General features: G+C 43.1%; 2 protein-coding genes across 6 annotated transcripts in view; both read right to left on the bottom strand.

The window, feature by feature from the left end:
• The window catches only part of LOC106563762 (A disintegrin and metalloproteinase with thrombospondin motifs 2), a 100,071-nt gene extending 77,657 nt beyond the window's left edge, over window positions 1-22,414 (bottom strand). Inside the window, exons 1-3 of the mRNA XM_045690151.1 lie at window positions 22,148-22,414; window positions 20,594-21,018; window positions 9,553-9,721 (exon numbers count right to left, since the gene is read on the bottom strand). Of these exons, the coding sequence (XP_045546107.1) occupies window positions 9,553-9,721; window positions 20,594-21,018; window positions 22,148-22,232 (679 nt within the window). The 5' untranslated portion in view covers window positions 22,233-22,414. The remainder of the gene's footprint in view (window positions 1-9,552; window positions 9,722-20,593; window positions 21,019-22,147) is intronic.
• Window positions 22,415-48,212: 25,798 nt separating this feature from the next.
• On the bottom strand, window positions 48,213-62,013 carry cnot6 (CCR4-NOT transcription complex, subunit 6). 5 transcript variants are annotated; one of them, XM_014129537.2, is made up of 13 exons: window positions 61,755-62,013; window positions 59,785-59,906; window positions 58,915-58,998; window positions 57,254-57,440; window positions 56,426-56,511; window positions 56,053-56,154; window positions 55,769-55,837; window positions 55,463-55,620; window positions 55,054-55,208; window positions 52,431-52,585; window positions 51,290-51,523; window positions 50,989-51,191; window positions 48,213-50,792 (listed from the first exon to the last, which is right to left on the bottom strand). In XM_014129537.2, exons 2-13 carry the CDS (start codon window positions 59,894-59,896, stop codon window positions 50,580-50,582), a joined length of 1,758 nt encoding a protein of 585 aa, XP_013985012.2. In that variant the 5' UTR covers window positions 59,897-59,906; window positions 61,755-62,013; the 3' UTR covers window positions 48,213-50,579.
• Between the last annotated feature and the right edge of the window lie 10,076 nt (window positions 62,014-72,089).

The following is a 72,089-nucleotide window of genomic DNA, read 5'->3' as shown; positions in this document are numbered from 1 at the left end:
CTATCCGAAGGAGAAGTGTCACGCTGCATGACGCAAATGGTGGTCGCACCAGATACTGACTGGTTTTCTGATCTACGCCCCTACCTGTTTTTTAAGGTATCTTTAACCAACAGATGCATAAAAAAATCCATATATTAGCATTTATATTTTTGTTCAGGGTATATACATAAATAAACAAAGGAAATGTGTTATGGTATGCAGTATACAAACCCCAACCACTAAACAAGATGTAGTCAGAACATCTAAGACAGCACAGGACTTTGTACAGAGGGAAGCAGGGACGCCTGTCAAAAAAAAAAGAATAACCATCCAACAGCCATTAGTCAAAGAACAAACGGAATGTTGTTATTTCAGGGAATGACTTTCAAGGAAAAACATGTGTGGCGGTAAAACAGACACACACACACACACACACACACACACACACACACTTAGCTAAACTTAAGTAGAAATAATGCAAGTCGTTCCATGTCAAATCAAATCTAATTTTATTTGTCACATGGGTGGAATACAACAGGTGTAGACCGTACCGTGAAATGCTTACTTACAAGCCCTTAACCAACAACGCAGTTCAAGAAATAGAGTTAAGAAAATATTTACTAAATAAACGAATTTAAAAAAATAATAATTAAGTAACACAAGAAAATTACATACAGTGGGGCAAAAAAGTATTTAGTCAGCCACCAATTGTGCAAGTTCTCCCACTTAAAAAGATGAGAGAGGCCTGTAATTTTCATCATAGGTACACATCAACTATGACAGACAAAATTTGAAAAGAAATCCAGAAAATCACACTTTAGGATTTTTTATGAATTTATTTGCAAATTATGGTGGAAAATAAGTATTTGGTCAATAACAAAAGTTTATCTCAATACTTTGTTATATACCCTTTGTTGGCAATGACACAGGTCAAACGTTTTCTGTAAGTCTTCACAAGGTTTTCACACACTGTTGCTGGTAGTTTTGCCCATTCCTCCATGCAGATCTCCTCTAGAGCAGTGATGTTTTGGGGCTGTCGCTGGGCAACATGGACTTTCAGCTCCCTCCAAAGATTTTCTATGGTGTTGAGATCTGGAGACTGGCTTGGCCACTCCAGGACCTTGAAATGCTTCTTACGAAGCCACTCCTTCGTTGCCCGGGCGGTGTGTTTGGGATCATTGTCATGCTATACATGGCCCCATTCATTCTTTCCTTTACACGGATCAGTCGTCCTGGTCCCTTTGCAGAAAAACAGCCCCAAAGCATGATGTTTCCACCCCCGTGCTTCACAGTAGGTATGGTGTTCTTTGGATGCAACTCAGCATTCTTTGTCCTCCAAATACGACGAGTTGAGTTTTTACCAAAAAGTTATATTTTGGTTTCATCTGACGATATGACATTCTCCCAATCCTCTTCTGGATCATCCAAATGCTCTCTAGCAAACTTCAGATGGGCCTGGACATGTACTGGCTTAAGCAGGGGGACACGTCTGGCACTGCAGGATTTGAGTCCCTGGCGGCGTAGTGTGTTACTGATGGTAGGCTTTGTTACTTTGGTCCCAGCTCTCTGCAGGTCATTCACTAGGTCCCCCGTGTGGTTCTGGGATTTTTGCTAACCGTTCTTGTGATCATTTTGACCCCACGGGGTGAGATCTTGCGTGGAGCCCCAGATCGAGGGAGATTATCAGTGGTCTTGTATGTCTTCCATTTCCTAATAATTGCTCCCACAGTGGATTTCTTCAAACCAAGCTGCTTACCTATTGCAGATTCAGTCTTCCCAGCCTGGTGCAGGTCTACAATTTTGTTTCTGGTGTCCTTTGACAGCTCTTTGGTCTTGGCCATAGTGGAGTTTGGAGTGTGACTGTTTGAGGTTGTGGACAGGTGTCTTTTATACTGATAACAAGTTCAAACAGGTGCCATTAATAAAGGTAATGAGTGGAGGACAGAGGAGCCTCTTAAAGAAGAAGTTACAGGTCTGTGAGAGCCAGAAATCTTGCTTGTTTGTAGGTGACCAAATACTTATTTTCCACCATAATTTGCAAATAAATTCATAAAAAATCCTACAATGTGATTTTCTGGATTTTTTTTCTCATATTGTCTGTCATAGTTGACGTGTACCTATGATGAAAATTACAGGCCTCTCTCATCTTTTTAAGTGGGAGAACTTGCACAATTGGTGGCTGACTAAATACTTTTTTGCCCCACTGTAAAAATAACGAGGCTGTATACAGGGGGTACCGGTACCGAGTCAATGTGCGGGGGGTAAGGGTTAGTCGAGGTCATTTGTCCATGTAGGTAGGGGTAAAGTGACCACGCATAGATAATAAACAGCAAGAAGCAGCAGTGTAAAAACAAAGGGGGGGTCAATGTAAATAGTCCACGTGGCCATTTGATTAATTGTATAGCTTTGGGGAAGAAGCTGTTTTGGTAGGAGCCTTTTGGACCTACAGTCGTGACCAAAGGTTTTGAGAATGACACAAATATTAATTTCCACAAAGTTTGCTGCTTCAGTGTCTTTAGATATTTTTGTCAGATGTTACTATGGAATACTGAAGTATAATTACAAGCATTTCATAAGTGTCAAAGGCTTTTATTGACAATTACATGAAGTTGACGCAAAGAGTCAATATTTGCAGTGTTGATCCTTCTTTTTCAAGACTTCTGCAATCCACCCTGGCATACTGTCAATTAACTTCTGGGCCACATCCTGACTGATGGCAGCCCATTCTTGCATAATCAATGCTTGGAGTTTGTCAGAATTTGTGGGTTTTTGTTTGTCCACCCGCCTCTTGAGGATTGACCACAAGTTCTCAATGGGATTAAGGTCTGGGGAATTTCCTGGCCATGGACCCAAAATATCAATGTTTTGTTCCCCGAGCCACTTAGATATCACTTTTGCCTTATGGCAAGGGGCTCCATCATGCTGGAAAAGGCATTGTTCGTCACCAAACTGTTCCTGGATGGTTGGGAGAAGTTGCTTTCGGAGGATGTGTTGGTACCATTCTTTATTCATGGCTGTGTTCTTAGGCAAAATTGTGAGTGAGCCCACTCCCTTGGCTGAGAAGCAACCCCACACATGAATGGTCTCAGGATGCTTTACTGTTGGCATGACACAGGACTGATGGTAGCGCTCACCTTGCCTTCTCCAGACAAGCTTTTTTCCGGATGCCCAAAACAATCGGAAAGGGGATAAATCAGAGAAAATGACTTTACCCCAGTCCTCAGCAGTCCAATCCCTGTACCTTTTGCAGAATATCAGTCTGTCCCTGATGTTTTTCCTGGAGAGAAGTGGCTTCTTTGCTGCCCTTCTTGACACCAGGCCATCCTCCAAAAGTCTTCACCTCACTGTGCGTGCAGATACATTCACACCTGCCTGCTGCCATTCCTGAGCAAGCTCTGTACTGGTGGTGCCCCGATCCCACAGCTGAATCAACTTTAGGAGACGGTCCTGGCGCTTGCTGGACTTTCTTGGGCGCCCTGAAGCCTTCTTCACAACAATTGAACCGCTCTCCTTGAAGTTCTTGATGATCCGATAAATGGGTGATTTAGGTGCAATCTTACTGGCAGCAATATCCTTGCCTGTGAAGCCCTTTTTGTGCAAAGCAATGATGACGGCACATGTTTCCTTGCAGGTAACCATGCTTAACAGAGGAAGAACAATGATTCCAAGCACCACCCTCCTTTTGAAGCTTCCAGTCTGTTATTCGAACTCAATCAGCATGACAGAGTGATCTCCAGCCTTGTCCTCATCAACATTCATGCCTGTGTTATCGAGAGAATCACTGACATGATGTCAGCTGGTCCTTTTGTGGCAGGGCTGAAATGCAGTGGAAATGTTTTTTTGCGGATTCAGTTCATTTGCATGGCAAAGAGGGACTTTGCAATTAATTGCAATTCATCTGATCACTCTTCATAACATTCTGAACTATATGCAAATTGCCATCATACAAACTGAGGCAGCAGACCTTGTGTCATTCTCAAAACTTTTGGCCACGACTGTAGACTTGGCGCTCCGGTACGGCTTGCCATGCGGTAGCAGAGAGAACAGTCTATGACTAGGATAGCTGGAGTCTTTGACAATTTTTGCCAGAGGAAGGCCCTAAAAATGGTGGTAATGGTATAGAGGTCCTGGATTGCAGGAAGCTTGGACCCAGTGATGTATTGGGCCCTACCTTCTGTAGTGCCTTACGGTCGGATGCCGAGCAGTTGCCATACCAAGCGGGGATGAAACTTGTCGGGATGCTCTTGATGGTGTAGCTGTGGAACTTTTTGAGGTTCTGGAGACCCGCTCCACTTCAGCCCCATCGATGTTAATGGGGGCGAGTTCGGCCCTCATTTTCCTGTAGTCCACGATCATCTCCTTTGTCTTGCTCACATTGAGGGAGAGGTTGTTGTCATGGCACCACAAAGCCAGGTCTCCGACCTCCTCGCTATAGGCTGTCTCATCATTGTCGGTGATCAGGCCTACAACTGTTGTGTTGTTAGCAAAATTAATGATGGTGTTGGAGTCGTGCCTGGCCATGCAGTCATGAGTGAACAGGGAGTACAGGAGGGGACTAAGTACGTACACCTGAGTGGCCCTGCTGTTGAGGATCAGTGTGGCAGATGTGTTGTTGCCTACCCTTATCACCTATGGGCGGCCCGTCAGGAAGTCCAGGATCCAGTTGTAGAGGGAGGTGTTTAGTCCAAGGGTCCTTAGCTTAGTGATGAGCTTTAGGGGCACTATGGTGTTGAACGCTGAGCTGTAGTCAATGAACAGCATTCTCACATACAGTGGGGAGAACAAGTATTTGATACATCTCATTTAGCAGACGCTCTTATCCAGAGCGACTTACAGTAGTGAATGCATAAATTTCATTTCATGCATTTTTGTACTGGCCCCCCGTGGGAATCGAACCCACAACCCTGGCGTTGGACACACCATGCTCTACCAACTAAGCCGATTTTGCAGGTTTTCCTACTTACAAATCATGTAGAGGTCTGTAATTTTTATCATAGGTACACTTCAACTGTGAGAGACGGAATCTTAAACAAAAAGCCAGAAAATCACATTGTATGATTTTGAAGTAAATAATTTGCATTTTATTGCATGACATAAGTATTTGATACATCAGAAAAGCAGCACTTAACATTTGGTTCAGAAACCTTTGTTTGCAATTACAGAGATCATACGCTTCCTGTAGTTCTTGACCAGGTTTGCACACACTGCAGCAGGGATTTTGGCCCACTCCTCCATACAGACCTTCTCCAGATCCTTCAGGTTTCGGGGCTGTCGCTGGGCAATACGGACTTTCAGCTCCCTCCAAAGATTTTCTATTGGGTTCAGGTCTGCAGACTGGCTAGGCCACTCCAGGACCTTGAGATGCTTCTTACGGAGCCACTCCTTAGTTGCCCTGGCTGTGTGTTTCGGGTTGTTGTCATGCTGGAAGACCCAGCCACGACCCATCTTCAATGCTCTTACTGAGGGAAGGAGGTTATTGGCCAAGATCTTGCAATACATGGTCCCATCCATCCTCCCCTCAATATGGTGCAGTTGTCCTGTCCCCTTTGCAGAACAGCATCCCCAAAGAATGATGTTTCCACCTCCATGCTTCACGGTTGGGATGGTGTTCTTGGGGTTGTACTCATCCTTCTTCTTCCTCCAAACACGGCGAGTGGAGTTTAGACCAAAAAGCTATATTTTTGTCTCATCAGACCACATGACCTTCTCCCATTCCTCAATTGGATCATCCAGATGGTCATTGGCAAACTTCAGATGGGCCTGGACATGCACTGGCTTGAGCAGGGGGACCTTGCGTGCGCTGCAGGATTTTAATCCATGACGGCGTAGTGTGTTACTCATGGTTTTCTTTGAGACTGTGGTCCCAGCTCTCTTCAGGTCATTGACCAGGTCCTGCCGTGTAGTTCTGGGCTGATCCCTCACCTTCCTCATGGTCATTGATGCCCCACGAGGTGAGATCTTGCATGGAGCCCCAGACCGAGGGTGATTGACTGTCATCTTGAACTTCTTCCATTTTCTAATAATTGCGCCAACAGTTGTTGCCTTCTCACCAAGCTGCTTGCCTATTTTCCTGTAGCCCATCCCAGCCTTGTGCAGGTCTACAATTTTATCCCTGATGTCCTTACACAGCTCTCTGGTCTTGGCCATTGTGGAGAGGTTGGAGTCTGTTTGATTGAGTGTGTGGACAGGTGTCTTTTATACAGGTAACGAGTTCAAACAGGTGCAGCTAATACAGGTAATGAGTGGAGAACAGGAGGGCTTCTTAAAGAAAAACTAACAGGTCTGTGAGAGCCGAAATTCTTACTGGTTGGTAGGTGATCAAATACTTATGTCATGCAATAAAATGCAAATTAATTACTTCAAAATCATACAATGTGATTTTCTGGATTTTTGTTTTAGATTCCGTCTCTCACAGTTGAAGTGTACCTATGATAAAAAATGACAGACCTCTACATGCTTTGTAAGTAGGAAAACCTGCAAAATCGGCAGTGTATCAAATACTTGTTCTCCCCACTGTAGGTGTTCCTTTTGTCCAGGTGGGAAAGGGCAGTGTGGAGTGTGATTGAGGTTGCATTCATGTTCTTGGGCACAGGGACTATAGTGGTCTCCTTGAAACATGTTGGTATTACAGACTCAGACAGGGAGCATTTTCTTCTTTGCTTATGGCCTTATATAGCTCGTTGAGTGCGGTCTTAGTGCCAGCATCGGTTTGTGGCGGTAAATAGACGACTACGAATAACATAGATGAAAACTCTCTTGGTAGATATTGTGGTCTACAACTTATCATAAGGTATTCTACCTCAGGCGAGCCATACCTCAAGACTTATTTAATGTTAGACATCGCTCACCAGCTGTTATTGACAGAAGTAGCTGCTCTGTCCTGCCGATGCACAGAAAACCCAGCCAGCTATATATTATCTGCGTCGTCGTTCAGCCACGACTCGGTGAAACATAAGATATTACAGTTTTTAATGTCCCGTTGGTAGGATATTCTCGACCGTAGATCATCGCACTTGTTTTCCAGTGATTACACGTTGGCCAATAGAACCGATGGTAATGGTGATTTACTCACTCGCCTACGAATCCTCACAAGGCACCCGATCTTCTCCCTCTGTATCTCCACTTTTTTTTGACGCGAATGACGGGGATTTGGGCCTGGTCTCCGGAAAGCAGTATATCCTTCGTGTTGGACTCATTAAATAAAAAATCTTTGTTCAGTTCTAGGTGAGTAATTGCTGTTCTGATGTCCAGAAGCTATTTTCGGTCATAAGAAACGGTAGCAGCAACTTCATGTACAAAATAAGTTACAAACAATGTGAAAAATACACCCTATGCCAATCCCACCCCAAAAACCAGTGTACAGTATCAGTTCTCTATGTTTGACAAGTAGTATGAAGCTGTGGCTTGGAGTATTGCTTCACCATACTATGTAATGTATTCCCTGTGAATGTGTTGATAGTTTCCCCCCCATTCAGAGAAATGTGTAATTGAAATCACTTGCATTATTTACCATTTAGTAGTGTGAAGGTACCAGGTTTGACCACTAGATGCCACTGTTCCTGCTATACCGCCACACTCTTCTATTCATTTTGCTGGTCCTTTGTGTTTATTAAATAGATCACAACATAGATCACCCTGTTAATTAAATCCTTGTTTATTTAGTTAGTTTAAATGCTTGTTTAGTTAGTTAGTTGAATCCTTGTTTAGTTATTTAGTTAATTCCTTTTATAGTTAGTTAGTTAAATCCATGTTTACTTATTTAGTTAAATCCTTGTTTAGTTATTTAGTTCAATCCTTGTTTAGTTAGTTAAATACACATTTAGTTAGTTATATCCTTGTTTAATTAGTTAGTTAAATCCTTGTTTAGTTCGTTAGATTCTTCTAGTTATTTAGTTAAATCCTTGTTTAGTTAGTTAGTTAAATCGATGTTTAGTAAGTTAAATCCATGTTTAGTTAGTTAGATAAATCCTTGTTTAGTTATTTAGTTAAATCCATGTTTAGTTAGTTAAATCCTTGTTTAGTTAGTTAAATCCTTGTTTAGTTAGTCAAATCCATGTGCATGATGTGAAAGGGAAGGCATTCCACAAAGAGGCATGAAATCTAATAGTGAACATACTTGGACAATGGGTCCTCAAGATAGTTATGTTGCAAAATGTAACACTTCAAATAAAATGTGCCTTTTTCCTTTTAAATTTATTAGAAACAATCTTCATGTTTATTGTTTACTCAATGTCCTTTCGTTCTCTTTACAAGGTCCATCCAGATTCTGCTCTAGATCAGCCATGCTCTCCTCCACTGGAGGAGTTTAGTTTACTGTAGGCTAATATCACATCAGCACTCAGCCCTGCCACGTAGGAGTTGGCTGGCTGTAGCTCGTCTTGGCTGCGAACGACGCACCTCTGATGGATTTGTGCAACTACATCTGAGCCTCCGATCCAATCCGCACAGCTGATGCCAAAGTCCATCATGCGGGTGTTTCTCCCGTCTCCAATTTCCTCATTAGAAGTTCATACAATTTTGTGTGGAAGTGTGTGTCTACGTGTTCTTTAAGTATATATAAATTGTGTGAGAGCATGTGTGCATTTGTCTTATGAGAATTTGTGTATAACAATCCAACTTGGCAGAATGCCCGGAATACATATGTCTTTTGTATATTCTTTTAGAGTAGACTAGAACGACTCAGAAAAAAACCTACACATCTGAAGTGACTGAGAAGCAAGTCTCCCAATATCCTTGGGCTGAGCTCTGTGGTTGGAACTGAAGTGACATGTGAATCCCTTTTATGACTTTATTATGTCTTTATCCACCCACTCAGATTACTGTATCTTCTATCTGCTCGGTCAGGGGAGTTTTGGTGAACTCTGACCACCCCTGAGGAGGGGATGGACAGGGTCAAATGGGAGTCGGGGGTGGGGGGGGGGGGTAAATAGTTTGATGATTAGACTATGAACTAGAGAGAAGCGAACATTGCACCATAGTGTACTTTCCCACTAGTGAGAATCCTTTATTATAAGTCCAATGACTGCCTTACTGTAGATATCCAATTGAGAAAGAAAAAGTTGAACATTTGGTTAATTCGAGTTTAGCAACCTTTGCTTTATCCTACAAGGGTTTCAAGCTATCCTCCAGTCTGATTTGCTCTGTAGAGACATGCCAGAGAGTGTATTTACGAGCGTATCACATGTCATGACAAGTTATGTATAGAATGAACTAAAGATGACATTATAGAATCAGGCAATACTTAAAATCAGAAAAAAAACTACTGTTAAATTAGATGCTTTCTCTGGATAGCGTTCAATTTGTTCATTAGGCTTGACAAGGAGAACTAGAAGGGCATGGAGAGGGATACGTTTGTTTTCTCTCTGTACAATAAAGCAGAGTTCACTGCCAGTTCAACAGATATTTCAACAGGGACACAAATGGAATGTCTAGAAGAGACCCACATAAGGCTTAGCAGCATTCAGCACTCTAAAGTTACAGATGATGACGACCTATGAAGGAATGTCATCATGTCTCCTGACAGTCAGAAAAAGCATGCGGGTTCTGTAGAGGTGTATCTGAAGTTCCTTTTACCTTGGGGGTAAGAGTCCGCTGTTTGATTAACATGGGGTCTCTTAATGGCAGAGGAGCGATAAACGATGTGATGTCGTCCGTCTCGGCCCTCCTCCTCCCCCGCCCCATCCCCTCGGTGCTCCAGGGGTTCGATGAAGAACTCCTCCCGCCCCATGCGGATCATTCCTGCCTGAGAAAGATGAGATGAGAAGGGGGTTGAACTCTACAATCACAAGCATCTATCTACCTGGAAGAAAAACAACTTTAAATAACACTTTGAGAATAACTTAACTGAGAAGGGAAATGCACAATAATCAATATATCCACCACTTTAAAGCTCGGCCCGAAGAGAGGACAACATTGACAAAAATACAAATTACATGAGACTGCGAAGAAACATGAGTTGATTGATATGGGGCCAATTTATATCAACCATCTGATCAACAATTTAGATAAGCCAAAACAGCGGTACTAATACTTCAATAAATGCAGACAGACAAAATGTGGCGTGACAGCCCAAACCAGGTGGCCCCCTATCCTGTGTCTGTCGTGGAAAATGGGGAACGGGGAAGAGGAGGGATGTGAATGTAAACTTTAAAACACACTGTGACTGGAACAGACACGCCTGTTCAGGGTCAGCTCAACACTGCTTCTCTCTCTGACCCCGACCACAGAGCTAGAGATGGGCTGCTGAGACTGCCATTTAGCACAGCCTCCTGAGAAGTATTACACAACAAGCTGTCACATCCTCCCGAGGTTTAATTACCAAGGAAAGGTCTGGACTCTGCATAAATCGACACCAGCAGTTACACCTCGGTTAGCCAACTCTCTGAGCCACTGTGAAGTCAAACTTAACCTGCCTTACCCCACAGCATGGCTAAGTACACATCTTCCACTCAGAAAATCAGTTGCTCAGTCACCTCATCTCAGGAACTCTAGAACTCTAACAGCTTATTAAAGTCATGCCAGGGAATAAAGGAAAGATTCTACTCTGGGCTGCAGGAATGAAGCACATACCTCAGTCTTGAAAGAAAGAATTGTTACTGCAGCAACTTTGAAAAACAAATAAACTAAGTCAAGTCATTTTATATTAAACAATGGTGCAAGACTGGGGTTTTTGCAGACTAATTCTTTCCATTTGGCTACACTGTCATAGACATCCAAACCCGTAATCTGAAATAAAACTCTGTCTTCAACAACAAATAACTTTCCCAGATGTCAAATTCTCTCTTGCCAACTGAAAATCGTAAACTAACATTTGAGGGATCAACTTCACTTAACAATCACAAATAAATCACTAGCTCTCACTACCAGCTTTACTGTCAGAACAAGTCTACAGTGTCCACACAGTTGGATCAGTGGTCCACTAATCAGGTATTATACCCACACCACTCTGTACATCTTTAGCTGGAAAACGGCATAAACATTGTAAACGTTGACAGGAGAAGTGAAGGAAAAGTTAGCATAAACCATGCTGAATTGCAGAATCTTTTTGAAGATGTGATCCAGCTCCACTGTAACAATGAGACTTTTCCATAAGCCTGAGAGGCTCCAGAGCCTGCCTGGACTGCCAAGAGTGAAATAGGAGAGCAGAGCCTGAGAGAGAGGGCCTGAGCAGCTCCGTCCCGGTTTCCAGCTCAGAGTCAGGCCTGCCTGAGGCGGAGGGAGGGTTCTGATGGAGAGAGCAGCGCTGTGCTGCCTTTGGATTGTTGGATCTGGCCAAGAGGGTCAGCCTGCTGCCTCGCTAAGAGACTGGTCGCCCGGGAGACCTGCTGTTCATTCCCTAACTTTTCAGTGTTCAGTGTGTGTGTGGCGTATGTGTGGCGTATGTGTGTGTGGCGTATGTGTGTGAGGGGGCAGGAAAATACATTAATCCAGAGGTAGTTATGTCTGTAGGGAGGAGGAGGAGCACAAAGCCTGCATGACATGTTCCAACTTTGCCTTGGTGCCAGCTTTCTGTCTGTCTGTCTGTCGGTCGGTCGGTCTGAACAGGGGTGGAAGCACGTGAGCACTACCTTAGCTCTCACAATGGACAGCTCTGTGTGAAATGACAGATAGTGTATACTGCAGCTAAGTACACCTCTTTGAGGTAATGACAGCTTTGAAAGGGTTGACAATAGTAATCTTTTCAAGTTCATATGAATGAAAGAGCCATTGTAAAACCTAACCCTGGGTAACTAAAAGTTATAATAAACTCTCCATTTTTACTGCTGGATTTATATTTCAGTGGAAGGGCCATGGAAAAGAGAAAATACAGTGTTTAAACTGGAAATAAAGTGGATAAGTTGTTTCCCAATGACAGCGTCCTCACACTCTATGTTGGAAAGGAAAGTTTAAGAAGACTATATGGGGCCATATCCATAATACTTGATTAAGAGAGATATTTCCATTGCACAAAAGCATGACCTTATGTTCCTTGGCAATAGTTTCCATTGTAAAAAGGCCAAAAGTGTTTCAAAACTTGTTGACTCACAGTATTCAGTGTTAGTTTCTCATTGAACAGGTCATTGGTTTACATGACCCTCACTCACACTGCTCCAAAGAAGGGATTTCTAAACATCCTCAAGCTTCCTCTCAACCTTTAATTGAATCAGCACTCCACTCATGATACTGTGTTAATTGTCAGCCTTTTCAACATAATCTAACACATCAATCGATTACATTCAATCAAATCTGAGATTAGATGTTTTGTTGAACATTGGAAGTGAATTGTGCCAGTTGTTATTGTGGCAAGTGAAATAGACACTCAGATTGTGCCACCAAATCTCTGGGATTCAAGGATTAATGAGTCCTGGAGCAAACTTCATTTTGATCCTGAGTTGGATACAGTATAAAGTCCTGAATTAACATAAACTATTCAAAATCGTCAGTTTCAAATAAATAAAATATCATCAACCATGTTCATTTTCAAGCCTGGCAAGAATCAAAGGTGCTATGATAATACAGGCCAAAGCTACTTATGATTTGAGTTGGATTGTTGATGTTCATTCCAGTTATCTCCTTCATTTCTCTGTTAACCACTGGCAACAGGAATGTAGGACATCAGAGAGAGTAGAAACTGAAACCCCTTTTGGGCTGCCTCCCTTCACTGTTCATTACAAGCTGTCATTCAAACTCACGGCAGCAGAACTCTACTTACAGGTGTCAGGAATCAACACAACCACATCAATATTAATATCAACACACGACGATAAAAGCCCAATAAAACAAGAACTATATAAAGTGAAATATGCTCTAGTCTGGTCTAACGCACACAATCTGTCTCCCTCTCTCACTCTCTCTCAAACTCACACACACACACACACACACACACACACACACACACACACACACACACACACACACACACACACACACACACACACACACACGGAAGCACACACACACACACGGAAGCACACACACACGGAAGCGCACACACACACACACACACACACACACACACACACACACGGAAGCACACACACACGTTTAAATGTCCTGGATCATCAGGTCAGATCTCACATGTATTGACTGCCTTATGAATTCTCTTGGTTAACATCCTCGGCACACTGCTCTTTTCATTTTGGAGAATGCAACTCCTGCAGGGATTGGACGAGCCAGGTGGCTGACATCCCATCTCCTACTGTAACTACAGACAGGTCCAGACGGGAACCATCAAGACCAATTCTCCTACTGTAACTACAGACAGGTCCAGACGGGAACCATCACGACCAATTCTCCTACTGTAACTACAGACAGGTCCAGACGGGAACCATCACGACCAATTCTCCTACTGTAACTACAGACAGGTCCAGACGGGAACCATCACGACCAATTCTCCTACTGTAACTACAGACAGGTCCAGACGGGAACCATCACGACCAATTCTCCTACTGTAACTACAGACGGGTCCAGACGGGAACCATCACGACCAATTATCCTACTGTAACTACAGACAGGTCCAGACGGGAACCATCACGACCAATTCTCCTACTGTAACTACAGACGGGTCCAGACGGGAACCATCACGACCAATTATCCTACTGTAACTACAGACAGGTCCAGACGGGAACCATCACGACCAATTCTCCTACTGTAACTACAGACGGGTCCAGACGGGAACCATCACGACCAATTCTCCTACTGTAACTACAGACAGGTCCAGACGGGAACCATCACGACCAATTCTCCTACTGTAACTACAGACAGGTCCAGACGGGAACCATCACGACCAATTCTCCTACTGTAACTACAGACGGGTCCAGACGGGAACCATCACGACCAATTATCCTACTGTAACTACAGACAGGTCCAGACGGGAACCATCACGACCAATTATCCTACTGTAACTACAGACGGGTCCAGACGGAAACCATCAAGACCAAATCTCCTCCTCTTCATTCCCACTCATCACTTTCACATTGCATTTTGGATAGAGTCACAAACAACCCTTTGTCCATGTGAGCTCTGAGACTCTTTTCCTTTGCAACATCTTTCTATACAGGTCACACTCCTCCTACACACCATGAAATACATCAACAACTCTAAATGCTACGGTGTCAGTCATGGAATTCTTCCAAACGATATATATATATATATATATATATATTAAATCTGTGTAATTGGACTGTGTCTCGTGGCAACGAAAGAAAGCTGACACAGAACCAAACAAAAAACAAACATGACAAGATATTTATTGGCTTCCATGTTTGTGATGAGTGTTCTCTAAGGAGGTCAGCTGTATTCAGGTGTATAGACCTGTTCTCTACCGCAGAGGCCTTGTGTCTTCCAGGTCAAAGATCCTCTTTTCACTCCAGCTGGGCCTGTCCTCTCAACTATAAATCCTGACAAGAGCGTCAATATGTCCCTTTGAAACAGTAATGTAACACACAGCCTGCTGGACTGGGTCTACAGCCTGCTGGATTGGGCCTACAGCCTGCTGGACTGGGCCTACAGCCTGCTGGACTGGGCCTACAGCCAGATGTACTGGGCCTACAGCCTGCTGGACTGGGCCTACAGCCAGATGTACTGGGCCTACAGCCAGATGGACTGAGCCTACAGCCAGATGTACTGGGCCTACAGCCTGCTGGACTGGGCCTACAGCCAGATGTACTGGGCCTACAGCCTGCTGAACTGGGCCTACAGCCAGATGGATGAGCGATGGAGAGAGGGAAGAAAATAACACCAGAAGAATGCTATCTTGTATCCTACAATTAGGACTGAGGTTTCCATCCACACTCAAACAGAAACGGATCTAAACTCCTGGTGAGAGGAAAGGAAGTGTGCCAGTGCAGTCACAGTGGGCTCCCCACTCTGTCCTTCCAATGGAATAATCAAAGGCCACAGCTTCTCCATAGAGAGCCAGGGGATTCTGGAATGGCCCGACCTGATAAGTGTACCTCTTTCACCCCTCTCCATGGCCCGCTCAACACCACAAAGAGAGTGACTCCTATTGGCCCAAACCAGGGAGAGGTGCGACAGATGGCTGAAACAGTTAGCCCTGGTCCAATTTGGTGCATTTGGCTCAACATTGATTTGAGAAGGCTCGGAGGTCATGTAAGTACAGACACAGCTCCAAACACCCCAGCCACATCCGTGCCAGAGGAGCAACATGAACAAAATTCATACAACTTAATTATAGCACAAAAGTTAACCCAACTAAATAAGTGACATCTACCGCTTGTGTTGAGAAAAGACCCCTGGGACGACAGAAACTTTAGAAAGGTTGCATCTTTGTCACTAGGTTAAACACAGATGACATAGGCTATATCGTGCAAAGGCTGAAGGATTTCCAACCAACACAGAAACCATCACAACGCAAAATTGCTTAATTTCCTGAACTTTTGGGAAGCGTGTGGTCTGTATGGGATTATGGTGTCTTTGGTGGCTTGATTGAAAGTTGGATAAGACTACCAGCTGTTCTTACTGTTTGTAGTACAGAAGGCTTTCTTAAACTATGGATCCGGACCCAAAGTGGGCCCTGGGCATGCGAGAGGTGGGTCGTGAGTTATACATCTGTAATCACACACTATTTATTCTTAATTTGTGTCATTGGGGGACGATTTGGGTCATGGTGGAACGGTCAATTTCTCATTCGGGTCTCGAGCTGTAAAAGTTTAAGACCCCTTGTAGTAGAGGATTGACTGCTCTGATATTATAACACAGAGAAAGTAATATGTAAGTTATATTTAATTATAATTCAGCAACGCAATGCATCTCTGGAACAAGGTCATACGGGACAGATCACACAGAGAAGGGATGAGGGAAAAAAATAGATAGATATCACACACACACACACACACACAGAGACTTTAAACTGACAGGATGACCCCTCAGGACAAATTGCATAAGAGGATGGTTTCCATGACAACTGTCTGTAGCATAGGCCACAGCAGATTTGCTCAGGCCACCCAATCTAATTTAGCCTGGGTACCAGTCTCTTTAGCTAATCCACTCCCTGTACTCCATGTCATGTGCCAAGGAGACTGGCCTTTCTGCCATCTTCAAATATTAACGTTCTATCATTAATGAGCTCGAGGAAAACAGAGGATTTGATCCTGATTCGATCACCCTCACAGCTATCTTCCAATCACAACAAAAAATGTATGCACATTTTGGAACTTTTTTTCTCCACAGAACACATTGGTATTCGGTTACTAAGCAACAGTTTTTTGTTTGTTCAGATGCTCACATCTAAATTCTCAAACTAAATACATACAGCAATTTCAACCACAAAATGTCTTCGTTTTGAAATACAACTTACTTTGTTATAAATTCTAATTTCGAAGCTCCACATGATGTCATGGAAAATAATGTTTTTTCCAACAACCAATGAGCAACTCCGCTGTAAATTCAGCGCATATTGAACATGGACATTGCCGAAAGACCAGTATTTTTTGGCAATGACAAGGAGTGGCGAGTGAAATGTTAGCTAAAGAGACTGGTACTCACACTAAATCTAACCTAAGAGGCCATACCAACACATCACTTTTTTTCTGAGAATCATTTGGTGGATGTCACTTCCTCCTACAGATACTGTGGCAATGGCAACAGCTTGTGCCTCTGCTTGTAGGGCATCCCTTACTCACTTGTCCCTTAGCAGGGGTCCAGGACCAGCATCATGCCCCTGCCCTTCTCAGTGCAGCAGCCTACTCTGGACCCGTATTCATAAAGAATCTTGGAGTAGGAGTGCTGATCTAGGATCAGTTTTATCTTTTAGATCATAATGAATACACGGAGGGACCTGATCTAGGATCAGTTTTATCTTTTAGATCATAATGAATACACGGAGGGACCTGATCTAGGATCAGTTTTATCTTTTAGATCATAATGAATACACAGAGGGACCTGATCTAGGATCAGCACTCTTTCCTTCTCTGAGATACTTTATGTACACAAGCTCCACTCTGCTGCTGGTCTGCTGCAGTCTGCTAATAGTGATACTCATGCCTGGCCTGCACTACCAATGACCTGGGGCCGACCAGCAATGACCCGCATACTGAATACTGCCACACTGCCTAGTGGAGGCCGACCAGCAATGACCCGCATACTGAATACTGCCACACTGCCCAGTGGATGCCGACCAGCAATGACCCGCATACTGAATACTGCCACACTGCCTAGTGGAGGCCGACCAGCAATGACCCGCATACTGAATACTGCCACACTGCCCAGTGGAGGCCGACCAGCAATGACCCGCATACTGAATACTGCCACACTGCCTAGTGGAGGCCGACCAGCAATGACCCGCATACTGAATACTGCCACACTGCCTAGTGGAGGCCGACCAGCAATGACCGGCATACTGAATACTGCCACACTGCCTAGTGGAGGCCGACCAGCAATGACCGGCATACTGAATACTGCCACACTGCCTGGTGGAGGCCGACCAGCAATGACCCGCATACTGAATACTGCCACACTGCCTGGTGGAGGCCGACCAGCAATGACCCGCATACTGAATACTGCCACACTGCCTAGTGGAGGCCGACCAGCAATGACCGGCATACTGAATACTGCCACACTGCCTGGTGGAGGCCGACCAGCAATGACCCGCATACTGAATACTGCCACACTGCCTAGTGGAGGCCAACCAGCAATGACCGGCATACTGAATACTGCCACACTGCCTAGTGGAGGCCAACCAGCAATGACCGGCATACTGAATACTGCCACACTGCCTGGTGGAGGCCGACCAGCAATGACCCGCATACTGAATACTGCCACACTGCCTGGTGGAGGCCGACCAGCAATGACCGGCAGGGAGAAGTTTGTTTCATTATGAGATTACAGCTTTAGTTTTTACAACCCTCTGTTTTGATGCAGACCATATGAAAAACATCTGCCTACATGAAAAAAGTCCTCAGTCCTTCTGTGCAGTGATACACAACCACAACAATCTACCAGGGCAGTGGTTCCACTTTTCAATCTCTCCTGTCTCTTGGATGACCTCAGTCTAGCCATCTTTATTACTATGGCATTTCCCCCTCTGTCTATCAACTGAAGCTAGTAATTTAAGTCACTCACGGACAGACACTCGCCAATGAGACCGTCCATGTTTGAAGACCAGTCTTTCCCTTGATGGTTGTTTTCTGACACTGTAATCTGGACCTGTTTATTGGACAGTTCTGATCATAGCACTGCAGTGTAATTTGTCCAGGGGACATGGGAAACAACACGGTGTAAAGAGAGAAAATCACAGTGGTGTCTTTTTTTAACAAATTGTTTATCGCTAATTCTAAACGCAGACTTGTCTGAAACCTACCTTGAGAGATTATTAGTGTGTGTGTCTCTAAGGAGTATATTTAATTAAACAGAGGGGATTTCAGCTAAACTATTTCATGTGATCATTAAGGAGATGTGGTTTATTTCCTGCAGGGTGGGAGGGAGAGGGGATGAAGCATCTGTTTGAGATATGAAGTGTTAGCCTCCAGGCACTAAAACCTCCAACAGCACAGAGACCTGCATACTGAATGCCGCCACCCTACCTGGTGGAGGCCAATCAGTAATGACCTGCATACTGAATACTGCCATCCTGCCCTGTGGAGGCCAATCAGTAATGACCTGCATACTGAATGCCGCCACCCTACCTGGTGGAGGCCAATCAGTAATGACCTGCATACTGAATACTGCCATCCTGCCCGGTGGAGGCCAATCAGTAATGACCTGCATACTGAATACTGCCATCCTGCCCTGTGGAGGCCAATCAGTAATGACCTGCATACTGAATACTGCCATCCTGCCCTGTGGAGGCCAATCAGTAATGACCTGCATACTGAATGCCGCCACCCTGCCTGGTGGAGGCCAATCAGTAATGACCTGCATACTGAATACTGCCATCCTGCCCTGTGGAGGCCAATCAGTAATGACCTGCATACTGAATACTGCCATCCTGCCCTGTGGAGGCCAATCAGTAATGACCTGCATACTGAATGCCGCCACCCTGCCTGGTGGAGGCCAATCAGTAATGACCTGCATACTGAATACTGCCATCCTGCTCGGTGGAGGCCAATCAGTAATGACCTGCATACTGAATACTGCCATCCTGCCCTGTGGAGGCCAATCAGTGATGACCTGCATACTGAATACTGCCATCCTGCCTAGTGGAGGCCAATCAGCAATGACCTGCATACTGAATACTGCCACACTGCCTGGTGCTGGCCAACCAGCAATGACCTGCATACTGAATACTGCCCCCCTACCTGGTGGAGGCCAATCAGCAATGACCTGCATACTGAATACTCCCACCCTGCCTGGTGGAGGCCAATCAGCAATGACCTGCATACGGAATAATGCCACACTGCCTGGTGCTGGCCAACCAGCAATGACCTGCATACTGAATACTGCCATCCTGCCCTGTGGAGGCCAATCAGTAATGACCTGCATACTGAATGCCGCCACCCTGCCTGGTGGAGGCCAATCAGTAATGACCTGCATACTGAATACTGCCATCCTGCCCGGTGGAGGCCAATCAGTAATGACCTGCATACTGGATACTGCCATCCTGCCCTGTGGAGGCCAATCAGTAATGACCTGCATACTGAATACTGCCATCCTGCCTAGTGGAGGCCAATCAGCAATGACCTGCATACTGAATACTGCCACACTGCCTGGTGCTGGCCAACCAGCAATGACCTGCATTCTGAATACTGCCCCCCTACCTGGTGGAGGCCAATCAGCAATGACCTGCATACTGAATACTCCCACCCTGCCTGGTGGAGGCCAATCAGCAATGACCTGCATACGGAATACTGCCACACTGCCTGGTGCTGGCCAACCAGCAATGACCTGCATACTGAATACTGCCATCCTGCCCTGTGGAGGCCAATCAGTAATGACCTGCATACTGAATGCCGCCACCCTGCCTGGTGGAGGCCAATCAGTAATGACCTGCATACTGAATACTGCCATCCTGCCCGGTGGAGGCCAATCAGTAATGACCTGCATACTGAATACTGACATCCTGCCCTGTGGAGGCCAATCAGTAATGACCTGCATACTGAATACTGCCATCCTGCCTAGTGGAGGCCAATCAGCAATGACCTGCATACTGAATACTGCCACACTGCCTGGTGCTGGCCAACCAGCAATGACCTGCATACTGAATACTGCCCCCCTACCTGGTGGAGGCCAATCAGCAATGACCTGCATACGGAATACTGCCACACTGACTGGTGCTGGCCAACCAGCAATGACCTGCATACTGAATACTGCCACACTGCCTAGTGGAGGCCACTTAGCAATGCCAAACAGGGAGAAGTTTGTTTCATTATGAGATTACAGCTTTAGTTTTGATTACAATCCTCTATTTTGATGCAGACCATATGAAAAACATCTGCCTACATGGAAAAATATCCTCAGTCCTTCTGTGCAGTGATACACAACCACAACAATCTACCAGGGCAGTGGTTCCACTTTTCAATCTCTCCTGTCTCTTGGATGACCTCAGTCTAGCCATCTTTATTACTATGGCGTTGCCCCCTCTGTCTATCAACTGAAGCTACCTAACACGTTCTGCGGGCGTACTAGCAGGTTAATAACTATACATGAAGGATACATTTCTCAACGGTGCAGCACTTACCAGGCCATCACAGTTGCTGAGAGCGACGGATGTGTCCCTGACGTTGGTGACCTCTCCTACATAAAAGCAGTCGCTCTCCAGTAGAGGCTCGTAGCGGGTCTGGCTGCCCTCCTCATGCCACTCCACTTTAGCTCCGGGGGCCACCAGCCTGGAGTTGAGGCGCAGGTGCAGGTGAAGCTCCCGGCCAAACACAGTGACGTTGTAGAAGAGTGTCTCCCTGTGCCTGGCGGTGCCCTCTCCTTCCTCCGGGTCTCCATGGCTGGGGTCTGAGGCGGCTGCAGCCTCCCTCCTCCAGCGTCTGTAGACCTGCTGGTGCTGGCTGTCCAGCTGAGGTGCGGAGACTGCACCTGAGAGGAAGCGGCCCTCTGCGTCAGTGTTCACAGGCCTCACCACCCCATATTCCCTCAGGACATGCTGCAGAGACTCTGTGTGCAAAGGGAGAGACAGTCACACACTGATCAATACACACACACACACTGATCAATACACACACAATCATGCATAGGAGCTCAGATGCACACAGTCACACACGCACACATGCACGCACACACACACTCAAGCAGGTACAGCTTTGGTATCTAAATAGCATGGGTAAATAAATAAATATGCTGGGTCTCACTTGATAAACATGACATCATACAATGTGAATCTGTGAATAATATAGATCAGACATTTTACAGCCACAACTGACTTTGGTATATTCCCAACCATATCAAATAAACCACAGGCAACAACAAATAGGCCTATCAAACAGCGTTTTAAACTTCGTTGTGCCAATTGCCAAAGTGTTCACGCCCGTTCCCCGCGCGCAGATGAGCATGCGTTTTACACCGTGGGTAGGTAGGCAGACTATCATTCTTTAGTCGTTTCAAATTCTATGTTTACAACAAGACTACGCAAGACTGTATCCATCACTTTGTCGACTTCAGTTTAGGTTGGAAGCAGTGACCCACCCAGTAGGCGACGCAGGGAAGCACGCGGCAAGACAGTGTGATGCTCAACGCTGTCAATTTGAAATAATCGAGGTCGTAATTAAATTAATTAAATTGAAGTGTCAAGTTTCATTTAATTCAAAACATTTATTTTACAAGTCAAAATGTAAATTCTTACTTGGAGAGGTCGTTGTTGTTGTTAGGCTAACTAATAGCCTAACTGCTGTAAAAACTTCAACAATAAATTAGCAAATTCACGACTTATCAATAGTGCATGATCAATCTGCCATTGGAATGTTCTTTACATGGTGAATTTGAGCGCACGTAAACTGTGTTTGGATGCAAAATAAATGTGGAAAAAGTTGGTGTCATGCAAAAGAAAGGGAAACCTTACTGAGACACTGCATTGTTTATAAAGAAACTACCGTGCCTTACCAACTCCAGGATATGTCTGTTTCTGTAAAATATTATTGAACATTTCTGGGCTACGAAATAACCTCTGTGAAATTGACATGCATCAAGAGTCGAATCGTGATCAGATCATATTCTCAACGGTGGTGCCTAGGTTAAGCTTTACACAACTGTATAAAACGTAGCCTATAATATCACAAATCCCACATACCTATGCTATTGGATATATAAAGTCCATTCGCGTGAATTAGTTGCAGAAAAATAATAAAGAATGCAAATCCAGTCGTCACATCCATTGCAGGTCCGAAGAAAAAGACCGCACAGGATAGAGGCGGACTTTGAGATTCTAGATAAACGATCTACCAGCCCCTAACCCTCCCGAACAGATCTTAAAGCTCTCTCTCGGTCTTTGATGGTGTTCACAGTGACAGCTGAAAAACATCCACTCTCTCAATTGCTATTAAATGTCACATTCTCACTTACAGGGAACATTGATAACGATATAGCTGAAATGTTTGCCCACTTTAAATCGATAACAAACTTTACAAATGGGCATAAGACATATCGGTGTGGGAACCAGCACTTTCCATCACCAAATGACATTGCCTTTCCATGGTCTGTGGAGCATAACCTAATAATAATAATACTACTACTGCTACTAATACTACTACTGCTACTACTATTGCTATTACTACTACTGCTACTATCACTACTACAGATATTACTACTACTGCTACTACTACTGCTACTGTTACTACAACTACTACTACTACTGCAGCTACTACAACTACTGCTGCTACTACTACCGCTACTGCTGCTACTACTACCACTACTACTGCTACTACTACTATTACTACTACTGCTACTATCACTACTACAGATATTACTACTACTGCTACTACTGCTACTACTACTGTTACTACTACTACTGCTACTGCTACTATTACTACTGCAGCTACTACTATTACAGCTACTGATGCTACTACTACAGCAGCTACTACTACTACTATTACTACTTATACCACTGCTACTACTGCTACTACTACTAATACTGCTACTACTGCTACTACTACTAATACTACTACTACTGCTTCTTCTACTGCTGCTACTACTGCATCTACTACTAATACTACTACTACTAATACTACTTCTACTACTAATACTGCTTCTACTACTGCTACTATTGTTACTACAGCTACTACTACTATTACTACTTCTACTAGCACTGTTACTGCTACTACCACTACTACTATAACTACTACGACTACTACAGCTACTACTACTACTGCTAGTACTACTACTACTGCAGCTACTACGATTACTACTACTACTGTTAGTACTGATACTACTGCTACTATTACTACTATTGCTACTACTACTATTAATACTATTACTTCTATTACTACTACTGCTACTACTGTTACCACAAATACTACTGCTACTATTATTACTATTACTACTACTGCTATTACTACTACTGCTACTACTACTATGACTACTACTACTGCTACTACTGCTTCTACTACAGCTACTGCTACTACTGCTGCTACTAGTACTACAAGTTGTCCCCAGTCCACCTGGCCGTGCTGCTGCTCCAGTTTAAACTGTTCTGCCTGCGGCTATGGAACCTTGACTTGTTCACTGTGATTACTATTATTTGACCATGCTGGTCATTTATGAACATTTGAACATCTTGGCCATGTTCTGTTATAATCTCCACCCGGCACAGCCAGAAGAGGACTGGCCACCCCTCATAGCCTGGTTCCTCTCTAGGTTTCTTCCTAGGTTTTGGCCTTTCTAGGGAGTTTTTCCTAGCCACCGTGCTTCTACACCTGCATTGCTTGCTGTTTGGGGTTTTAGGCTTGGTTTCTGTACAGCACTTTGATATATTAGCTGATGTAAGAAGGGCTATATAAATACATTTGATTTGATTTGAGCTACAGACTAGAGGACTGCTTAACAGTGTCCCTAGGGAGGTCACTATTCTAGAGGAGTGACATGGGCTCAGGAGGCTGGTCCTAGACTGGGTGGCTCCAAGCCCATGGAACAGGGAGGAGACTGGTCCTAGAATGGACCACATAGATATCCAGAATCATTATGTCAGCTGTCCCCCTCCTCACAGGCTCTATCCACACAGCCAAGGGGGTCTATGTTTTCCACTCCATCATCCAACACTCACCCCTGAGACCAACCCAGGCTGTCTGCAAGTTGTATTACTTGTGATTTGGCCACCAAAGCCCTAAACTCTCCTGGCCACTGATGGATTGTTTGGGATAGAATCATAAATTATTCAATTACCCAGGTGATTTTCCAGACTTACATCAGTGATGTTCAGATGCACGGTCTTCCTACAGCCCATGTTGCAGTCACTGGGGTTGACACTGTTCACCCAGTGTCAACCCCAGTGACTGGGGAAACATTGCAAACTACACCCGGGAAAAAATGTAAATGCAACAATTTTAAATATTTTGCTGAGTTACAGTTCATATAAGGAAATCAGTCAATTGAAATAAATTAATTAGGCCCTAATTTATTGATTTTATATGACTGGGAATACATATATGCATGGATTAGAAAACCAGTCAGCATCTGTTATGACCACCATTTTCCTCATGCAGTGTGACACATCTCCTTCGCATAGAGTTGATCAGGCTGTTCATTGTGGCCTGTGGAATGTTGTCCCAGGTGTGAACTGGAACCCGTTGTCGTACATGTCCAGAGCATCCCAAACATGCTCAATGGATGACATGTCTGGTGGGTATGCAGGCCATGAAAGAACTGGGACATTTTCAACTTCCAGGAATTGTGTACAGATCCTTGCGACATCCGGCCATGCATTATCATGCTGAAACATGAGGTGATGGCGGCGGATGAATGGGCCTCAGGATATCATCACGCTATCTCTGTGCATGCAAAATGCAATTGGGTTCGTTGTCCGGAGCTTGTGCCTGCCCATACCATAACCCCACCGCCACCATGGGGCACTAGGTTCAAAACGTTGACATCAGCAAACCACTCGCCCACACAACTCCATATACGCTCTCTGCCATCTTCCCGGTACAGTTGAATCCAGGATTCATCCGTAAAGAGCACGCTTCTCCAGCGTGCCAGTGGCCATCGAAGGTGAGCATTTTGCCCACTGAAGTTGGTTACGATGCCAAAATGCAGCCAGGTCAAGACCTTAGTGAGGACAATGAGCACACAGATGAGCTTCCCTGAGACTGTTTATGACAGTTTGTGCAGTAATTCTTCGGTTGTGCGAATGCACACTTTCGTCAGCTGTCCGGGTGGCTGGCGATCCCGCAGGTGAAGAAACTGTCACGACTCCCGCCGAAGTCGCCCCTCTCCTTGTTCGGGCGGCGTTCGGCGGTCGACGTCACCGGCTTACTAGTTGCCACCGATCGATGTTTCACTGTTCGTTTGGTTTTGTCTTTATTGTGTACACCTGTTTTTCATTTCGCTAATTATGTTCATTTTTTAACCTCTGCATTTCCTGTTTGTCTTGTCGGTGATTGTTTTCTGTTTTGTGTAGTTGGAGGTGTTTCTCCAAACTATGTATTTTCCTATGAGAAGATTTATTGATATCTTTAGTAAACACGTTTGTTTACATTTATCCCTGTGTCCTGCGCCTGACTCCTCCACTTCTCTAAAGAAAACCATTACAGAAACTGGATGTGGAGGTCCTGGGCTGGCGTGGTTACATGTCGTCTGCGGTTGTGAGACTTGTTGGATGTACTGCCAAATTCTCTAAAACAACGTTGGAGGCGGCTTTTGGTAGAGAAATTAACATTACATTCTCTGGCAACAGCTCTGGTGGACTTTCCTGCAGTCAGCATGCCAATTGCATGCTCCCTCAAAACTTGAGACATCTGTGGCATTGTGTTGTGTGACAAAACTGCACAGTTTAAAGTGGCCTTTTATTGTCCGCAGCACAAGGTGCACCTGTGTTGTGATCATGCTGCTTAATCAGCTTCTTGATATGCCACACCTGTCAGGAGGATAGATTATCTTGGCAAAGGAGAAATGCTCACTAACAGGGATATAAACAAATGTGTGCACAATATTTGAGAGAAATACTTTTTTTGTGCGTATGGAACATTTCTGGGATCTATTATTTCAGCTCATGAAACATGGGACTAATACTTTACATGTTGGGTTTTTATTTTTGTTCAGTAATATTTCAAGTTGAGTTGAAAATAGCTTTCAATGGTTCCACAAAAAAATGTTAGACTTAATTTTTCTCTCACCAAAAAATGTATCAATGCCTACAAAAATGTCCATTAATTATAATCCACATAATAATTCACATTTCCTGTTGCTGCAGGATTATTTTCCTGCTGAAGCAAATTGGGTCAAATTAAGATCCTACATTTGTACATGTGAAGATGTGGCCACTGTAGCTTTTAAAATATACTTTCCATGCCTTTACAATCTCCATCATATTATGTGACGGTGCGGTATAAATTCACTGCTACTACGCACATGGCTCACATGGCAGGCCATATTCAGTTGTCTTCCACCTCAGATCATTTTCGATGGGCCCATGAAAGGAAATTCATTGAAACGTGCGGACACCAAGTTCATAGAATGATAAGATAAATCCCTTCATGACCATTGGATTGTTGGAAATAAGAATTGAATATTGAATTGTGTGTCAAATGCAGCACAACTGTTCTAAAGGAAGTGAACAAGATGCCATGTATCTGTCATTGTATATCCACCCCAGCCATGTCCGTTGGATGTGATGTGTGCTTTCCATCCTCACACAATTCTAGGATTATGTGAACCCGAGGTTGTCTGGGTGGCACAACTATGTTAGCCTACTGAGCTAAAGCCTTGGCATTTGCTCAAGGAGTTAACCTAAGTCTTCAGGTCTCAGGCACGGGTTACTCATCACACAAGCGTGGTTCATCGAACCACCTCGTTACACAATGATGAGCCACAACCAACAAGATGAGAACACCACGCCAAAGGCCTCCATATGATGTGCATGACCTCATGTCCCTCATCCTGCCAAATGAGGGATTGTGTATTTTTAAATTATTAATATTTGACACCGTGGCCAGTTGTCTGACTGCCTCTACAGTATGTTAGCTGAAAAGTGTGTTTGTAAAAGCAGATGGTCATGTATATTAATACTTGCTATAATACCGAACCCCAGAGGCATATTCCTATATGCAGGAATATTTTCCTTTAACCCCTGCCTCTGTAACTTGCTCACTCATCATTATTCGCAATTAATTCAGGATTATGCGTAATCATTGTAGAATCCACATTAATGTAGAAGAGTTTAGAAACATTCTATTCTTATTTACATTCTTATTTACAATAAAAGTGACTCCAAAATTACAAAGTACATTATTTACCATTCATTTCTACTGGGCACAAAATAATCTAAACACAACCAAAACAAACAGCAAATATATCAAACAAGTTTGTAGAGTCACAAGCTTGATGTAATCAATATGTGCTAGGAATATGTGACCAAATACTAATCTTTTGGCTACTTTAATACACATACAGTGTACGTGAATTTGTCCCAATACTTTTGGTACCTTAAAATGGGAGGACTATTTACAGAAAGTGCTGTAATTTCTAAATGATTCACCCGACATGGATGATTATACCCTCATATTGATCCTGACAATTAGCACTTCAACATTATCGTCAATGTATCCTTTCAAATCCAAAGTGCTGGAGTACAGAGCCAAAACAACCAACATTTCACTGTCCTAATAATTACACTGGATGTTTCCTAGTAGTGTCATGATCAGCCTAAGCTCTCTACTTTAATACCAAACCTCACAAATCAATTGTTGCCCTTAGAATGGTTTGATTTCAAAAACTAAAAAACAGGAGCAGTAATCCGTCTCTTTATTATAAAATCAGTATTCGGCCTTGATTGACCACTGTGCACTGGACTTGATCCCAACTGGGGGATAGATGCCCAAGCTACAGTCCCATGGAGAGAGAGAGACCCTCTAGTGGGACTTGTAACTGTTGTGTGCTCTTTATTAAGAAGGGCTGCAGTTGTATAACTACTGGCCCACAACTGGAGCGCCGCCTAGTCTGAGTGTCCTGCCAGGCCGTGTGTTTCCCATTTACTTTCCTATTTCCTCCATTTGTCTCTTCTTCCATCCCTCTCTCCCTCTCTCCCTGCTCCCCCAGAAAATCTCAGCACTAGCCTGGCACGGGCCCTGCACATCACATCCCTGCAGAGGCTGCGGCTGTTTCACATGCGTGGGTGGGCAGGCGGACTAACTGACAGACACATGCACTAACGTGCACAAACACTGGAGAGCACACGTCCACAAATACATGCATACGTATTTGTGCACTGTGCTTACTATAATCTTTATATGGAGTTATATTCCGTTACAATAGCTACATCTAAAATGATGAGTCCAAATTTGAGATTTTTTGTTCCAACCGCCGTGCCTTTGTGAGACGCAGAGTAGGTGAACGAATCATCTGGTTTGGGATGAGTTGGACCACAGAGGGAAGGAAAAGCAGCCAACAAGTGCTCAGTATATATAGGAACTCCTTCAAGACTGTCGGAAAAGCATTCCAGGTGAAGCTGGTTGAGAGAATGCCAAGAGTGTGCAAAGCTGTCATCAAGGCAAAGAGTGGCTGCTTTGAAGAATCTCAAATATAAAATATATTTTGATTTGTTTAACACTTTTTTGGTTACTACATGATTCCATATGTGTTATTTCTTAGTTTTGATGTCTTCACTATTACTCTACAATGTAGAAAATTGTAAAAATAAAGAAAAACCCTTGAATGAGTAGGTGTCCAAACTTTTGACTGGTACTGTATATGTACTGTCTGGCATTGATGAAAGTGCTATATTGTTTATCTTCTCCCTAAATTGAATTACAGAAGCCAATACAGAGTCAGGAATAACAAGGCACGGTATGTTGACATAGAGAAAAGCTCTTCAAGTGAAGATGAACCACTGCAGGTCTGAGCAGTAAAGCATAGTACAAGCCGTGCTGCCATTACCGCATGCTAACACCTTGACAAAGTAAACTATACCAGGTTCAGACACTACTTCTCTGTCAGCTCACTAAGCTGATTGGCTAACTCCCAGGAAGTGGTAGTCTGCTGCAGTATGTGATTGGTTCTCACTGTAGGTCCAGAAGGCCCACAGGGCTTCCCTGGTGTCTGTTGTTAGTTAATTAGTCTCCACGCAGATGTAAAAGGCGGAAAACAACATAGCAGAGCTATGCAGAGCATCCTCTCCCCCCTCTCCTCCTCTACTCTCCCCTCCCCTCATCCTCTCCTCCTCTACTCTCCTCTCCCCTCATCCTCTCCCGCCTCTACTCTCCCCTCATCCTCTCCTCCTCTACTCTCCCCTCACCTCATCCTCTCCCCCCTCTCCTCCTCTACTCTCCCCTCCCCTCCTCTACTCTCCCCTCCCCTCATCCTCTCCCCCCTCTACTCTCCCCTCCCCTCATCCTCTCCCCCCCTCTACTCTCCCCTCATCCTCCTCCACTACTCTCCCCTCCCCTCATCCTCTCCCCCCTCTACTCTCCCCTCATCCTCTCCCCCCTCTACTCTCCCCTCATCCTCTCCCCCCTCTACTCTCCCCTCATCCTCTCCCCCCTCTACTCTCCCCTCATCCTCTCCCCCCTCTACTCTCCCTACATCCTCCTCCTCCTCTACTCTCCCCTCATCCTCCTCCTCCTCTACTCTCCCCTCCCCTCATCCTCTCCCCCCTCTACTCTCCCCTCATCCTCCTCCTCCTCTACTCTCCCCTCCCCTCATCCTCCTCCTCCTCTACTCTCCCCTCCCCTCATCCTCTCCCCCCCTCTACTCTCCCCTCATCCTCCTCCTCCTCTACTCTCCCCTCCCCTCATCCTCTCCCCCCTCTCCCCCCTCTACTCTCCCCTCCTCCTCCTCCTCTCCCCCTCTCCTCCTCTACTCTCCCCTCCCCTCATCCTCTCCCCCCTCTACTCTCCCCTCATCCTCTCCCCCCTCTCCTCCTCTACTCTCCCCTCCCCTCATCCTCTCCCCCCTCTACTCTCCTCTCATCCTCTCCCCCTCTACTCTCCCCTCATCCTCCTCAACTCTCCCCTCCCCTCATCCTCTCCCCCTCTCCCCCTTCTACTCTCCCCTCATCCTCCTCCTCCTCCTCCTCCTCTACTCTCCCCTCCCCTCATCCTCTCCCCCTCTCCTCCTCTACTCTCCCCTCCCCTCATCCTCTCCCCCTTCTACTCTCCCCTCATCCTCCTCCTCCTCCTCTACTCTCCCCTCCCCTCATCCTCCTCCCCCTCGCCTCCTCTCCCCCCTCCTCTCCTCCTCCTCTCCCCTCCCCTCCTCTCATCCTCCTCCCCCCTCGCCTCCTCTCCTCCTCCTCTCATCCTCCTCCCTCCTCCCCTCCTCTCCTCATCTCTCATCCTCCTCCCTCCTCGCCTCCTCCTCCTCTCAGAGTATGTGAAGATGTAATGAATTGAGAAAGAGAGGTTGGTCCTGTGATAGTCTGAGAGCTAAGCAGAAACAGCATGTGATCCTTGCTGGCAAAGTGTGCCAAGCGTGCTGTCTCCAATTCCATGATCAAAGCAGTTGAAATGTTGGACAGGAATGAAGTGGAATGGAAAGGAAGGGAACGTTGCAATGAAGAGTTGAACTATCACCAGGATTTACCAGAACAGTTTGTTTTCACAGCTAGTTAACACCAGAGCAGCAGACCTGTAAGGCCAAATTGAAGAAATAAACCCTGAAAAATCCCTCAATAAATACAGAGCATTCAGAAAGTATTCACACCCCTTGACCTATTCCACATTTTGTTCTGTGACTGCCTGAATTCAAAATGTATAAAAATGTCTCACCCATCTACACACAATACCCATAATGACAAATTGAAAACATGTTATTACAAATATTTGCAAATTTATTGAACATGAAATACAGAAATATTTCATTTACAAAAGTATTCACACCCCTGAGTCAATACATGTTAGAATCACCTTTGGCAGCGATTACAGCTGTGAGTCTTTCTGGGCAAGTCTCTAAGAGCTTTGCACACCTGGATTGTACAATATTTGCCCATCAATTTTTTTCAAAATGTTTCAAGCTCTGTCAAATTGGTTATTTATCATTGCTAGACAATCTTTTTAAAGTCTTTCCATAGATTTTCTAGCAGATTTAAGTCAAAACTGTACCTCGGCCACTCAGGAACATTGACTGTCTTCTTGGTAAGCAACTCCAGTGTAGATTTGGCCTTGTGTTTTAGGTTATTCTCCTGCTGAAAGGTTAATTAATCCCCCACTGTCTGATGGAAAGCAGACTGAACCAGGTTTTCCTCTAGTATTTTGCCTGTGCTTAGATATATTTTGTTTATTTTTTATGCTGAAAAACTCCCCAGTCCGTAATGATTACAAGCATACTCATAACATGATGCAGCCACCACTATGCTTTAAAATATGTAGAGCGGTACTCAGTACTGTGTTGTATTGGATTTGCCCCAAACATAACACTTTGTATTCTGGCTTTCCCACATTTTTTGCAGTATTACTTTAGTGCCTTGTTGCAAACAGGATTCATGTTTTTGAATATTTGTATTCTGTACAGGCTTCCTTCTTTTCACTCTGTCAATTAGGTTAGTATTGTGAAGAAACTACAATGCTGTTGATTCATCCTCAGTTTTATCCTATCACAGCCATTAAACTCAGTAACTATTTTAAAGTAACCATTGGCATTATGGTGAAATCTATGAGCGGATTCCTTCCTCTCCGGAAACTGAGTTAGGAAGGACTCCTGTATCTTGTAGTGACTGGGTGTATTGATACACCATCCAAAGTGCAATTAATAACTTTTTTTTTTACCCATCTACCAATAGGTGCCCTTCTTTGCAAGGCAATTGGAAAACCTCCCTGGTCTTTGTGGTTGAATCTATGTTTGAAATTCACTGCTCAACATACAGATTTTTATTTTATTTGTATTTATTTTACCTTTATTTAAGAACAAACTCATTTTCAATGACGGCCTAGGAACAGTGTGTTAACTGCCTTGTTCAGGGGCAGAACGACATATTTTTTACCGATCTTGCAACCTTTCGGTTACTAGTCCAACGCTCTAACCACTAGGCTACCTGTCGCCCCAGATAATTGTATGTGTGGGGTAGAGAGATGAAGTAGTCATTCAAAAGTCATGTTAACACTGCTTATCTAGACACAAACCACTTCCACTGGTAAATATCCATGTCACTTTCTATGAAAATTCTTTCACCGAAATTGACGTCAATGCATGACTAAGTGAAAATGTGTATTGACTTAAGTGGAAGTTGCTCCACTACAGCCTCTCTGTCACACTGCATACTCTCTACACTACAGTCTCTGTCACATTGCATACTCTCTACACTACAGTCTCTCTGTCACATTGCATACTCTCTACACTACAGTCTCTCTGTCACATTACATACTCTCTACACCACAGCCTCTCTGTCACATTGCATACTCTCTACACTACAGTCTCTCTGTCACACTGCATACTCTCTACACTACAGTCTCTGTCACATTGCATACTCTCTACACTACAGTCTCTCTGTCACACTGCATACTCTCTACACTACAGTCTCTCTGTCACACTGCATACTCTCTACACTACAGTCTCTGTCACATTGCATACTCTCTACACTACAGTCTCTGTCACATTGCATACTCTCTACACTACAGCCTCTCTGTCACACTGCATACTCTCTACACTACAGTCTCTGTCACATTGCATACTCTCTACACTACAGTCTCTCTGTCACACTGCATACTCTCTACACCACAGCCTCTCTGTCACACTGCATACTCTACCCCACAGCCTCTCCCTCCAGGTGTCCCTACCTGCCCTGCCCTGGTCTAGCCCGCCACCTGCACAACACCAATGTCCTGGAGGGTTCTAGGCTATGATGAATGATAGCTTCTCTCTGGCTGTTTTGAGCAAATTCAACACAACTGAGACAAACTTCAGCAACTTTGAAACTCAGACTGATCTGGCTCACTGGAATAATATAGCTGCTCTGCAGTGCTGGAGATTAATATCAATGGGAATCGGTGGTGACAAAAACAGGAGCAATACAGAGGCGGGGAAAACCAAATCAATCTGCTACCTAAAGAGAGAGCTCTCTTTTTTAAATGAGTTTCGGGTGACATTGAGAGAGACTGATTATAGTATAGTGGATGCAAGGAGAAGCAGGCGGCGCTGTCCATGGTCGTTTACATCAAAACGTATCCCGACTGCGGCAACCCTCGCCAGGATCCATCTGTGACTCTGTGTGCGTGTTTGTTTGTGAGAGAGAGGATTAACTTGAAAACAATTATAACATGCTCCAAGACCAGGGAAAACACATGCGTAGCTATAGACCTGTAATGGGCACCGTCTTAAAGTTTCTGCATGGTCAATCCGACATCTGAAGTGGCCATACAGCATTTACTGCGATGCAGCCTCCGTAGATGTCAGGGATTTTATACTTCTTGCATTCAGAGTTATTGTGAAGGAAGTTGTCAAGGAAGTGAGTTTGTGTTTATGCAGGATGTACCGCCTCCATCTACCGTCAACCAATCATGTCAATGCGGAGCTACGGAGTCCTCCACATTGTTACAACATTTGAGAGGTGCAGGGCGATGCAGTACGGAGCTGGATTTGGCCTCTGCATGCCTCCAGAGGCTCTGCAATGGTGTCCCACCGTCCATACGAAGCCTCTGACTACATTTTCTGATCAAGCATAAATTGGCTTTTACCTCTTCCTCTGTTACCAGAAGCAGAGGAGGCCAACCAATTGATCCATGCATCTGAATAATTTGTGATCTATAGACAATCTAACAATTTGAGATTGGCTTTATTGGAGCTTTGGAGTGGAGACTTGTTTCATCGCATGCTGCAGCTCCACATGCTTCCCATTAAGGTCAGCGGTCAGCTTGCAAGGTGAGGAGCTTGCAGCTTTAGCTCAACGTTGTTTGGTTCTCGAGCAGAAAAGACAGACCACATGATCCAATTTCCAGTGCAGTGGTTAGTTTCCTGCAAGCACTCTCCTTGGCTCCTCCAGGGCAGGGCAAAGGAGACGAGGCTGTATGGATCACAGATGATATCCCATCAAATTCACCTACAGGAAAACGATCTAGCATTCCCATATCTATTCCCAGGTTTTCCAGAAATCCCGTTTGGCAGATTCCCAGAATCAGGGGGAAATAAGCAGGAAATCCGGAATTATGGGAAAGTTACCAGAATTTTGCAACTCTTGTTGTAATGATGGTGGGTTCTTCTTGGCTCTTGTTTTTAGCTGGAGGCAGGATAGAGGCAGGATAGAGGGAGGATGGAGGCAGGATAGAGGGAGGATGGAGAGAGAGATGGGTTGAGGTTTTTCATCCAGTTCACTTATTTAAAACATATGCTACTGCTGGTGGGTTTGATTCATCAGGGGTTTACGGTTTACTTTTAATTAGTCACATGCCCCTATTTTTCCCACTTTTACAGACACCAACAGACAAGCACAAGGCATACGCACTAGACGAAACATAGATTCAAACGCGTCTTCCTAAATACAGCAACACAAAAGTAACCATGGCAGTTAAACTAAGCTGCCCTTGTCTGCTATCTATGGTATCTTCCCAGGCAGAGGGAGAGTTACTGGGGTGAACAGAGCTACTGTATCAGGCCGAGACAAGCGAGGACACGTCTAATACTAATGGACTCCATGGAAAATAGGACAGATGATTTACTATCATGGCAGCCCCATGGCAGCAGAAAGCCTTTACAGAGTGATTTACAGCCTGCGCTCTTTCGCTCAAACAAAAATCAACGCTCCCTATTCATCAGACTGACATGGCCTGTCCTTGGAGTTGATTTGAAACACCTCAATCCACCGCCCTTGCTGGGTGGATACAGGGGGAGGGGGAGGGCAGGGGCGGTTCTGGGGGGGGGGAGCAGTGCCCCTGTGACAACAATTTTGGACCCCCTTGTGGCCCTCCTAAATGTGGAGTATGAAAATATTTTTACATAACAAATTTTGCTATCGTTCTTTTTTTACATCCGTTATTAGACAGTGGCAACGCGGAACACTAATGATTATGAACATAGACTTTTGCCTGCTAATGCAGTGAAGAAAACGATATGACAACAATAACATCTAATGTAACTGGCCCCTCTAACAGTACAACTGGCCCCAGCTTGGCCCCCCCAGTTGAAATGGTCTAGAACCGCCACTGGGGGAGGGTGTGCCACATCCCCAAAGGGGTCCGTCTGTCAGTCTGGAATCGTGTTGTCCTCAGGCGCTAATAACGGCCTTGACCCTAACCCTACCCTCTGAAGCTCTAATAACGGCCTTGACCCTAACCCTACCCTCTGAATCTCTAATAACGGCCTTGACCCTAACCCTACCCTCTGAAGCTCTAAAATCAGCATCAAAGGGATAGTTCACCCAAATTACAGAATGACATGTTGGTTTCCTTACGCATTCAATGGAAAAAGTCAAAGGGTGTGAATAATTTCTGAAGGCACTGTATGTACTCATTCATGACAAAACCAACTACTTAAATAATTTTTTAATTGGAAAGATTAGCAAATTTAGGCATGACATGCCAGCAACAAATGCTGACACTACAAATCCAAGTATATCTGACCAAATTATGAAAGGCAAGCATAGTCATTTTCAATTCTGTAAAGTGAGTGTGGAAGAGGTGAAAAATGTATTGTTGTCTGTCAACAATGCTATATTGTGGATAAAGAGTTGCCTGTCAAAAAGAACACAGAGGGTGTTATTTAATGGAATCCTCTGCAAGATAATCCAGGTAGAATCAGGAATTCCCCAGGGCAGCTCTCTAGGCCCCTTACGTTTTTCAATCTTTACTTTACTAATCTTTACTATGCCACTGGTTTTGAATAAAGCTATATGTTATTTTATTGTGTTTATTTATGTATTTTTTTTACTTGAGTTTATTTAATAAATATTTTAACTCTATTTTCTTAAAACATTATTGGTTAAGGGCTTGTAAGTAAGCATTTCATGGTAAGGTATGCGACTTCAAAAAAAGATATGCGACTTCAACACCAGATGTAGTGTGTTTCTAACTGGGACAATTCCGTGAGCCAGTGGTGATGACCATGCTCTTTTGAGTGAGAGAACGTTGGTTTGTTACTTCATTTTAATTTAGTGAAAATTATGAAATACGAAATTACTTTTTAAGGATACAAGGTGCTGAAATTGTGTGTCAAAACACTTTTACTTGTGCTTAAGTTAAGTTAAGCAAATGTACAAATTCAACCACACCAACTCCCTCTTGTTTGAGGAGTTTCTCTGCATGATAAGCAGGACTGTGTTTAAGAAGGTTCAGTGGGTGTTTAATTTTGTTGTATTCAGCACGTGACAAATAAAATTTGATTTGATTTGAGATAGTTTCAGAATGGGTGGAAAGGAATAAGTTAGTCCTAAATATTTCAAAAAATAAAGCACTGTATTTGGGACAAATCATTCACTAAACCCTAAAAGTCAACTAAATTTTGAAATGAATAATGTGAAAATTAAGCAAGTTAAGGTGTCTAAACTGCTTGGAGCAACCCTGTATTGTAAAATATCATGGTCAAACATGTTGATTCAACAGTAGCTAAGATGGAGAGAAGTCTGTCCATAACAAAGCACTGCTCTGCCTTTTTAACAACACTATCAACAAGGCAGGTCCTACAGGCCCTAGTTTTGTAACACCTGGACTACTGTTCAGTCATGTGGTCAGGTGCCACAAAGAGGAACTTAGGAAAATTACAATTGGCTCAGAACACGGCAGCACGGCTGGCCCTTAAATGTACACGGGGAGCTAGCATTAATGATATGCATGTCAATCTCTCATGGCTCAAAGTGGAGGAGAGATTGACTTCATCACTACTTGTTTTTGTAAGAGGTGTTGACAAGCTGCATGTACCGAGCTGTCTGTTTAAACTAATAGCACACAGCTCGGAGACCCATGCATACCCCACAAGACATGTCACCAGAGGTCTCTTCACAATGCCCAAGTCCAGAACAGACTATGGGATGCGCACAGTACTACATAGAGCCATGACTACATGGAACTCTATTCAACATCAGGTAACTGATGCAAGCAATATAATCAGATTTAAAAAACAGATAAAAATACACCTTATGGAACAGTGGGGACTGTGAAGAGACACACACAGGTACAGGCACACGCATACTCACACAAATGCTAGCACTCTACACACACGTACATTGAAATAATGTTGTATGGTGATATTATAATAAATACAAATACAAAAGTACAAGGTATGACAGCAATCCATGATTTGGTTTGGTTTCTAAATGCTAACATTTTAGAATTCATGACACAAATTCCATTCAAGTTATGGGACCAACATTAGAACTTTTTGTGCATCATGTCCAAATCATCCAAAAGTATCTGATATTGATTGTGAAGTTCAGCAATAGATCATTTGAACATGATGCGTAAAAAATGCTAATATCGGTCCCATGACGAATAGGATTTGTGCCACAAATGCTAAAACGTTAGCATTTGGAAAGAGTGCCTGGCACTGTCAGGGAAACTAAACCAAAGCGTATTGCTATCATACCTTGTACATTTGTATTTTGTATTTGTATTTATTAGGAATCCCCATTAGATGCTGCCAAGGCAGCAGCTACTCTTCCTGGGGTCCAAACACATTAAAAAAACTTACATTACAATAGAAACAAAAGATAAAACAGTACATCATATAACATTATTACACCACTTCATATCTACAATACAAAATGTATAATACCTTAGAAAGTGTTATCATTTACTAAAAATGTACTAATAAATAAAAAACATAAATACCTTATTTACATAAATATTCAGACCCTTTGCTATGAGACTTGAAATTGAGCTCAGGTGCATCCTGTTTCCATGGATCATCGTTGAGCTCTTTCTACAACTTAGTCCAACTGTGGTAAATTAAATTGATTGGACATGATTTGGAAAAAAACACACCTGTCTTTATAAGGTCCCACTGTTGACAGTGCATGTCAGAGCAAAAACCAAGCCATGAGGTCAAAGGAATTGTCCGTAGAGCTCTGAGACAGGATTGTGTCGAGGCACAGATCTGGGGAAGGGAACCAAAAAATGTCTGCAGCATTGAAGGTCCCCAAGAACACAGTGGGCTCCATCATTTGTAAATGGAAGAAGTTTGTAACCACCAAAACTCTGCCCAGAGCTGGCTGCCTGCTCCAGAGCGCTCAGGACCTCAGACTGAGGCAAAGGTTCACTTTCCAACAGGACAACAACCCTAAGCACACAGCCAAGCCAACGCAGGAGTGGCTTCGGGACAAGTCTTTGAATGTCCTTGAGTGCCCTAGCCAGAGCCCGGACATGAACCCGATCGAACATCTCTGGAGAGACCTGAAAATAGCTGTGCAGCGACACTCCCCATCCAACCTGACAGAGCTTGAGAGGATCTGCAGAAAAACATTGGAGAAACTCCCCAAATACAGGTGTGCCAAGCTTATAGTGTCATACCAAAAAGACTCAAGGATGTAATCGGTGCCAAAGGTGTGAACAAAGTACTGAGTAAAGGGTCTGAATACTGTAAATGTGATATTTCAGTTTTTGCAAACATTTCTAAAAACCTGTTTTTGCTTTGTCCTTATGGGGTATTGTGTGTAGATTGATGAGGGAAGAATGAATTTTAGAATAAGGCTGTAACGTAAAACAAAATGGAAAAAGTCAAGGGGTACTTTCCGAATGCACTGTATATTGTGCTAATGGCAATACAAAAAAAAAAGAATAACGGACAGCAATATACAATACGGCGAACTTAGCAAATGAGGCGTTGAGATAAGCACATGGGAGCCTCCATCTTTATGCAACATCACCATTGAACATTTTACACCAATGTAGGCTAATGCCCCTTCAAGAGCGAACATTGATTTTGTGATTTGTGCTATCTGGGATCCTTGGGACGTCCCTACCCTAAATCCTAACCCTAACCCTAACCTAACCTTAACCGTGACTTCCCTGTGGCTCAGTTGGTAAAGCATGGTGTGTGCAACGCCAGGGTTGTGGGTTTGATTCCCACGGGGGGCCAGTAAAACAAAAAATGCGTGAAATGGAATGTATGAATTCACTACTGTAAGTCGCTCTGGATTAGAGCGTATGATAAAAATGTAATGTGACCCTAACCCAACTTCAATGGGGTAACATCAGAGTTGGGACATCCCGGATAGTAAGGAGCTTGATTTTGTACTCTGTGGTGATTATACCAATGCCTCACTCTCGGACGAGCTAAACACCTTCTTTGCCCACTTCGAGGAAAACATCCAGCCCCCGACGCGGCCCTCGATGCTTGAGGACTGTGCACTCTCGTTCTCCATGGCCGACGTGAGTAAGTCATTTACGCGTGCCTCCAGTGGCGACCCGTCATTCAGGGCAGGAAGGGCAGAGCCGCATAGTTAATAAAGCCGCACACAAACATGGTCTCTTTTTTGCTTTCTTGAGTGAAGCAGCTTCAAAATACTGGAGTTTCAGCCTTGTTCAGTGCTTTTTGTAGTACGGAAAATACAAATCCTTTTCAAGATAAAACGTATCGGTGCTCATCGCCCGTTGGACATAAACAGACAACTTGGAAATCACAAATTCAACAATGAGTGGTTTGGAAGGAATCAGTGGCTAACTGCAAGCGTTTGCAATCACTTCCATGACCTTCCTCTGCCTTATATTTAGTGGAGAGGGTGTGTGGTCCAGGTCTGGGTTTATGGGTCTCTTTTCCAGGCTTAAAAGAATAAACATTCACAGTGGGCAAAAAAAGGTTGAATACATTGGCCATGCTGTCAATCCAGCATGACTTTTGCTGCAATTAAAACAACTGGAAACTCGGGAACTGGGAAATCTCAGACTTCAGTGAGTTCAAGACAACTGTGAATTCTGAAAACAAACTGGGAAAATGTTGAACGGTCATCCAACTCGGAATTCCATGTCGGACACTTGGGCCTCTTTCTAGGGCTCCGGGCTGAAGATCACTGATGTCATGATTCAACCTAGCCAGCAGCATACCACCCTGCATCCCACTGCTGGCTTGCTTCTGAAGCTAAGCAGGGTTGGTCCTTGTCAGTCCCTGGATGGGAGACCAGATGCTGCTGGAAGTGGTGTTGGAGGGCCAGTAGGAGGCACCAGGGTAGTGATTGGGGACACTGCCCTGTGTAGGGTGCTGTCTTTCAGACGGGACGTTAAACAGGTGTCCTGACTCTCTGAGATCATTAAAGATCCCATTGCAAGAGTAGGGGTGTTAACCCTGGTGTCCTGGCTAAATTCCCAATCTGACCATCATGGCCACCTAATCATCCCCAGCTTGCAATTGGCTCATTCATCCCTCTCTGCTGAAACTATTCCCCAGGTTGTTGCTGTAAATGAGAATGTGTTCTCAGTCAACTTACCTGGTATACATTTTTATTTTATTTTTTTAAAGAGTTCCCAGTTGTCTTGAAAGCACCAGAAAATGACAAAATTTGCCCACAAGAAGGACTGCCGCACCACCTTCCTGTTCAAGTGAGCACAGCACAACAGTGAGTCCAAAAATGTCTTGTATGCTGCTGCATAAATTATATAATATGCCAGGAACACAGTATGTATACTGTAGCTAAGAAATCAATACTAAGTGTATATTGTGTAGTAAACTGTTAGTTGCCCATGTGCATCACCCTAATAATTTGGTGCTGAAACAAAGCTCTGCTGTTGTGACAGCTTTGTGTAGGCTCTAACAGTTTGTGGGCACCGTTCGTCACTGTTATAGTGCAATTAATGTATTGTTCAGGTAGTTTGTGTTGTGTAGAGGCTCTGCAGGCATGCATAAAAAAAAAAAAGATGGTTGAGCTTGCCCCACCAAGATTTACATGCTAAAATCGCCACTGTAACCCTTGCAGACGACATCCTAAGCCACGTCCTCAGAGCATGTGCATACCAGTTGGTTGGAGTGTTTAAAGACATATACAATCTCTACCTATCCCAGTCTGTTGTACCCACTTGCTTCAAGATGTCCACCATTGTTCCTGTACCCAAGAAAGTGAAGGTAACTTAACTAAATGACTATCGCCCAACGCACCCATTTCTGTCATCATGAAGTGCTTTGAGAGGCTAGTAAAGGACCATATCACCTCCATCTTACCCGATACCCTAGACCCACTACAATTCACATATCGCTCCAACAGATCCACTGACAACGTAATCGCCATTGCACTACACACTGCCCTATCCCACCTGGACAAGAGAAATACCTATGTAAGAATGTTGTTCATCGACTACAGCTCAGCATTCAACACCATAGTGCCCTCCAAGCTCACCACTAAGCTCAGGGCCCTAGGTATGAACCTCTCCCTGTGCATCTTGGTCCTAGACTTCCTGATGTGCCGACCGCAAGTGAAGGCAGGCAACAACACCTCCACCACCCTGATCCGAGACACGGGCTGCCACAGGGGTGTGTGCTTAGTCCTCTCCTGTACTCCCTATTCACCCATTACTGCGTGGCCATACGTCTCCAATGCAATCACTTTATATGTATATACTGTATTCTAGCCATGGCTCATCCTATATACGGATGTACACACCGTTTCTATTCATATACTGTCTTTACAGACCGTTATATTGTCATTCGATGATTATATATACAGTACCAGTCCAAAGTTTGGACACACCTACTCATTCAAGGGTTTTTCCTTTATTTTTTACATTGTAGAATAATAGTGAAGATATCAAAACTATTAAATAACACATACGGAATCATGTAGTAACCAAAAAAAGTGTTAAACAAATCAAAATATATTTTAGATTCTTCAAAGTAGCTACCCTTCACGGCTTTGATGACAGCTTTGCACACCCTTGGCATTCTCTCAACCAGCTTCATGAGGTAGTCACCTGGAATGCATCTAAATCTACAGGTGTGCCTTGTTAAAAGCGAATTTGTGCAATTTCTTTCCTTCTTAATGCATTAGAGCCAATCAGTTGTGTTGTGACCAGGTAGTGGTTGTAAACAAAAGATAGCCCTATTTGGTAAAAGACCAAGTCCATATTATGGAAAGAACAGCTCAAATAAGGAGAGAGAAGTGACAGTCCATCATTATTAAGACATGAAGGTCAGTCAATACAGAACTTTTCAAGAACTTTGAAAGTTTCCTCAAGTGCAGTCGCAAAAACCATCAAGCTCTATGATGAAAATGGCTCTCATGAGGACCGTCACAGGAAAGGAAGACCCAGAGTTATCTCTGCTGCAGAGGATACTTTTATTAGAGTTAACTGCACCTCAGATTGCAGCCCAAATAAATGCTTCAGTGAGTTCAAGTAACAGACACATCTCAACATCAACTGTTCAGAGGAGACTGTATGAGTCAGGCCTCCATGGTCAAATTGCTACTAAAGGATACCAATAAGAAGAAGAGATTTGCTTTGGCCAAGAAACACAAGCAATGGACATTAGACCGGTGGAAATCTGTCCTTTGGTCTGATGAGTCCAAATTTCAGATTTTTGGTTCCAACCACCGCGTCTTATTGAGACCCAGAGCAGGTGAACGGATGATCTCCGCATGTGTGGTTCCCACAGTGAAGCATGGAGGAGGTGTGATGGTGCTTTGCTGGTGATACTGTCAGTGATTTATTTAGAATTCAAGGCACACTTAAACAGCATGGCTACCACAGCATTATGCAGCGATACGTCATCCCATCTGGTTTGCGCTTAGTGGGACTATCATGTTTTTCAACAGGACAATGACCCAAAACACCTCCAGGCTGCATAAGGGCTATTTGACCAAGAAGGAGGGATTGAGTGCTGCATCAGATGACCTGGCCTCCACAATCACCTGACCTCAACCCAATTGAGATGGTTTGGGATGAGTTGGACCGCAGAGTGAAGGAAAAGCAACCAACAAGTGCTCAGCACATGTGGAAACTCCAAGACTGTTGGTAAAGCATTGCTCATGAAGCTGGTTGAGAGAATGCCAAGAGTGTGAAAAAGCTGTCATCAAGGCAAAGGGTGAATACTTTGAAGAATCTCAAATATAATTATTTCATAGTTTTGATGTCTTCACTATTTTTCTACAATGTAGAAAATAGTAAAATAAAGAAAAACCCTTGAATGAGTAGGTGTGTCCAAACTTTTGACTGGTACTGTGTGTGTGTGTGTGTGTGTGTATGTATATATATATATATGTGTGTGTGTATATTGTGTATGTATATATATATATATATATATATATATATATATATATATATATATATATTCCGGCCTCTGACATTGCTCGTTCTGATATTTCTTAATTTAATTTTTTCTGGATTGTGTGAATTGTTTTTTTTATTGCTAGGTATTACTGCACTGTTGGAGATAGAAACACAAGCATTTCGCTGAACCTGCAAATCTGTGTATGCGACCAATAAACTTTGATTTGATTTGTCTGCATTGGCCTTCTCTGACCCAAACCAACCGTGGACCGTAATCTCCCAATAATCTGAAGCCATGTAATTTGAGGAAAGCTGAACACTGACATTACTAACATAGGGAGAGTGCTTTCTGGGAAAAAGATAAATGTGCAATCCACTGTGTTCCTAGCCAGTCCTCTTTTAACCAACTTTGGGTCAAGGTATTGGTGTTTCAAGGTGAATGAACTTCAGTACAGGCCAGAGAGGCAGATAGGTGTCAGTACTCCCACGGACAGCTCTCGTAGAGCACTGTGCAACAATAACATTTGTATCAAACCCTGCCACTATTGGCCTTGAGATGCAAACTTTATTTTCTACTTTATAGATGAACAAAAACGTTTTTTTTTCTAAATATTTTCTAATGAAAACATTTTATCTCCTGGGAATGTTAGAAAAAAAATACAACTTTAGCAAAGCACTCCTTCACCAGCCATGTACAGCTCCACCAGAGGCAATCTGTGTTTCTGTGGGCCAACGGCATGCTCCAGTGAGAACATTCCTTGGTTTGCTGAGTGGAATCTGTCCTTATCAAGACTCGTGGCAGCGTTGATTAACTACACAGAGCTGAAATCAAACTGTTGCTCTGTCCTGAGGGCTTAATGCTAGCAGCTCTAAACTCGCTCTCTGAGCCTCTCCTCATACCAATCTGGCAAGTAGATCAAAGTGGCAGTTTCCCAGCTCAAGTACTGACAATACTAACTGTTCTGGTGACAGAATGACATGCCAGAGACAAGGCAAGAGAGAGTGTTGAGAGCATGCCAATTGTGAGGACCTGCTAATGGATTGATTTCACGCAGTTTACAGCAAAGCCATTAGTAACATCTGCTGTGAATGTTCGCCTGCGTATAGGAAATAACCCCCTCTCCTAGCATGGAGAAGGGGCTGGGTCTAGAGCTGATATCAAGTTCATACTCGCATGCCCCTCCCAAGAAATGTAGATGTCTCTTTCCATTTCTTGGCCCCTCCTCCCAGCTCGCCTCCTAACCCACAGCAACAGATGCTGCTCAGACAGAAGACGATGCCGATGCAGCAGCTACAATCAGTAGTCTCTCTCGCCAGACTCAGGGAGATACAGCGGCCATCTGTGAGAAGAAACAACAGTCAATAGAGAGTTTAATCTGGGATCCAGTTGAGTATCACATCCACAAGACAGAACCTCAATCAATGTATTCAACGGTGTCCAGAGACAACAGTCTTTCATCTTTGCTGAATTATTGGAAATCAAACCATTCATAAAACACCTCAAATCAGATTGAGCTTTCTAACCGATGGTACATAGACACCATCTGCTGGCTGACTGTGACAGTCACAATTTTCTGATTGGAGAAGTCCCCTCTGTGGGATGTAATTGGAGAAACAATTCACTGCTTATTTATTCAGACAGTTGCACTGCATGGTCCTGAAGGGAATGTTGTTAAATATCAGTTGAGATGTACCTTGAAATAGTCTTCTAATGTCACACCTGTCCCCATAGGGATCTGCAACTAGAACAAGACATAACACACATTACCAGAGTCACAGATTCACTCCGGTGTACAACAACACACAAGTGTTGTAGTCAAGTCACTGAACTCAAGTCCAAGTCCAAGTCCCTAGCATTCAAGTCGCTCAAGTCCAAGTGTTAGGAGTCACGAGCCTTGGTAGCGCTAAAAGCTGCAGTCCAACGATCTTTGAAGCTACAGTATATTTCGATAAGTATACAGATAAGCAACGTTAGCTGCTGTATTAGCAGTCTATCCAAACATATGCTGTTGTAGCTAGCATGTTGAATTACGCAAAGGAGGGAGATTTTCTGACAAAGTCATACTGGTCAAGTCATGAAAATCGGGAGTTGCGTCCGAGTCCTGGACTCACGTACTACAACACACAAATACAATACACATGGATTTAAAACAGATATAGGATTTATTTTCAACCAGAAGTAGGAAAAATACAGGTGTAAAGGAAGCAAACTGACCCAGTTATAAACAACTAGTGAAGCGAACCAAGAAGACTGGAGAATGACATGGTAAACAAGGTGTTTATTTCACTTAGGTTGCTTTACATAATATGTATTTAATTGTTTAATTAAAAACAGCTGCCATTATGTTGTGTGTGTGTGTGTATATATATATATATAAAACATTGTGCAAGTTTGTTGCTGGTATTCCATAGAAATGGTCAACAAGATTTGGTCCAGTGCATTACCTCTATACAGTTCACTTTCAGCTGGCCACAAGCCTAACCACTGCATTTCTACCTCTACTTTCAGAAAGAAAGGTAAATGGATTGGGAAATGGCATGGAAAAGACAACAAAACTGAAAAGACAGGGATATTGTAATTTCAGCCAAATACTTCTGCAAAAGCATTACAAAACTGGAAACTCTAGCAAAAAGTTGAGTTTAAAGAATTATTATTATTGGCAAGTTCTGGTCAACTATTCATAAGGACGGATGAGGCGCGCCACAAATCTGTCAGTCACATCAAATTCATATTTTGCCAACGACGGTGGTGGCCATACATGCACCGGTTATCAAACGTAAGAGAAATGGCTGGAGATGAAGTCAAGACACCTAAAGTAGTGCCAGGGAGTAGCTAAAGTTGTCAAATAGGTTGTGCTAACAGTGGCACCCGCCAAACATCTCCAGTCCCCCTAGAGCAGGGCTCTCCAATTCTGTTCCTAGAGAGCTACCGTCCTGTAAGTTATCTAGCATGCATGACTAATAATTAGATGGTCGATAAGCTGAATCAGGTTAGTTACAACTGGGGTTGGAGTGAAAACCTACAGGAGGGTAGCTCTCCAGGAACAGGGTTGGAGAGCCCTGCTCTAGGGTCTGCCAAGGGAAACAAATAGTCTGATAAATGTTGGCTAAAATCAGTGGAACCTCAAAATGCTGCACATCTACAAGCAAATAGCCTTTTACGACAGCCATCTCTTCAGCTACTAGCAGACATCCCCTACCCAGTACCAGCATCCGATAAGATTTTACAAAGCTAAAAGTTGGAGAATCTCATTCGGTGACAAATCTTTATCGGTGATTATTTTCTGTAGATATTTACCAATTGTTTTTCTTCTTTAAAAAGACTTTATATCATCCATACAACTCTAGAATTCGGTGTGCCAACATTTTAACAAAACGCCATTTGGTTTAAGAAATACACAAAAGTAAAACAATGAGCAAAGAAAGAAACGAATCATACTACGCCTATACATATGTAAACACACACACTTCATGTCAAAGAAAGCAAACGTGATGCATCATGAACATTTTACACGCAAAAAAATCTCTTAGTTACAACACCATCAGCAATCCAAAATAATTAACCAGATACATTGCTTTTGTTGAAAAAAAAATATAATAATTCTGGTTGTTAAAGGGACAACAGAAAAGAACCAAGACAGACCCCTTTCCATCTGTTTTCTCCTGCTTGGTAAAATTAATAAAAAAATATATGCTTTGCATCATTTAAAAAAGCCATACGAGTAGCTAGTGTTCTAGAATAAAGTGCTCATCAATCCTTTGAATAAAATAAAAAACTTCAGGAGAGCAGAACAAAACAAACAAGAAAATTGGCCTTGTGAGAAAATATCCATGATTTAAACAGATCATATGTTATACAGTTGAAGTCGGAAGTTTACATATACCTTAGCCAAATACATTTAAACTCAGTTTTTCACAATTCCTGACATTTAATCATAGTAAAAACTCCCTGTCTTTGGTCAGTTAGGATCACCACTTTATTTTAACAATGTGAAATGTCAGAAGAGTAGAGAATGATTTATTTCTGCTTTTATTTATTTCATCACATTCCCAGTGGGTCAGAAGTTTACATGCTACCAAATACTAATTGAGTGTGTTGCCTTTAAGTTGTTTAACTTGGGTCAAACGTTTTGGGTAGCCTTCCACAAGCTTCCCACAATAAGTTGAGTGAATTTTGGCCCATTCCTCCTGACAGAGCTGGTGTAACTGAGTTAGGTTTGTAAGCCTCCTTGCTCGCACATGGTTTTTCAACTTTGGAAGTATGCTTGGGGTCATTGTCCATTTGGAAGACCCATTTGCAACCAAGCTTTAACTTCCTGACTGATGTCTTGGCCAAACAGTTCTATTTTTGTTTCATCAGACTAGAGGATATTTCTCCAAAAAGTACGATCTTTGACCCCATGTGCAGTTGCAAACTGTAGTCTGGCTTTTTTATGGCAGTTTGGAGCAGTGGCTTCTTCCTTGCTGAGCGTTCTTTCAGGTTATGTCGATATAGGACTCGTTTTACTGTGGATAGAGATACTTTGTACCTGTTTCCTCCAGCATCTTCACAAGGTCCTTTGCTGTTGTTCTCGGATTGATTTGCACTTTTCGCACCAAAGTACGTTCATCTCTAGGAGACAGAACGCGTCTTCTTCCCGAGCGGTATGGCGGCTGCGTGGTCCCATGGTGTTTATACTTGCGTACTATTGTTTGTACAGACGAACGTGGTACCTTCAGGCGTTTGGAAATTGCTCCCAAGGATGAACCAAACTTGTGGAGGTCTTTTTTCTGAGTTCTTGGCTGATTTCTTTTGATTTTCCCATGATGTCAAGCAAAGAGGCACTGAGCTTGAAGGTAGGCCTTGAAATACATCCACAGGTACAACTCCAATTGACTCACATGATGTCAATTAGCCTATCAGAAGCTTCTAACGCCATGACATTTTTAGGAATTTTTCAAGCTGTTTAAAGGCACAGTCAACTGTATGTAAACGTCTGACCCACTGGAGTTGTGATACAGTGAATTATAAGTGAAATAATCTGTCTGTAAACAATTGTTGGAAAAATGACTTGTGTCATGCACGAAGTAGATGTCCTACCCGACTTGCCAAAACTATAGTTTGTTAACAAGAAATTTGTGGAGTGGTTGAAAAAACGAGTTAATGACTCCAACCTAAGTGTATGTAAACTCCCGACTTCAACTGTATTTCCACTGTGATTTGGAAAAGAGCTTGACCACGCCACCGTTCCGGGTCACAACGGACTGGACCACGCCACCGTTCCGGAACACGCCACCGTTCCGGAACACGCCACCCTGCTGGGTCACACCACCCTTCTGGGTCACACCACCCTTCTGGGTCACAACAGACTCAGAGCAATATTTCAGAATAGCACATTCTGCCCCCATTTTTACCTTGGTATTTTTGTTACTGTATGTAAGTGGACTTCACACATGGCCTTGAAGTAGAATGCATCAACGCTGTAGGTCTGGCAGTAGACATAAACATAACATGAAACAAAACTTAAAAAGAGAATGGCCTGAGTTGAGTCAGATAGAACCATTTTACATAAGACTGAGGCTTCTTCATGATCGGCTTCCTCTGAAAACAATAAAGAGGACATGATGAAAACAGAACTAAATGCGTTAGAGACAAGTGGTTTATAGTGTCATCTCCAAAAAAAATATATATATATACTTTCCCGAACTCTAAATAACAATAACTAAGACAAGGGGGGGAAAAAAAACTAAAGTCTAATATCTAGTAAACCAACGACTAACAATGTTTAAACACTTCAGAGAGAAATAGGAGACAGTTCAGGTGTTCACTGATAGCACTGGCAGTGCCATTTTGGGAACAGAATCAGTGAGGCTAAAGGTTTAAGGTTTTACCCCAAATGCCAAAAGAGATGTGGCAACAATGCCAGAAACCAGCCTCTGTGAAATGCATTCAATATATATTTGAAAAAAGAAAAACAAGTGGTTCATCGGGGAAATGGAACCTGGTCGAGTGCAAATTTCAACAGCGGAAACCTGAAAAAAACAATTATTCAAGCTGGACTTTTACATTTCTTTACCATTAAAATGGAGACAAATGTTGCCTTAAAATGTACAATACAAATCCTTTTTGCAAAAACTGACCATACTTACAGGTACAAAACGCAGCGTATTATGACTTCTGCAGTTCATATACAATCAAGTTGAGTCCAAGTTTCTGTATCAAACAAATAGCTATTAGTAATGGAAAGGAATAAGTGTTTAGAGCGTGGATGTCTTCAAACATGGACGTTTGCTACCTGCCTCTAAGACAGTGCTACAGCTCTGTCTGTTGGAGCGTGTTTTTAGGGGGCTGTCCACCCAGCTTTAAACCGTAAACTTAACACAACTTGGCCCCTGACCAATTCCATATGGCTACACAGCTATGTGGTCAGAGATGGGCTCTGTCAAGTCAGACTGACCATTTTCCCTTTTCTAAATCCCTAAGCCCCGTCACTAAGAACCACTAATGGTCACTGAGTGAATAACAGGTGGTTGTCGTAATATTTGAATATCTGACGCTAGATTCAAATGATGGCTCTGTATGGCACATGATGTGTGATTAGAAGGTAAAAATGCTTTGAAATATTAAAAAGGTGGTCCCTTAATTTTGCTCTGTTCATATTAGGCTATAAAAACAGAGCAGGAGTGAGGTGTTAATCCTGTGTGTCTAGATACGCTACAAGCCGGAATGTGTACATGTATCATCACTGTTACGTCCCCATTCCACTGTAATAGATATTTTACAGCAGTATTTCAAAGAGGTTTGGAAATGCTGTTGTGCCTTAGCTGCACAGAGCGATTGCGCCACTCAGTATAAAATGGAGCCGCTGAGTTAGAGGACAGGCTTTTAGCAACTGGAGAGGTGGTGTCCGCATCAGCGAGTGGAAAAAGCAGAACGTTTGGCCTGCTCTCTCCAGAACCTTCAAACCTGCTACACTATTCAACACACCTTTATGGCAAGATACAGCAATGCAAGGGAATGGATTTGGAGTTGTAGAGGCTGAGACAGACTCTGGCTAAAAACAGGTATATCGGCCTCGTGGGTTTATCTAGTTGATCGGTGGCAACTTGAGATGTACCTGTTCGCTGGAGTGTGGTGACACGACTCCTTCCCTATCAAAATGTCTCACTTTTAGATTTTACCATTTGCCACACAATACAATTCAACAACTAATCTGTAGGTGATGTAAAAACTATAACACCAAGGACTGCAAAGTGTGATAAGGTGTGAAAAAAAATTCTACATCAAATTGTGCCCAGGAAAGGAGGTAAAGACTTATCGTTGAGCTTGCCGTGAGCTGTTGCTTCAGTTAAAATCCTTGGGGGGAATGATGGCCGTACCCCACCTCCCCCTCTGATTGTACATAGATTTATCCAGAATATTCTTAATTGACTTTGCAGGAAAAATAGAACAAGATTAGAGCATCAGCTCCCTCGTGGCTCCGAAAACTACCTGCGCCCTGGCAGGTGGATTCCGTTGACTGACGACGGGTTGGGAAAGAGTAGCTCCAGTTGTGCAAACAGGGAGAAGTGATCGGAGGGGATGTGGGGGTGGGGACAGCCACTGATATTGTTCTCATGGAGCCAGTGAGGATCCAGAGGACCCAGAACCCCCAACACATTGAGCGTAGGCTGAGAGTAGAAGATGTAGTCAATGATGCCCTGCACAGAGAGGAAAAGCACGTTAGATGGCAATACATTCACATCACCCGGGCTGGAGAAGATTTATCAGTGTGGCCCAAGCCTTCATAATAGCCCAGGCTTTTAGAACATTCCAGACAGCTTGACACTAAATTTACACCAACGCAAAAAGAACGTGCTACACAGAAGAGGGAAGACGTGACCGTGACAGTCTCACCTTGAAGTCGAAAGTATAGTTGGTGTAAGGCATCAGGACGTTTTTATAGGCACTCTTCAGCTTGAAGTCGTGGGTGATCCTGCCGTTGGACACGCCGTTCTTTCCGTTGCAGTTGAAGTTCGTCAAGCTGTCGATGTAGCGCAGCTCCTGAAAGTCTTTGTGGGTGCTGTCCACTCCACCCGAGCTCAGGAACTCCACCACACCTGCAAGCCCGCAAACACACATACCACCAGGCATTACAAATGTCACTACAGTAGAGCACGCTCACTATTCAACTGAGCCAGTCCAGTCGTCCACTCACCAGAGTCAGGCAGTGAGTTGAGGTCAGCACACAGGACGAGTGGGACAGCGTTGGTCTCCCCGGAGATGGAGGCGAGCTTGAGGCTGCGTGTGGCCTTGTCTACGATGTTCTTCACCTCAGACAGGAACATGACGGTCTGGACCAACTTCACGTCCGAGTACGCCGGGTCCCAGTGCATGTGGGCGTTGGCCACCAGGAGGAGCTGTTTCTCCATGCCGTGCAGAGACTTCCCCGCTGGACAAACACACAGCATAACAGCAGCGTTTCTACATGGGAAACATTTAGAGCAGTCTGACTGAGCGGTGGTAGGCACCAGCAGGCTCGTAAGCATTCATTCAAACAGCACTTTCGTGCGTTTTGCCAGCAGCCCTTCGCAATTCTTCAAGCATTGCGCTGTTTATGACTTCAAGCCTATCAACTCCCAAGATTAGGCTGGTGTAACCGATGTGAAATGGCTAGCTAGTTAGCCGGGTGCACGCTAATAGCGTTTCAAATGTCACTCGCTCTGAGACTTGGAGTAGTTGTTCCCTTTGCTCTACATGGGTAACGCTGCTTCGAGGGTGGCTGTTGTCGATGTGTTCCTGGTTTGAGCCCAGGTAGGAGCGAGGAGAGGGACGGAAGCTATACTGTTACAGTGGCAATACTAAAGTGTCTATAAGAACATCCAATAGTCAAAGGTATATGAAATACAAATCGTATAGAGAGAAATAGTCCTATAATTCCTACAACCTAAAACTTCTTACCTGGGAATATTGAAGACTCATGTTAAAAGGAACCACCAGCTTTCATATGTTCCCATGTTCTGAGCAAGGAACTTAAACGTTAGCTTTCTTACATGGCACATATTGCACTTTTACTTTCTTCTCCAACACTTTGTTTTTGCATTATTTAAACCAAATTGAACATGTTTCATTATTTATTTGAGGCTAAATTGATAGTATTTATGTATTATATTAAGTTAAAATAAGTGTTCATTCAGTATTGTTGTAATTGTCATTATTACAAATAAAAAATAAATAAAAATGTATACTTTTTTTTTTGGTCCTCCAATAAATCGGTATCAGCGTTAAAATCATAATCGGTCGACCTCTAATTTAAACCCTATGGAATTCCCGCTTCTTTCTTGTGTGGTGAGACCTACCAGACTGCTCCATCATCTCCTTGCGCACCTCTAGAAGCGCAGCCACACCAATGTTGTCCTTAGTCATGACTCTGTTGAGCATGGCCTCAGAGCCCTCAGAGTTGGCCATAGCCAGCTGGTTGAATTCCACTGTGTGTTTCTGTACCAGGCTGAATCTATACATTAGAGAGGAGGAGAGGCAGAACAGACCAGTGAGAGGAGGAGAGGCAGAACAGAAAGGTGAGTGCAATGTGCTGCCTATGGGACAGCTTAAAAAGGCTATTCTGCAATGGCTGAACTTGGAATCCTTACACCTCTGAAACACACACACACACAGTAAATGTCATACATACAGTATACACACACACACACACACACACACTAAGGATGCACATTTCAGTAAATTTTCCTGCCAACTAACTGACCCTCATCCAGATAAGGTTACATTTTTATCAAACAGTAAAATGACATGACCAACAGAAAATACTTATAGAGATCTGTATATAATAATAAAAGAGATGTTTATTTCTGCCCCCTAATAAATGGTAGTCATCCCAAGGCTGGAAGGCAGGCGACAGAAACACATTGGGCTTGTTTTGGACAGATTTTGGCGAGAGTGAAACCTCCCGCTTCCTCTCTTATACTATGCATGCTTATAAGGACCGGACATTTTTAATTAACCTCTGGGGTATGTGGGACACACTATTCAACAGCCAGTGAAATAGCAGGGCAGCAAATTCAAAACAACAAAAACCTCATAATTCAAATTTCTCAAACATACAACTATTATATCCCATTTTATAGATACACTTCTCCTTAATGCAACCGCTGTGTCAGATTTCAAAAAAGCTTTACGGCGAAAGCAAATTTTGCAATAATCTGAGTACAGCGCTCAGAAATCAAAACAAGCCATACAGATACCCGCCATTTTGGAGTCAACAGAAATGACAAAAATTACATAATAAATATTTTGATGATCTTCATCAGAATGCACTCGCAGGAATCCCAGTTCCACAATAAATGTTTGTTTTGTTCGATAAAGTCCATCATTTATGTCCAAATACCTCCTTTTCGTTCGCTCGTTTAGTCCACTACTCCAAATGCAGGAAGCGAGCACAAAATGTCACGACGAAAAGTCAAAAAAAGTTATATTTACGTTCGTAGAAACATGTCAAACGATGTATAGCATCAATCTTTAGGATGTTTTTATCATAAATCTTCAGTAATATTCCAACCGGACAATTCCAATGTCTTCAAAAAAGAAAAGGAACACAGCTAACTCTCACGTGAGCGCGCACCTTTGAGCTCATGTCATTTTCTCACTCATCTACTTCCAGGAGCTCTTATTCTCCCCCCAGTCACAGTAAAAGCATGAAACAACGTTCTAACGACGGTTGACATCTAGTGGAAGCCTTAGGAAGTGCAAAATGAACCCTAAGTCACTGTATAGGCAATCACTTGAAAAACTACAAACCTCAGGATTTCCACACTTCCTGGTTAGATTTTTCTCAGGTTTTTGCCTGCCATATGAGTTCTGTTATACTCACATATGAGTTCTGTTATACTCACAGACATCATTCAAACAGTTTTAGAAACTTCAGAGTCTTTTCTATATGCATATCCTACCTTCTGAGCCTGAGTAGCAGGCAGTTTACTATGGGCACGCCTTTCATCCGGACGTCCAAATACTGCCCCCTACCCTAGAGAAGTTAAGAGCTTAAAAATGGAACCATGCAACAATAGCAAGCCTATCGACTTACAGTCAAAAAGCTATAGTCTATTATTGAACATGCAACTGCTGTAATGAAGCAGCTAAGTCATTTTCAAACATTTACCAAAATGAAATTAGCTGGAAAACACAGTTCTAAACAGCAGACCAAAATGTGACAGAGATGAAACTCTTCACTAGAAACTTAGATTGGGATTCTACAACAACTAGGCTGTGTTGCTAATATGACCAGGATCGTGCCTTCGGCTCCAGGACAACAAAAGACAGCTGATATGGAAACCAATAAAACAGGAGAGAAATGCTGGTTAATGGCATCAAGAAGTCTTTATAAAATAATTGCCTCCACGTTTCTATGGAGAGATTTTAAGACATGCCTCATTATTTGAAGTAAAGTAAAACGTTCAGCATTCAGACAATTACTACCTCAAGCTCAGATTGCGAAGTGGTGGGTGACGCGCTGATAGCCTCCCTACCGTTGACTATAGCCTACGCACTCAATTGGCAAGAGGGAGGCGCGCTTGATTTACAAGTTGAGATTGACAAATAAAAAAAGCTCCTTTTAAAATTGTGACTATCAATTTTATTTTATACACGATTGCATTTAGAATTGTTATTTGTTGCGCAATGACTGGGCTTATAAAAGCATGTTTCACTCCAGTGAAGAGCTGATAGGACATTCCTCTCCTCAAACTAGTCTCTGTATGCTGTGAGTGTGTGATAAATAAGATACATGATGACTAACAAAAATAACACAAGTGACAATTTAATTCCACTAAATTATGCAAATTAAACTATGGCCCGATAAGCATGACTGGTCAAATGTATTTTTGGCGGTTAACCGATTAACATCCTTAATACATACGTGAGCTCACAATCTAATTAGGACTGACAGTTGGCAGGATGGTGTCAACTCACTTTTCGGTTCTGTAAAATATGGCGCAGCCGTCCACATGCTTGCGGTCACAGTCTGACATGGTCCTGGCACGGGACTTAGGGCTAAAGAAGCTCTCGTAACCTTGCTCCTTCAGCTCTGGCAGGAAATAGCTGTAGTACTGAACTGTTTCCACTTCCTGTTAAGGAAAAACCAGGACAATTCCAGTTAGTGTACATTTTGAAGGTGCATTATTCAAAGTATAGGACCTGTAACCTATGGAAATCAAAACTCCATTCTCTTCCGACAGATGTCATTCTAACGTGACACGGTTGTCCTGCTATCTGCTGAAAGACGATGATCTATGCCCTAAATGCTAGACCGATTGTACATGTACGTGTCATAATTCATTGCAAAAGTCAGTATTAAATCCCAGTGTGTCCGTCTGCCCACCTGCAGGCTGATGATGTCAGCGCTGCAGTTCAGGATCTCCTGCATGATGGACTTCTTCCTGTACTCCCAGTTGAGGGCCCAAGAGGGGCAGTAGCCGTACAGCTGGCGCGTGGCGTACTTATCACACAGCACGTTGTAGCACATCACTGAGAACAGGGCTAGCAAAGGACAGAGGGACGTACACAGGACATTATCCTAGTCTCATTTGGGCTCTGAATATGATCAACACACACAACGATGTGTGTGTTGATATGTGGCTTTCAATAGGCAATGCAAGTGATTTGTAAGGGTGGATGAGTTTGTTACCTGCTGTTCTTGCCCGGTCCGGCTCGGCCTGAACAATCCATGATCTGGGTGGGGGCTGCTCTGAGCTGACTGGGACAGATAGGGGGAACATGAGTCATCCTTACACTGCTCCTCAAGGAGAAGTGACCACTTGAATAGGATCATCAAGATCAACTGACAGAGCCAAGTCATTCCATTCACCCAATGTCAAAGAAAAACACAACTTATTTAATACCTGCTAACTAACACACTCACAATTCAACAACACAGGAGCAACAAGATCATTTTCTTGTATTTGGACTCACCTAGTTTAGTTCCTGACAGATTGCCCAGAAGGTAGTTGAGCAGTTTCCTTGTGCCATCATGTTCCTGGTAGAGGTTCAATATTTCTTGTGCAAGTGGGTTTCCTGAGGAGGAAACAGAAAGAAAATGAAGACACTACACAGAAGATATTACACAGGTTCAAGGATGCAGAATGAAAACAATGCCACATCGCATTCTGTGACCTCTACTCTGGAAATCACTTGGCTGAGCAACCAAATAGGCATACACAGATTATTATTAGAGCTAAAACTACACAAGGGAATCCTTAGAAAAAACCCATGCAAGATTTCAAATCCCTATGAACTTAGATAACCCAAACAACCAAAATGTAAATGATTATGAAGCGAAGCTTACCTTTTAATCCCAGTGTTTGTAACTGAAACAGTTTTCCAAGCTCAAAAGGTAGAACCCTCAACTGGTTGTTGTTTAAAAGAAGTTCCCTGTAGAAGAGGTAAGACAGACACGTTTTAGGATGCTAGGGACAGAATAAGATTCAGAAAGTAATCAAAGAAGTGAAGGCTTTTGTCAAGTCACCAGGGCTGTAGAAATCCCTCTGAAGAAACACATAACGATCATCTGTCAATCAATAAGTATCTGTTTAGGTCATTTCCATGTCTGCTCAGCCCGCTACTGAGCAATGTTTCATTGAGGGTCAGGTGCAGAAGAGGGAATACACAGGAGCAATACAAACAAAAATATAAATTTCCTTGAAACAGAGGAACTAGCTATTACCAATTTCAATCATAATGAGGAATAAGGATATGCAATACCACACATGGGAGCCTGAAATGTCTCTTCATCCATCTCCTTTATGGAATGTGCTCTAAGTCTAAATTCCCTAGAGACTCTGAAATGGCAATGTTGACTGAATGAACAAACACACTTAACATTTCCAATTATAATGGAAACAGCTCAAAACAGGGGTTGAAGCATGAGAATTGTAGAAAGGGGTTCAATTAAACAGAAACCAGGTTAATTCCAATGCTATTTTGTAAAAGAGGAACAGCAAACTCTTCTCTTTAACAGACCATATCAACAGCTGTTAGTGCATATCATTTCTAATGTGGAAGACAATAACAGTAATCTGGATTTTAGTTCTCCAAACTAGCATCACTTAGTTCACGTTGAATTGTCGCCAACATAGACTGACAGACACTATGTCGCCACTGTAGACTGACAGACCTGAGAGACACCATGTTGCCAAGCTCGCCAGGCAGGCTCCTGATCTTGTTGGATGAGAGGTCCAGGTACACCAGGTTTTGAAGTTTGGCAATATCGGGCGGGATACGACAGAGGGAGTTATCGCCGATATGAAGAGCAGTGAGGTGAGTCAATGTCCATAACGAGGTGCTCAGACTCCTCACTTTACCTGTCCAGGCGAGTGGGGGAATGAGGGGACAAGAGAGTCAGTGAAAACAGGTGCACAGAAATACAGTACAGTAATTTAAATAGAAATAAAGAACACACCTACTAGGCCACGGGAGGTTGCTGAGGGGAGAACGGCACATAATGAACAGAGCAAAGGGAATGGCATCAAACACCTGGAAACCATGTGTTTGATACGACTCCAGTCATTACCCCGAGCCCATTCGCCCCAATTAAGGTGCCACCAACCTCCTGTGCATAGGCTTACGTGTGGAAGCCTTCAAATCAATTTGTATTTTGTCACATGCACCGAATACAACAGGTGTAGACTTTAGAGGTCGACCGATTAATCGGAATGGCCGATTAATTAACTCCGATTTCAAGTTTTCATAACAATCGGTAATCGGCATTTTTGGCCACCGATTTGCCGATATATATATTTTTTTTACACCTTTATTTAACTAGGCAAGTCAGATTAAGAACACATTCTTATTTTCAATGACGGCCTAGGAATGGGGGTTAACTGCCTTGTTCAGGGGGGATTCGTTTTTGCAACCTTCTGGTTACTAGTCCAACGCTCTAACCACCTGCCTTACATTGCACTCCACGAGGAGCCTGCATGGCAGGCTGACTACCTGTTACGCGAGGGCAGCAAGAAGCCAAGGTAAGTTGCTAGCTAGCATTAAACTTATCTTATAAAAAAACATCAATCTTAACATAATCACTAGTTAACTACACATGGTTGATGATATTACTAGTTTATTTAACGTGTCCTGCGTTGCATATAATCGATGCGGTGCCTGTTAATTTCTCATCAAATCACAGCCTACTTCAATAAACGGGTGATGATTTAACAAGTGCATTTGTGAAAAAAGCACTGTCGTTGCACCAATGTACCTAACCATAAACATCAATGCCTTTCTTTAAAATCAATACACAAGTATATATTTTTAAACCTGCATATTTAGTTAATATTGCCTGCTAACATGAAATTGTGTCACATCTCTAGCGTTCATTGCACGCAGAGTCAGGGTACATGCAACAGTTTGGGCCGCCTGGCTCGTTGCGAACTAATTTGACAGAATTTTACGTAATTATGACATAACATTGAAGGTTGTGCAATGTAACAGGAATATTTAGACTTAGGGATGCCATCCGTATTTCACTGAAAGGAAAAAACGTTTTGTTTTCGAGATGATAGTTTCCGGATTCGACCATATTAATGACCTAAGGCTCGTTTTTCTTTGTGTTTATTATAATTAAGTCTATGATTTGATAGAGCAGTCTGACTGAGCGGTGGTAGGCACCAGCAGGCTCGTAAGCATTCACTCAAACAGCATTTGTGCGTTTTGCCAGCAGCTCTTCATTGCGCTGTTTATGACTTCAAGCCTGTCAACTCCCAAGATTAGGCTGGTGTAACTGATGTGAAATGGCTAGCTAGTTAGCCGGGTACGCGCTAATAGCGTTTCAAACGTCACCTGCTCTGAGACTTGGAGTAGTTGTTCTTCCCCTTGCTCTGCATGGGTAACGCTGCTTCGAGGGTGGCGGTTGTCGATGTGTTCCTGGTTTGAGCCCAGGTAGGAGCGAGGAGAGGGACAGAAGCTATACTGTTACACTGGCAATACTAAAGTGCCTATAAGAACATCCAATAGTCAAAGGTATATACATCAATAACTACAACTTAAAAAACTTCTTACCTGGGAATATTGAAGTCTCATGTTAAAAGGAACCACTAGCTTTCATATGTTCCCATGTTCTGAGCAAGGCACTTCTTTCTTACATGGCACATATTGCACTTTTACTTTCTTCTCCAACACTTTGTTTTTGCATTATTTAAACCAAATTGAACAGGTTTCATTATTTATTTGAGGCTAAATTGATTTTATTGATGTATTATATTAAGTTAAGTGTTCATTCAGTATTGCTGTAATTGTCATCATTACAAATAAATGTTAAAAATAATAATAATAAAAATTAAAAAAAGAAGACTGATTAATCGGTATCGGCTTTTTTTGGTCCTCCAATAAATCGGTATCGGGAAAAATCATAAATCGGTCGACCTCTAGTAGACTTTACCGTGAAATGCTTACTTACAAGCCCTTAACCAAAAACGCAGTTAAGAAAATAGTTAAGGAAACATTTACTAAAACAATTTAAAAAAAATAGTAACACAAACAATTATGAGGCTATATACAGGGGGTACAGGTTAGTCAAGGTCATTTGTACATGTAGTTAGGGGTGAAGTGACTAACGCCGTCACCCAATGAGCTTTTTGGCATGCGCCAAGCCAAACAGTTTCATCTGTATTGAATGCTATAGCATGTGATGCCGCCCCAACCGGTCCTCACCACTGATTTCGAGCTCAGCCCAGTATGACTTCTTCCCGTTGGCTGCCTCCTCAGTGGACATTATCGTGTACATCCGCCTCGGGTCGGGCGGATCATATTTTTCCTTGGGCATCCCTGTAATACTAACACAAAAATACATTGCATGATCCATTTTAAACCATTCCCTCAAAGAGCTATCCTAGAGATTTTGGCTCATAGGCAAATAGCCTAACACATGAATTCCTAGGACACCTAATATTCACAAACCCGTGAGGGAAAAAAACAACATGACAGTCTAAGATAATGCAACTTCAATACAGTACTTTGCAAGCCTCTAGCCTAAAGGAATTACAATTCACCACTTATTCCACGAGGCCATCTCCAAAAATACAAAGCAGTAGACAACAGGGGTTTTTTCAGAAACTAAATGTACACCTCTAGTAAAACCACTCCGTAGACAGCTGCTTCAACCTGCCATTCATTCAGCGCCACAGATTCAGACCCTGTGCCAAATGGTCGTCAGTAGTTACCACAGCCAAAGTCATGAACCATTTCTACAATTTCTCTTACAATCTGATTAAATCTCATCCTAACCTTAACCACACTGCTAACCTTATGGCTAATACTAACCTTAAATTAAGATCAAAAAGCACATTTTGTTTTTATATATTTTTTACGATATAGCCAATTTTGACTTTATGGCTGTGGTAACTAGTGGAAACAGTGCCATAAAAAACAAGAGGCTATTGAATGAGCACTCGAAAAACCATAGAAAAGAGAGAAAAGAGAGAAAAGAGAGCCATAGAAAAAACACGTATACACAAATAATTTTGATCCAATTCTAAAATCAAGTAACATCTTAACACAATCAGAAAAACAGAGGGTTATGAACAGATTGACACTGTAGGGGACGTGTCACGATTGTACAAACAGCAAAATCCACGTGTTGCGTTTAGGAGCTACCACAAAAGCACAACAAAAGCAAAGACTTGATACAATAGCTAGCCTAGCTATCTTAATGACAAAAACAAGACCTTCCTGTAAATCAAATTTTAACTTCAGGCCAGTTTGGGAGGGGGTTGTGCTGTGCTGCCAATAAGCATAAACACACATACCTTGCTAACGTTAATTATTCTGATACATAAAATAACTTTCCATCACGTTGACAGTGTGGCTAACACGTTCACAAACCTCTTTTGACAAATTGAAGTCAAAGACTAGTGGATTGCATCTTGCTAACTTCTATAATAGTTCATTTTTGACAGTGGTTACTGGTTAGGTAAACTACTAAGTAAACACTTGATATCATTAGCTAACTAGCTGAACAAGTTGGTAGCTAACGTTAGCTGGTAAGCTAATGTTAACTAATGTCGTAGCATATGCTACCTAACGTTAATAACCACATGCCATCCAAACCAACATTTAATGATAACTAGCAACTATGACAGATAGTTAACTGACCCATCTAACTTTGTTAGTTCAACACAAATGCAGCTATCTTTGCCATTCGGCTTGATTTGAATACTGGGTACAGTTTATATAAATTGGCTTAATTACATTGAGCCGTATGAGCTTCAGAGGTAGCTATTTTAGTTAGCTAGCCTTTCGAGTACATTTACATAACTAACCAGATATCAGCTATCAAATACTTCAGCCTCCCTCGACTTCTAGATTGACTTCAGAGTCTAGTTAGCTAGCTAACGCTAGTTAGAAAAACAGAAACCAATAGTTAAAGTAGCAACAAAGAAATGTGGCTATCCCTCATGGATTAGCACGTTTTGCTATATAGCTGGCTAACTAGCTTATTTAGTTTGACAACTAGCGTTAGGGTTCTAGCTAGCTACCCATTTTTATTGTTAGCTAACTTGGTTAGCATTCGTGTTGGTTAGCTGACTGGTATTAGCTATCTAGCTAATACGTCTCGTAAAAAGTAACGTTTTCGTAAACAAACAAATGCGTATCTATGACTGAGAATGTGGTGGTTTAGCTACCTGTATGAGCATACCAATCAGCGATGGCGAGTACGTTACGTTTCCTTTGTTTCTAATTCACTTTGGGTCAGCTGTTACCCACTGAAGGAAAACAAGAATCATGGCGTCCGTCACAATTTTGGTCTGTGATAACGCTTGTCATAATTGGACATTTACTCGTACAACGCCTCCAAAGTGTGTCTGCTGGTACAAAACAATATGTTGTTCGCATCAAACCAAGTACCCTGACTGTAGTGTGCAGTTCGGGGCTGGGCTCTTTGACCCCGCCCACCGTTTTTTGTTGGTCCATCTAAGGTTTGACACACTGAATACAAAACACACACGTTTGTGCAAGGCACACGTTGAATGCCAACGTATTTCATTTTTGAAGATCGTAAGAAATATTATATAAAGCGGTACTTGCGCTTGTGCTTCTAGTTCCAACAGTGCAGTAATATCTAACAAATAATCTAACAATTCCCCAAAACTACCTAATAGACACAAATCTAACAAGTAATCTAACAATTCCCCAACAACTACCTAATGCACATAAATCTAAAGGGGGAATGAGAATAAGTGCATATAAGTATATGGATGAGCGATGGCCGAGCGGCATAGGCAAAATCCAGTAGATGGTATAAAATACAGTATATACATGTAATATGAATAATGTAAGATATGTAAACATTATTGAAGTGGCATTATTTAGAGTGGCATTGTTTAAAGTGACTTGTGATCCATTTATTAAAGTGTGTGGGCAGCAGCCTCTCTGAGTTAGTGACTGCTGTTTAGCAGTCTGATGGCCTTGAGATAGAAGCTGTTTCCCAATCTCTCGGTCCCAGCTTTGATGCACCTGTACTGACCTCGCCTTTTGGATGATAGCGGTGTGAACAGGCAGTGGCTCGAGTGGTTGTTGTCCTTGATGATCTTTTTGGCCTTCCTGTGACATCGGGTGCTGTAGGTGTCATGGAGGGCAAATATTTTCTCCCTGGTGATGTGTTGTGCAGACCGCATCACCCTCTGGAGAGCCTTGCTGTTGAGGGCGGAGCAGTTGCCGTACCAGGCTGTGATACAGCCCGACAGGATGCTCTCGATTGTGCATCTGTATAACTTTGTCAGGGTTTTGGGTGACAAGCCAAATTTTTTCAGCCTCCTGAGGTTGAAGAGGCACTGTTGCGCTTCTTCACCACACTGTCTGCGTGGGTGGACCATTTCAGTTTGTCTGTGATATAGACATACTGACAAACTGAATGTGCTTTGTACACTTCTTAAGGGTAGGGGGCAGTGTTCGGAAGTTCGGATGACTGACGTGCCCAAAGTAAACTGCCTTTTACTCAGGCCCAGAAGCTAGGATATGCATATAATTGGTGGCATTGGATAGAAAACACTCTGGAGTTTCTGGAACTGTTAAAATAATGTCTGTGAGTATGACAGAACTGATATGGCAGGCAAAAACCCAAGGGAAATCCTTCCAGAATTTGTTTTTGAGGTCACAGGCCATTTCAACGCTAGCCTACGGGATAGACAAATAAATAGGACCCAGATTGCAGTTCCTATGGCTACCACTAGATGTCAACAGTCTTTAGACAGGGTTTCAGGCTTGTTTCTTGAAAAATAAACAAGTAGTTGAAGTTTTTCCAAGGTGTCCTTCATTAGAAAAGTAGTCTTGTTGCGTGCGTGAATGAGGTGCGCGCTCTTCGTTATTTATCTTCCCTATTGAACATACTATTCTCCGTCTTAAATATGATCGTTTATTTAGATATTAGAGTACCTGAGGATTAATTCGAAATGTTTGAAGGTGTCATATGATGAGTGGTATAGTCTTAAACCAATGTTTAAAGACTTAACCCCACCCCCCCAGGCAATGTATTTCAGGATGATGTAGAAGACGTGACCCCCCAAGAAGTCACAGCATGTCACACCAGCATCCAGCTCTGCAGGAGTTTGATGTATGAATTGTGTATGTAGTGTAAAAACTGTAGGAAATAGGTCCCAAAAAGTGTCAAGATAAATAAACAAAAAAAAGTATGAGCAATAACAATAGTGTGCTTTGCATGCTGCAAGCACAGAAATAATAACTTTTCATATGTTATAACCACAGAAAATAGGACTAATATAATATAAAGAATAGCCAGCATCTTACCATCAAAACAAACACCCCAAACCTTGCTTTGGTAGGCCCTGTGGTGTGAACAAGGTACAATTTTCAATAAAGGAATGACAATCAAATGGTACAGAATAATAATTTAATTTAAAGAAATATCTCACCTGATCATCATCCACACCAAAAGTCCTCCAAGGTCCAGGGGACAAGATCTTGAGGGGCGAAGCTCTTGAGGGGCCTCTGGGGACTGTTTAAGGGCCTCTGTGTGCTCTTGAGGGGCCACTGGATGCTGATGGTTAGTCAGGTGCTTCAGAACCTGTGTTCTGTTAATTATTGTTGTCGTGCAATAGCATTAATGAAAGTGTGTCACATTTCTACAACGAAAGCCACACTTTATGATTGTGAACTCTGAAAGAGAGGAATAAGAGTAAAGTAACAAGTTATACAATTAAATTAAATACACTGATGTAGCTGAAAAAAAATAGGGCAAATCAAAAACGTGAACGTCAAATATATTCAATAAGCAAAGAAAGAAATAGTACCTCTGTGCCTCACTGAAGCATGACCTTTGATGTGGTTGTTGACCATATAGTGTTCAGCCTTATAAACTCAGCAAAAAAAAAGAAACGTCCTCTCACTGTCAACTGCGTTTATTTATGGAATAATGTGTCCCTGAACAAAGGGGGGGTCAAAATAAAAATTAACAGTCAGTATCTGGTGTGGCCACCGGCTGCGTTAAGTACTGCAGTGCATCTCCTCCTCATGATCTGCACCAGGTTTGCCAGTTCTTGCTGTGCGATGTTACCTCACTCTTCCACCAAGGTACCTGCAAGACATTTCTGGGGGGAATGGCCCTAGCCCTCATCCTCCGATTCAACAGGTCCCAGATACGTGCTCAATGGGATTGAGATCCGGGCTCTTCGCTGGCCATGGCAGAACACTGACATTCCTGTCTTGCAGGAAATCCTGCACAGAATGAGCAGTATGGCTGGTGACATTGTCATGCTGGAGGGTCATGTCAGGATGAGCATGTAGGAAGGGTACCACATGAGGGAGTAGGATGTCTTCCCTGTAACGCACAGCGTTGAGATTGCCTGCAATGACAACAAGCTCAGTCCAAAACCGCGACTCGTCAGTGAAGAGCATTTTTTCCAATCCTGTCTGGTCCAGTTGTTGCCGGTGATGTCTGGTGAGGACCTGCCTTACAACAGGCCTACAAACCCTCAGTCCAGCCTCTCTCAGCCTATTGCGGACAGTCTGAGTACTGATGGAGGCATTGTGCGTTCCTGGTGTAACTCGGGCAGTTGTTGTTGCCATCCTGTACCTGTCCCGCAGGTGTGATGTTCGGATGTACCGATCCTGTGCAGGTGTTGTTACACGTGGTCTGCCATTGCGAGGATGATCAGCTGTCCATCCTGTCTCCCTGTTGCTCTGTCTTAGGCGTCTCACAGTACGGACATTGCAATTTATTGCCCTGGACACATTTGTAGTCCTCATGCCTCCTTGCAGCATGCCTAAGGCACGTTCACGCAGATGAGCAGGGACTCTGAGCATCTTTCTTTTGGTGTTTTTCAGAGTCAGTAGAAAGGCCTGTTTAGTGTCCTATGTTTTCATAACTGTGACCTTAATTGCCTACCGTCTGTAAGCTGTTAGCGTCTTAACAACCGTTCAACAGGTGCATGTTCATTCATTGTTTATGGTTCATTGAACAAGCATGGGAAACAGTGTTTAAACCCTTTACAATGAAGATCTGTGAAGTTATTTGGATTTTTACGAATTATCTTTGAAAGACAGGGTCCTGAAAAATTGACGTTTCTTTTTTTGCTGAGTTTTTGTGCAGAAGGGGTGTAACAGTACTCTTCTTGCGTTGTGTACAATCAATCATCGACACGAACTCCAACTTGTAACGCCAGTCATGGAGCTTTATTCTGATAGGAACAGCACAAAATTGCACGTCATGCAATGCACGGCTCACCATCCAACTCTGCACTCAGGCACTGTACAAAATATACAAACCCCTCCACCAGACACAGTAAGTTGCTAGCTAGTATTAGCTGGAATTCTCTACAACAAAATGCACAACACATATTCACCAAAAAACACTGCATCTTATGTGTGATGTTCGAATAACATTTACAAACAAATTGATATAAATTGTACATTTAAATCATCACTTGGGAGTATAAAAAAATCACCTTTGACGTACAGTGCTTTGCAACCAACAACTTACCGCTGGTTTGGTGCTTGTTCACTGGGATGATTCTAACTGAAACATCCTCCGTCGTAACCAAGCTACGCAAACCAGCCAATAAGATGCCATGTTGAGTAGGTGAAGGCAAGGCAAAAATAAAACCCAAAACCCATTGGCTTAACAATAAAGTGGCAAGGGGAATCACCAATATAACCCTGTTACAGGGGCAGTGATGAAGTTAACTGCTGCTGCATTTTAACATTTTGGGACACTCACCCTCCAATAACTCACTAATTTGTCTCTATACATCAAAGAAAATAAGCAGACATAAAAAGCATGATAATTAGAAAGATATAAAATAAGCAATAGGCATTTAATTTCATTATTGTATATACTATGTGTAGGCTGTGTAGACTCGCTATATGTAACTTAGGGAATGGCCGTCGGCATCAACGATACACATTTAGAGCCAGCCAAACACAACAAGGCATACATTGAAGAAACATAGAAAATCAGCGATCAAATCGATTACATAACTATACATGTAAACCTAGGCTTACTGCTCAAGTAGGCAAATTTGTCCAAATAAGATTCCCTCACTGTAAGCAATTAGCTAGCTCATGTGCAAAAGGGTGCTATTGCTAATTAGCTAACTCACGTGGAAATGGGTGCTAATTAATGCTATGCTAACATCGGTGTGGTAGTTGGTTATATAAAAATATACTACTGCACTCACTGTTATAACGTGAATATTACAAAGTACATTATGCATAATGACAGTCTCTGTAACGGGTGTCGTAATGATTGGACCAAGGTGCAGCGGGAACGTGTATACTCATCTTCTTTAATTGGTAAAAAGAAGGAAAAAACAAACAAAACATGTATACAAGCACAACGACTGACACTAACTGTGCTGTGCTGTGCTGTGCTCAGACACTAAACAAGGAGACAACTACCCACAAATCCCATGACAAAAACACCCCTCTTAAATAAGACCTTCAATTAGAAGCAATGAAGAGCAGCTGCTTCCAATTGAAGGTCAACCCCATCAACTAAACATAGAAATAGAAAGACTAGACTAGAACATAGAAATATGCTAACATAGAACACTAACCAAAACCCCGGAACACTCTAAACAAACACCCCTCTACATAAGTACATAGCCCAACAAACCCCGAACCACATAAAACAAACACCCCCTGCCACGTCCTGACCAAACTACAATAACAAATGACCCCTTTACTGGTCGAACGTGGCAGTCTCACTTCCATGGTTTATATTTTTATCCATATAGGTTAGGTTTGATTAAGATTCGCTTTTGTTGACATTGATACCTTCGACCTGAACCTCAATTTGAGTGATCTTGAAGGAGACAGGAAGGGTTTGGGTTAAACGTGTTTGACTCCGCCCACATTGAGACCGGCCCCGAACTGCACACTGCAGTCGAGGGCTTCTCCATCAAACTGGATCGTGAATGTGATCATGTTGAACAAATTCATTGGAACTCGTGGCCATCCTATACAATGTAAGAGTTTACAGGTACTGAAACTTCAACATGATTTTCTCAAGAATCATAAATGTTATTAAAGCATAATACATGTTCAACTTGTAATAAGTTTCATAGTCCTCTTCGCAAGCAAAAGGTACTCCTCTCAAAAACCAGAGCCTAGCCAAAAGTTGAAAACTGTATGAGGCAACGCGGATGGCTAGAGAGAATAGGGAAAAGGCGTCAAAAAGCCAAAGTAATGCAGACAAAAATGTGGCCAGACACAGAAGAGAAAGCAAGCTACACCGATAGAGATAGAAAGAGGACTCGTCTTTATATCTGTGCAATTATAGTGTCTGTGACAGCAATGGCAGCGCCACTGAGGCTACAACCCATAGGAATCCCCACCCAGTTCTACTTTGACTACTTTAAAATGGCGTAATCATTGTATAATTTGCACTCAATGGCACTGCCCATGATAAAACGGTCTTTGGCCACTAAAGGCCTCTATGATTCTCTATGGCGACAACACTCCGTTTTTTTGGTTCAATGAAATGCTGCGTTCATATCATGTCGGAAACCCGGGATCTCTGACATAAAATTAACATACGGTATTTGGGTAGAGCTTCCTAATGGTTGATTCCGATACCTCCCAAGTGTGAAACTCGGGATCCGACTCATCCTCCTAGGTTAGCAAGTCGGACATTTCCGAGTTTCCGACATGACATGAACGCAGCATAAGTAGTTTAGACCCAGCTGCAATTGTATTGGTGTTAGACACCAATACAATAGCAGCTGGGTCTAACCTACTTATGCTGCATTCATGTCATGTCGGAAACTCAGAAATTACTTTTATTTCAAGGTCTGCTTGAACTATCTTCATTTTCCCACCATATTAGACGGATTAGGAAGCGAGACACCCCAACTTGCTGTTTTTTTCTGTTATTTTCTGGTTCAATGAAGGTCAGTGAACTAAGTAGACCAGACCCAGCTGATATTCCATTGGTGTCTATGGGAGTAACACCCAGTTAGGTAGACCGGAACTGACATTTATTTCCAATGGTTAACAGCCTGAGTGAGTTGTCTTCATTTATCCACCATCGTTGGCTAGTCTACCAAATCAGTGCAAATGTACAATTCCTAATTCTCATGAGCAGTGCAATATTTTATGGCCCCAGTGGGGGGCAGCAGAAAATAGCAGATGGTTTAACTGGCACTGCTGTGCAATATCCAAGAGCTTCCATCAAGAGAAAAACATAAGTGATGTACGAATATTCTGCATATTTAACTGCAACATAATGATGAGTTAATTACAAGCCCTGTCAAGTTACAAGCCCATGCGCACATACACCTTTTACATAATGTCTGATACATGCTCAGCAAAGTCTGTGATGTCTAACTCATAATTCCTAATTACAAGAGTAGTGAGTTACACAGGAACGTTTCATAGCGATCTGATACATGACATCTGATACATGACATGTGATACATGTTTTGATTCTGGGATTTCGGTAAGGTGCAACGACTCATGTGTGGGACTGTTGAGCCTACTCAAGTGCTCTTTTAATTCCTCAGGCATCTCTCTCTCTCTCTCTCTTTCTCTCTCTCTCTCGCTCTCTCTCTCTCTCTCTCTCTCTCTCTCTCAATGTGAAGGAGATTGTCTCTGGGCCGTCTGTCATATCATCCTACAGCAGCACACATTGCCAGTAAAGCAGGATACAAAAGCCTCAATATCACCCAGACTGACTGTAGCACAGCATCTATTTTTCAGTTTGCTCATCTCTAGGCACCACTCTAAGCCTCTGATCCTCCACAAATTCTTCTGTTAGATGCGGATAAAAAAGTCAGAATATTAGGGCTTCTCTCCTCCCTCTCGACTCAGGCTTTACTCAGCCTTTCATTAATAAACAAGGTTACTCATGGATCTGTTGTGAGTTTGGGATTAAGTACTTTTTAGAGTTGCTAAAGTTTTTGAGAAAAGAGTCACCTTTTTCATTACATTTAGTCTGTGACTTGGTGATTTTTACAGAAGGATCAATCCACAGCCCTCTAAAAACAATGAAGTTAGATTGTGGATAATGATGTGTGCAATAATAACCGTCACATGGGCTCCTGAGTGGCGCAGCAGTCTAAGGCACTGCATCTCAGTGCTAGAGGCGTCACTACAGACCCTGGCTCGATTCCTGGCTTTATCACAACCGGCCTTCATTGAGAGTCCCATAGGGCGGCGCACAATTGGCCTAGTGTCGTCCGGGTTTGTCTGGGGTAGGCCTTCATTGTAAATAAGAATTTGTTCTTAACTGACTTGCCTAGTTAAATAATAAAAAACATGAAAATCAGACATAGAACAACAGAATCTTGAATCAGAGGCAAGTTAGTTCTTCTCCCAGTACTGGAAAGACAGTACCATCAAAGAGCCCTCACTGCTGCTTGATCATCCTATTTTTCCAACTTATTTGAGGAGAATAAGAACAATGAACTTCTTCGACAAAAAGATTCTGATCATTAGAAAGCAAATTATGGAATCCTCTTTGATTCTGCGTATTTCTCCAAAGCTCATTTGTCCTGAGTCTGCACAACACTGTCAGGACCTAGGATCAATGGAGTCACTCAAGTTTTTTAATCATATATCTCTTGACACCTTCATGAAAATAGTCATGGCCTCTAAACCGTCAAGCTGTTCCAACTAAACTACTGAAAGAGCTGCTTCCAGTGCTTGGCTCTCCTATGTTGAACATAATAAATGGCTCCCTATCCACCGGATGTGTACCAAGCTCACTGCCTTCCTAAAGACAAATAATGGATACAAAATGCTTCAGTCTGGTTTTAGACCCTATCATAGCACTGAGACTGCACTCGTGAACGTAGTAAATGACCTTTTAACGGCATCAGACCAAGACTCTGCATCTGTCCTCGTGCTCCTAGACCTTAGTACTGCTTTTGACACCATCGATCACCACTATCTTTTGGAGAGATTGGAAACCCTAATTATTCTACACGGACAAGTTCTGGCCTGGTTTAGATCTTATCTGTCGTAAAGATATCGGTTCGTCTCTGTGGATGTTTTGTCCTCTGACAAATCAATTGTAAGTTTCTGTGTTCCTCAAGGTTCAGTTTTAGGACCACTATAGTTTTCACTACATATTTTACCTCTTGGTGATGTCATTCGGAAACATAGTTGTAACTTTCACTGCTACGTGGACGATGCACAGCTGTACATTTCCATGAAACATGGTGAAGGACCAAAATTGCCCTCCGTGGAGGCCTGAGTTTCAGACATAAGGAAGTGGATTTTTTACATTTGAACTGACAAAACAGAGACGCTAGTTCTAGGTCCCAAGAAACAAAGAGAACTTCTGTTGGATCTGACAATTAATCTTGATGTTTGTACAGTCATCTGAAATGAAACTGTGAAAGACCTCGGCATTACTCTGGACCCTGATCTCTCTTTCATATCAATCATATTTCAAGGACAGCTTTTTTCCATCTTCATAATGTTGCAAAAACCAGAATCTTTTTGTCCAAAAATTATGCAGAAAAGCAAATCCATGCTTTTGTCATTTATAGATTAGACTCTGCAATGCTCTACCTTCCGGCTACCCGGATAAAGCACTAATTAAACTTCAGTTAGTGCTAAACACGGCTTCTAGAATCTTGACTAGAACCTAAAAATGTGATCTTATTACTCCAGTGCTAGCCTCTCTGCACTGGCTTCCTGTTAAGGCTAGGACTGATTTCAAGGTTTTACTGCTAACCGACAAAGCATTACATGGGCTTGCTCCTACCTATCTCTCCGATTTGGTCCTGCCATACATACCTACACGTATGCTACGTTCACAAGATGCAGGCCTCCTTATTGTCCCTAGAATTTCTAAGCAAACAGCTGGAGGCAGGGCTTTCTCCTATAGAGCTCAATTTTTATGGAATGGTCTGCCTATCCATGTGAGAGACGCAGACTTGGTCTCGACCTTTAAGTCTTTATTGAAGACTCATCTCTTCAGTAGGTCCTATGATTGAGTGTAGTCTGGTCCAGGAGTGCGAAGTTGAACGGAAAGGCACTGGAGTGATGAACCACCCTTGCTGTCTCTGCCTGGCCGGTTCCCCTCTCTCCACTGGGATTATTTTCCTCTAACTCTATTACGAGGGCTGAGTCACTGGCTTACTGGTGCTCTTCCATGCCATCCCTAGGAGGGGTGTGCGTAACTTAAGTGGGTTGAGTCACTGACGTGATCTTCCTGTCCGGGTTGGCGCCCCCTTGGGTTCGTGCCGTGGATGAGAGCTCTGTGTGCTATACTCAGCCCTGTCCGGGGGTGTCGTTGGACAGGGCCACAGTGTCTCCCGACCCCTCCTGTCTCAGCCTCCAGTATCTATGCTGCAATAGTTTGTGTCGGGGGGCTAAGGTCAGTCTGTTATGTCTGGTGTAATTCTCCTGTCTTATCCGGTGTCCTGTGTGAATTTAAGTATGCTCCCTCTAATTCTCTCTCCCTCCTCACCGGAGGACCTGAACCCTAGGACCATGCCTCAGGACTACCTGGCCTGATGACTCCTTGCTGTCCCCAGTCCACCTAGTCGTGT

This window comes from Salmo salar, chromosome ssa11 (genome assembly GCF_905237065.1).
Source record: "Salmo salar chromosome ssa11, Ssal_v3.1, whole genome shotgun sequence".
Classification (NCBI taxonomy): domain Eukaryota; kingdom Metazoa; phylum Chordata; class Actinopteri; order Salmoniformes; family Salmonidae; genus Salmo; species Salmo salar.
This window is presented reverse-complemented; position numbering and strand designations above follow the sequence as displayed.

Coding starts and splice junctions, on each gene's coding strand:
- cnot6 (XM_014129537.2), bottom strand. CDS start 59,896: ATGCCCAAGGAAAAATATGATCCGCCCGACCCGAGGCGGATGTACACG. Junction 56,512..57,253: donor GGCAACATGGTGTCTCTCAG/GTCTGTCAGTCT, acceptor CCTCTTCTACAG/GGAACTTCTTTTAAACAACA. Junction 55,838..56,052: donor TCTGTCAGGAACTAAACTAG/GTGAGTCCAAAT, acceptor TATCTGTCCCAG/TCAGCTCAGAGCAGCCCCCA.